Consider the following 72,089-nt stretch of genomic DNA (forward strand, 5'->3'; position numbering starts at 1 on the left):
AATGACTCCAACCTAAGTGTATGTAATCTTCCGACTTCAAATGTACATAGGGCAGCAGCCTCTAAGGTGGAGGTTCGAGTAACTGGGTGGTAGTCGGCTAGTGACAATGACTAAGTTCAGGGCAGAGTACTGGATGGAGGCCGGCTAGTGATGGCTGTTTAACAGTCTGATGGCTTTGAAATAGAAGGCGATTTTCAGTATCTCTGTCCCAGCTTTGATGCACCTGCACTGACCTCGCCTTCTGGATGATAGCGGGGTGAACAGGCCGTGGCTCTGGTGGTTGATGTCCTTGATGATCTTTTTGGCACTCCTGTGATATCGGGGACTGTAGGTGTCCTGGAGGGCAGGCATTGTGATGTTTTGGGTAGACCACACTACCCTCTGGAGAGCCCTGAGGTTGCGGGCGGTGCTGATGCCATACCAGGCAGTGATACAGCCTGACAGGATACTCTCAATGGTGTAACTGTAAAAGTTTGGAGGGTCTTAGGGGCCATGCCAAATTTCTTCAGCCTCCTGAAGTTAAAAAAGCGCTGTTGCACCTTCTTCAGCAGACTCTCTGTGTGGGTGGACCAATTCAGATTGTCAGTAATGTTTACGCTGAGTAACTTGAAGCTTTTCACCTTCTCAGCTGCAGTCCCGTCGATGTGGATGGGGGCGTGCTCCCTCAGCTGTCTCCTGAGGTACACGATCAGCTCCTTAACCCTAACCCATTTTTTTGAAGTTGAGAGAGATGTTATTTTCCTGGCACCACTCCGCCAGGGTCCTCACCTCCTCCCTGTACTCTGTCTCATCATTGCTTTGTAACCAGGCCTACTACTCTTGTGACATCTGCAAACATGACAATTGAGTTGGAGGCGTGCGTGGCCATGCAGTCATGGTTGAACAGGGAGTACAGGAGGGGACTGTGCATGCACCTTGTGGGGCCCCTGTTTTGAGGATCAGCATAGTGGAGGTGTTATTTTCTACCTTCACCACCTGGGGGTAGCCCGTCAGGAAGTCCAGGACCCAGTTTCACAGGGCAGGGTTCAGACCCAGGGCTCCAAGCTTATTGATGTGCTTGGAGGGTACTATAATGAACAGCATTCTTACATAGGTATTCCTCTTGTCCAGATGGGATAGGGCAGTGTGCAGTGCGATGGCGATTGCATCGTCTGTGGATCTATTGGGACGGTATGCAAATTTAAGTGGGTCTAGGGTGTAATTCATTACAACTATGAGCTGCATACAGTATGGAGGGTGGAGGGTGGTTGGTAGCTGTTTACTTCAAATTGTACCATGTTGGGACACCAGAGGGGGGAGCAGGGAGACATACAGAAGTGCAGACATGCCATCTGCTTGTCTGCCTGTTTGTCTGTCTGTCTCTATTTGTTTTCTCTGCATTTTCTAACAGATTTTGATGTGGATTTGAAGTGCAGATTCCAACTTGCTAGACAAGCCTCTGCTGGGGGTAATGGGCAATCCCTCAACAGTATGTTTGACTTTTGCACACAATTTCTGGCTAAAGGAAGTTGTTTATGACTGCACATCGCCTGTGAAAGGGGCTGTGCCCCAAATGGCATCCTAGGTGCTGGCACCCCATTTCCTACATAGTGCCCAACTTTTGACCAGGGTACACTATATAGGGTATACGGTGCCCTATATAGCATATAGATTGCCATTTGGGTTATAACCAGTGATAATCATCTGTGCCCAGACCATAGTCTGTTATTGTGCCTGATTGTACAAATCTCTCATCTAATCACGTAACTGTGAGTGTACATACCGTTGCTCGATAGAGCGTCCATAGCGTAATAAATAGTATGTTGCTACAACAAAACAACAGTTGGGATTAGATCTAAGCCTGTTGAATCCTCCTTTTGTAACAGGTTTAATGAAATACACCCAGCTCACTGTAATTAATTTGAAAGCACACTGCCAGATTGCATGTTGACTTTCCTTAACAGTCCTGTGCATACAATTAAATACATTAGGCTCTCATTAAAGGATGTTAACAGCTAAATTCAGGCAGCACAGAGCAGACCTGGGTTCAAATACAAATGCTTGATTTAGCTTGCATGGCACAATGAAACCAATAGAATACTCACACCCACATACACATCTGCCACTCCAGGCAGACTAGAGCAATAGTATTTGTACCCAGGTCTAGCACAGAGATAGGAGATGGGGAGAGGGTATTTTTGTGGGCACCAGACAGAGACTGATGAACTGAATTTAAAGGGGTAATCTGGGATTTAGCCTAATTAAGGAGATGAAAACAGATAAAACCGAATGACACATTGCAAACTCTTCCATTAAACACAGAATGACACCCAATGTGGGTAGAAGCAGGATGGTGAACTTTGATAATGATTGAATGCTTATCAAAACCCTGGTTGAGCTGTGGTGACATCTGCTTGGAGGAGGGGTGTATGTGTGTGTTTTTGCGCAAAATGCGTGCCTGTGTGTTTAAAACTTAGGGGGTCATCGCACCCCACCCCCTCCTCTCCCCAGACCCAGCAGCTGAGTCCCTCATCCCCTCCTCCCCCCAACCTCCTGCCTGTGGATGGGAATGTGTCATGCTGCTCCAGACTCCTCTCTTCAGACTCCCCTCTCCCCTCTTCAGCTCCAGCCATTCTAGCCTCCCTCCATAATGAGCCCTGTAACCCTGCATTGTGGTGAGCAGCCAATCCTCCTCCTACTGCTTTGTCATGGTGTTTCTTTGGGAGCTTTCCCTGCGTTTCCATACAGCTGATGGCTGCCTGACCAGGGAGGATTGTGTGTATTTGAGATAGGGTATAGTATAGTGTTTGTGTGCATGCTTGCGTGTGGTTGCCAGGCGGGTCAACCCTCCATCTGCTGGGTGAAGGATCACTACTGGGGTCAGGGGCCACCGTTCCCAACAATAGCGATTAGCTACGCTGACAGCACGGTCACAACCATGCAACCCAGTCAACATGGAGCAGCCTGGAGAACCAAGCACTCCAAGCACACACACACACATGCACACAAACGCACGCATAGCCAACACACACACAAACGCGCGCGCGCACACACACACACACACACAAACACTCTCCCTGCCCCTCTGTACACATATTCACTCATCTCTCAATTTAGACCATGACAGATGACTTGTAAGTTTGATGGTTCACATTGGCCTGTAGAGGGGGAGTGAGGTAAGGAAATGTGAGAGACTCAGTATATGTCACAAATGGCACTCCACATTTGGCCAGGGTCCATCAAAATGCACCACAGTCCCCCCAGAGCTGTCATATTGTCAATAAAGTAGCATGACAGAAATATTATGACAAGTTTTCAAACTACCAGTAGTTTCTTTGGGAAGATATATAACGCGATAGTAAAATAAATGCACACGTAAGTCTCTTTAGATAAGAGTCTGTTAAATGGCATTTATTATTATTATTATTATTATTATCTGTTATTTGAACAACAGCATAAATACACCTATTTCATTTTTGCGATTGTAAAAAAGCAGAATCACCACTGCTGCACATGCTGCCACTGTTTTGATCAGATTGCCAACTTATAGAACAAGCAGCCAGCTCACGAGCCAGTGTACCGGTGCCAAGCACAGGGAGAACTTAAAAAGCATAGATTAGATGTGACAAGTGAAAACACATTATCTAACTGGGGATAGGTAACATAATGTCACAAACATGATGATCTAGCCAGTTAACTTTCATTCTGAAATCACAATATTGACGATATTAGTTCAGATAGACTTGAAATTGGCAACCATCATGCTGTGGGGGTGTTTTTCAGCGGCAGGGACTGGGAGACTAATCAGGAACAAGAGAAAGATGAGCGGAGCAAAGTACAGAGAGATCCTTGATGAAAACCTGCTTCAGAGTGCTCAGAACCTCAGACCGGGGTGAAGGTTCACCTAAAAACAGGACAACGACCCATAGCACACAGCCAAGACAAGGAGGAGGAGTTACTTCTGGACAAGTCTATTAATGTCCTTGAGTGGCCCAGCCAACGCCCGAACTTGAACCCAATTGAACATCTCTGAAGACACCTGAAAATATTTGTGCAGCAACGCTCCCATCCAATCTGACAGAGCCTGACAGAGCTTATCTGCAGATAAAAATGGGAAAACTCCCCAAATACAGGTTTGCCAAGCTTGTAGAGTTATAACCAAGAAAACATGAGGCTGTAATTGCTGCCAAATGTACTTCAACAAAGTATTGGTTAAAGGGTCTGAATAGTTATGTAAATGTATTAAGTTATTTATTTGTAATAAATTAGCAAAAATGTCTAAAAACCTGTTTTTACTTTGTAATTATGGGGTATTTTGTGTAGATTAATGAGGAAAATTATTGTTTTAATCAATTTTAGAATAAGGCTGTAATGTAACAAAATGTGGAAAATTCAAGTGGTCTGAGTACTTTCCGAAGGCACTGTATATGTATATGTGTTTTCTAAATATATAGTCCCAGTCAAAAGTTTGCCACACCTACTCATTCAAGGGCTTTTCTTTATTTGTACTATTTTCTACTGTGATAAGGTGCGTCTCGGTGAGAGGTGTAGGAGTCAGGCGCAGGAAAGCAGGGATTTCTGAGAAGCGTGTTTAATATATATATATATATATATATATACACACACACATAGTCCACCAATACAAAATTGGCACAGATGAAAATCCAAAACTACGCTCTCGAAGGAACGGAAACTCGTGTCAATACACGGAGGAACAACCACAGTTCCGACACTACATACACATATGTAATAGCAAAAACAATAAACAGCATAGATAATCGAGCGCAAATACACACAAGCTTAATCCTGCACGAATTAAGGCAGGCAACAGGTGCCCTATATACACACAGAAATAAAAGCAATTGAAACCAGGTGTGAAAAGGAACACAGACAAAACAACCAGAAAAGGAAAAAGGGATCGGTAGCGGCTAGTAAACCGGCGACGCAGAACTGCGAAGAAGTCGTGACATCTACATTGTAGAATAACAGTGAAGACATCAAAAATATCATATAACACATATGGAATCATGTAGTATCCTAAAAAGTGTTAAAACTTAATTTGTGGAATTTCATTTAAGCCAATCAGTTGTGTTGTGACAAGGTAGTGATGGTATAAAGATGAAATCCCTATTTGGTAAAAGACCAAGTCCATATTATGGCAACAGCTCAAATAAGCAAAGAGAAAGGACAGTCAATCACAAGAAGGTTAGTCAATGCGGAAAATGTAAAGAACTTTGAGTGCTTCTTTAAGTGCTGTTGCAAAAACCGTCAAACGCTGTGTTGACACTGGCTCTCATGAGGACCATCACAGGAAAGGAAGACCCAGAGTTAACCAGTTAGAGCTCTAGGGGCGCTATTTCATTTTTGGATAAAAAACGTTCCCGTTTTAAGCGCGATATTTTGTCACGAAAAGATGCTCGACTATGCATATAGAAAACACTCTGAAGTTTCAGAATCTGCAAAGATTTTGTCTGTAAGTGCCCCAGAACTCATTCTACAGGCGAAACCAAGATGATGCATCACCCAGGAATTAGCAGAATTTCTGAAGCTCTGTTTTCCATTCTCTCCTTATATGGCTGTGATTGCGCAACGAATGAGCCTACACTTTCTGTCGTTCGCCCAAGGTCTTAGCAGCATTGTGACGTATTTGTAGGCATATCATTGGAAGATTGACCATAAGAGACTACATTTTCCAAGTGTCCGCCTGGTGTCCTGCGTCGAATTCGGTGCGCAATTGCCAGCTGCTTCCACTTTACCATTTGATTCAGGGGAGAAAGCATGTGTCCAAGAACGATGTATCAATGAAGAGATATGTGAAAAACACCTTGATGATTGATTCTAAACAACGTTTGCCATGTTTTCAGTCGATATTATGGAGTTAATTTGGAAAAAAGTTTGCGTTTTGAGGACTGAATTTATGGATTTTTTTTGGTAGCCAAATGTGATGTATAAAACGGAGCTATTTCTAATACACAAGGAATCTTTTTGGAAAAACTGAGCATCTGCTATCTAACTGAGAGTATCCTCATTGAAAACATCAGAAGTTCTTCAAAGGTAAATGATTTTATTTGAAGGCTTTTATGTTTTTGTTAATGTTGCGTGCTGGATGCTAACGCTAATGCTAACGCTAAATGCTAACGCGAAATGCTAACTCTAGCTAGCTACTTTTACACAAATTATTGTTTTCCTATGGTTGAGAAGCATATTTTGAAAATCTGAGATGACAGTGTTGTTTACAAAAGGCTAAGCTTGAGAGATGGCATATTTATTTCATTTCATTTGCGATTTTCATAAATAGTTAACGTTGTGTTATGCTAATGAGCTTGCTGATAGATTTACACAATCCTGGATACAGGGGTTTTTTCATAGCTAAACGTGACGCAGAAAACGGAGCGATTTGTCCTAAACAAATAATCTTTCAGGAAAAACTGAACATTTGCTATCTGAGAGTCTCCTCATTGAAAACATCTGAAGTTCTTCAAAGGTAAATGATTTTTTTGAATGCTTTTCTGTTTTTTTGTGTAAATGTTGCCAGCTGAATGCTAATGCTAAATGCTACATTAGCCATCAATACTGTTACACAAATGCTTGTTTTGCAATGGTTGAGAAGCATATTTTGAAAATCTGAGATGACAGTGTTGTTAACAAAAGGCTAAGCTTGAGAGCTAGCATATTTATTTCATTTCATTTGCGATTTTCATGAATAGTTAACGTTGCGTTATGGTAATGAGCTTGAGTCTGTATTCACGAACCCGGATCCGGGATGGGGAGATCAGAAAGGTTAACTCTGCTGCAGAGGATAAGTTCATTAGAGTTACCAGCCTCAGAAATTGCAGCCCAAATAAATGCGTCACAAGTTCAAATAACAGACACATCTCAACATCAACTGTTCAGAGACTGCGTGAATCAGGTCAAATTGCTGCAGGACACCAATAGGAAGAAGAGACTTGCTTGGGCCAAGAAACACGAGCAATGGACATTAGTCCGGTGGAAATCTATCCTTTGGTCTGATGAGTCCAAGTTTTTTGGTTCCAACCACTGTGTCTCTGTGAGACTCAGAGTAGGTGAACGGATGATCTCCGCATGTGTGGTTCCCACAGTGAAGCATGGAGGAGGAGGCGTGATGGTGTGGGGGTGCTTGCTGGTGACATTGTCTGTGATTTATTTAGATTTCAAGGCACATTTAACCAGCGTGGCTACCACAGCATACTGTACCGATACGCCATTCCATCTGGTTTGGCCTTAGTGGGACTATAATTTTTTTTCAACAGGACAATGACCCAAAACACATCTCCAGGTTATGTATGGGCTATTTGGCAAAGAAGGAGAGTGATGGAGTGCTGCATCAGATGACCTGGCCTCCACAATCACCCGATCTCATTCCAATTGAGATGGTTTGGGATGAGTTGGACCGCAGAGTGAAGTAAAAGCAGCCAACTAGTGCTCAGCATATGTGGGAACTTCTTCAAGACTGTTGGAAAAACAATCCTTATGAAGCTGGTTGAGAGAATGCCAACAGTGTGCAAAGTTGTCATCATCAAAGTGTGGCTTCTTTGAAGAATCTAAAACATTAAATATATTTTTATTTGTTTAACACTGTTTTAGTTACTATATGATTCCATATGTGTTATTTCGTAGTTTTGATGTCTTCAGTATTATTCTACAATGTAGAAAATAGTAAAAATAAAGAATGAGTAGGTGTGTCCAAATATTTGACTGACACTGCATATATATATATATATATATATATATATATACACACACACACACACACAGCTCTGGAAAAACTTAAGAGACCACTGCAAAATGACCAGTTTCTCTGGTTTTACTATTTGTAGGTATGTGTTTGGGTAAAGTTAAAAATGTTGCTTTATTTTATAAACTACTGACAACATTTCTCCCTAATTCCAAATAAGAATATTGTCATTTAGAGCATTTATTTGCAGAAAATGACAATTGGTAAAAATAACAAACTAGATGCAGTGCTGTCAGACCTCTAATAATGCAAAGAAAATAAGTTCATATTCATTTTTAAACAACACAATACTAATGTTTTAACTTAGGAAGAGTTCAGAAATCTAAATTTGGAGGATTAACCCTGATTTACAATCACAGCTTTCATGTGTCTTGGCATGCTCTCCACCAGTCTTTCAAATTGATGTCAGGTGACTTTATGCCACTACAGGCGCAAAAATTGAAACAGCTCAGCTTTGTTTGATGGCTTGTAACCATCCATCTTCCTCTTGATCACATTCCAGAGGTTTTCAATGGGGTTCAGGTCTGGAGATTGGGCTGGCCATGACAGGATCTTGATCTGGTGATCCTCCACGGAGCATTGTTCTGCTGGAAAAATCATTCCTCAGAGTTGGGGAACATTGTCAGAGCAGAAGGAAGAACGTTTTCTTCCAGGACAACCTTGTACGTGGGTTGATTCATGCTGTAACGGTCGTCTGATGAAGAAGGATCGGACCAAAGCGCAGCGTGGTAAGTGTTCATGATTTTTATTAACACTGAGCACTAGAACAAAATAACAAAGGGAAAAAAGACAACGAACAGTTCTTTCAGTTGCAGAAAACACTAAACAGAAAATAACTACCCACAAAAACCAGGTGGGAAAAGGCTACCTAAGTATGGTTCCCAATCAGAGAAACGATAGCTGTCCCTGATTGAGAACCATACCCGGCCAAACAAAGAAATACAAAACATAGAAACTGAACATAGAATGCCCACCCAAATCACACCCTGACCAAACCAAAATAGAGACATAAAAAGCTCTCTAAGGTCAGGGCGTGACACATGCGTCCTTCACAAAGACAAATCTGCCCAATTCCAGCCTTGCTGAAGCACCCCCAGATCATCACAGATACTCCACCAAATTTCACAGTGGATGCGAGACACTGTGGATTCTTCCAAAAAATTTTACTAATCCTAATGGCCACAGTCCCTATTTTGTGCACTCCTTGTGACCAGAAATCCTGTTGGCCCTAGTCCTACTCCAGGTCTATCTCCTTGCTCAGAGCCAGCCAGCCCAAATTATTCTATACATTATCTTCTCAGCTGTTTCAATCTTATTCCAGATCAATGCATTACAAAATTAGCCCAAGAGTCATCTCCCAACTTCTTCTCAATCTCTCACACTGCAGCCTGAGTGCAGAGGCGATCTATACTAAATCTATAGCCTTTTGTGGCAAATGCCCTGTTCCCATTCTAAAGTACAAGGAGGAGCATGGATTTAATATACCTGCTGCTGGATTTCTTCTCCAATGCTGAATTAATAGACTGATGTGACCCAAATGGCACCACATTGCCTAATATAGGGTGCCATATTACATTTCATGTGTCATTATTGGTACTTGAGCATATCCTTTTGTGCAACTTCTCATGTTCAGAACAAGACGTGCTTTTTGAAATTTTTGGACTGAGGGAGGCAGATGTGCACGCTCAGGTGTGGTGTAATCCACCATTTCTCCACCTCAATATTCCCTGCAAGTCATGCGCGTCATGTACTGACTATTGGCAGTCTTGTTTTCCTGTAGTGTGGACAAGTGATGAGTGTGCAGTCCAAGGAAAGTTAGATAGAGGGATCTTGTGTGTGTGTTTGTGTGTGTGTGAGAGAGAGAGAGAGAGAGAGAGAGAGAGGGACAAAGACAGACAGACAGAGGGGGATAATAGGTAGAGAGATAGAGAAATAGCCTCCAGGGAATGGCCCCAGTCCCATCTCCCCCTACCTCCCCCTCCACTCCTAATTCCCCTTCTTGTCCACCCCCTTCTTCTATCTGGAACCTCGCCATCTGCCACAGCTGCCGCTCGCTTCAACCGCCACTATAATTGACAATGAACCCAAAAGCGCGGTGATAATTGTGGCTGGCCGCTTGGCAACTTCAGCGGGTTTCAATTCCTTCCTTTCAGGATTCATCAAGCCCCATCTGCTCTCGTTGGTGTCTGGCATCTGCCCCCACAATCCCCCTCCCCTTCTCTCCCCTCCTCCTCCGCCTCCACTTCTCCTCCTCCTCCCACTGGCCTACTGGGTCTTTTGTGTGAGGTGCTTATTAGAGTGCTGCCTGCATGGCCTGTAACCCTGAGAGGTTAGACACACCCAGAAGAGTGGGGACTCCAGGGCAAACCCTGTTTGTTCAATCGAGAGACAGAAATAAAGGCCTCCTTGTGGTTTTCTTGTTGTCTTCTTTTCACCCCCTCTCTGTCTCCTCTTCTTCCCCAAAAGCCCAAAATAAATGTGTCGTGTGTCACAAACCATTGGGTGGGTGGGAGGGAAGGAGGAGGAGAATGATGGGGTTTTTCTGTTTTGCTAACCCTCTTCGCCTGTTTTGTTGTTCCTGTGGTAATACCCCCATCTGAAGCTTGGCAGCAAAGTTTCAGCTGTTCTGTTTAATTTGTTATGCTCTTTCTAATCTAAAAACCTTAAATTAAATGTCAAGGCCAGCCAATCCCTAATTAAATATTTGTTTTTTTTAAAACATCTTTGCTACCACATATCAGAATAATGAAACATTTGTAAATTACAGATAAAAAACTAGGGCTTCCAAACTATCCCTCATAAACGTGATGCTGCCGCTTCAGAACCCACGACCCAGAGCCCAGAGAGCTGATGCCTTGCTCTAAGATTTGAATCAGTCAATGGCAGAAGCTTCCATCTCCCCGTTAGTTCAGTCCCATGCTCAGGGACAGTCACCCCCCTGACAGAAATTAGATGTTGACTCCCAAATGGCAGCCTATTCCCTACATTGTGCAATACTCTTGGCCGGAGGTAGTGCACTATAAAGGGAATAGGGTGCCATTTGGGACACAGCCAAGACCTTGGCACAAGGGCAACAGACAGCACAGCGGAACGTGCCACCGTGCCAAGCCAGCCTCCCTCTCCTTCTCTCTTGCCAGGCTCCTGTCACACACCAGATAACTGGAAATTATGTCAGTTCTATTCCCCCAGATTGTGCAGATCTTGACCAGGCAAAAGCTAATTGCAGCCAGCAAATACGCAGCTGCTGGATATGGATATAATTGTCTGTGGAAAATGGCAAAATAAGCGATTTTCAGGTTTAACAACTTTTTGAATATGATAATAATTGGGGAACATTGTGATTGATGTATACTGTACATCTGGTAACCTGTCTCGCTCCGTCCCTCCCTCTATTCTCTCCCTCCTGCCTATAGATCAGGTGGATCAGCGCCAAATAAAAGGAACTTATCCAACATGTCTGATAGCTGACATGAAGTTAAAGGGATACTTCAAGATTTTCACTTGTCAGATGAACTCATGGATACCAATTTTATGCCTCTGCCTTCATTTTTTAAGGAATTTGCTAACTAGCATTAGCACAGTTACAATTGGCTTGTGAAACTACCTCTAACTTCCTTCTTACTGGACGCAGAGACATAAAAATGTAATCGGACTCTGGGAAAGTAAATAAACGGAAAAACAAAAATGGCAAAAATGCTGACGTATCCCTTTAATTCTTCTTCTATAAGGCATTGATTTCAATGAGATAAAACCAAAAGCAACTGTACCATCACCGCTTTCACTGTTATTACAAGTGAGATACAATACAACACAGTTATTAAGGGCAACAAGATGCAGATGCACTACATAAAATGGAGTTTCACTGTAGCTAATCAGCTTGCACTGTTATTGCGTGAGATGTCTGCATGTCAGGAGTACTGAATAGAACTCAAACAGTTTCCTGGTTTGGCTAATTCCCTTTAAAAAAAAATTCATCCTGACTAGCTGCTGGTGTAAATAGATGTTTTTGTGTAACTGTGTCACCAATTACAACCCAATAGAAATCCCCAAAAGCATATTTTTCTTGGTTGCCGTGGTCTATGGGGATATAATACATCAATGTGGTTTATGGGGGCCAAATACATTGATGTGGTTTATGAGGGAAAAATACAGAGATCGAGATACAGTCATGTATTGACAGAATTTAGTGTGATTAAGACATTCCATTTGCACTTATTCCGCTCCGCATTGCTGAATATGTATTTTTAGTTTTCAACGTCCAATGTGGCAAATGAATGGAGGCCCTACAATGCCAGTGAGTTTCAGACTCATTCAGTGCCAATTTGTTTGGTTTGTAATGGCTGCATAAATAATGAGAACAACAGTGCTCAACAAATAGCAGAGTGCCAAAATCCACTCATACTGAGTAAATCCATCTGCAATGTAGCCTTGCATGCTGACCAGACCGAACACGTCGCGTGCGCGAGCGTCGCAAAATAAATTTAGAAATCCATGTTAGTAAATTATTGCACCCACACTGCTCACGCGTGCCAACGAGCGTCTGCGATGCCAAGGGCTAAAATATAAGTATTTCCTATTTCTGACGTAGATCGCGCTGAAAGTCCTGCCCCTCCCATCTCCTCATTGGTTTATAGAAGCAGGTACCCACGTGTCATCTCCTCATTGGTTATACCCACATGGGTGATTGAAAGACGAATTTTGTTGCCGGTTGTCGTGGTAATACAATGATAGTTCAGCTGCCTTCACCATATAAGTTCAACGATGAAAATGCTCGGAAGGAGGAGAGATGACTAGAAACGATTCGGTTGACCGTTTTATGTGTGGATTAATTTGTCGGAGTAGAGGACCTTGTGCAGTTCAGGTAAAATAACAACTCAATGTTTATATCCCAGGACAAATTAGCTAGCAACAGCAAGCTATCTAAATAGGACAAATTAGCTAGTAAGTGCAAGCTAACTAGCTAAATTGCCATACATGTTTGATGCTTTTTGACCTGTCCCCAAATTAATGTCATTGGTTCAGAGTTTGCTTTGATATTTTAACATGCGTGTTCGCGTTTGGTGTGGGGGGATAAAATACATTTATGCATGATAGCGCATGCGCGCAGCCGGTTTGGGTTCCGTGTTAGCCCCAGGAAATCTGAAACTGTAAGTTTCAGCATTTAAGACGTTACATCTAAGTGCTGGGCTATCACTTTCTTAAGTTACATTACCTGAACATGGATTTCAAAATTAGAGTATAGCTTTACATTCTACTTGGACCGGAAGGTAGACTAGCAGTTAAGAACTTTGGGCGAGTAATAGAAAGGTTGCTGGTTCGAATTCTCACACCAATTGGTTAAAAATCTGTTGTTGCACCCTTGAACAAAGCACTTAAACTTAGTCACTCTGAACAGTGTCTGCTAAATTACAGAATTGTAAATATGCATTTACAACTGAAATTATTCCTGCATCATATATGTCTTACATTGCCTTCTTTATACCCTTTTCTTCATGAACAATTAATTGCAAAAGACTGGATTGGTGAATACAAATTAATGCAACCCTGCCAAGTTTATGGTAGCCCATTGTAATGTATCAACATGGATAGACAGCCATCTGAAAGAACTGGCCCTCCTTCCTCCTTCTCCCCCCTTGTCTTGTACGGAGTCCCAGGGGGAACGTCACACTCTCACTCTTGGATTTTGAAATCCTGGAGTCCTGTGCTTGAATCCTAATCCAGTGGTGGATTGGGAGCTCCTAAAGGACTGTCTTTCTGAATGTGAATGACTGTTCCTCTGGCCTAAATCCCCCTGCACCATTATGAAGCAGGTCCCTGAGAGATGCTTATGAGGGCGGGGATGGGGGATGGGAGTTAGTGTGGTTGGTAACTGTCTAGCCCTGGTTTTGCCTATTCATGTCACAGCTGCTCTCGCCGTGGCTGCATCACAAATGGCACACAATTATCTATATTGTGCACTACTTTTGACCATAGCTCTGGTCAAAAGTAGTGCACTATGTAGGGAATATGGTTCCATTTTGGATGCAGCTCCTCCTTCCTCACAGACAGATCCCAGAACTCTGCTGTGGCCATGACTGGATTCAAACCACTCCAACATCTGCGATTTTCAGTGTGGGCAATTTAGCCATATTATTAACCCATTTATATTCCATGATATCATTCAGATCAAGTAAATAGATGTTTTGGTGTATGGGGCAAGGGTTTGGATAATACCATATAATCCATTATTCATAATGATGCAGGCTGTTATGTTATGCTTGAAGTACTTATTTTTTTGGGCATCAGCATTGTGGGTACCAGAAGGGACTGTTATTTCTGGGATTGGGGCCCAGGGAGCCATGTGTAGAATATAATTGAGCATTAGAGCTTCCCTGCATGGGGCCAGGATGGTACTACATAAGTAGTACTATGTTGGAGACCCCACTCTGCCTTCACTACTGACCCAATGGCCACTGAGGGAGTGTGAGGTGGGGTTGGGGTACACCAGATTGCCCATTAATGTATGTCCTTGGTGACATGACTAGGGATGGATGGCAGAGGATTATGGTAGTTGAGCAGGGCCTACTTTGAGGTCTATCTATCCCACTGATGGGGCCTTGCCTCTGGCCTGTGCCACCTAGGGGACACAGGGGTACTGGGGGTTGCTATGATGCTGTGAGGACCACGTCAGAGTGACACCAACATGCCAAAAGTGATTAGATTGGTTTAGGCAGTGGCGCAGTGGACCCCTGTGTGGGGGAATAGCCGTGTAAAGCACACTCTAATCAGTAGCAGGAAATGGTTTCTATTGGTTTCCATCCTACACTGCATGGGCGTGCTCCCTGCTCACTGACATCCATCAGCAGGCCTCGGGCCACTATCCCTTCTTCAGCGACTGAGTTCATCCCAAATGGCACCTTATTTCCTGTATAGTGCACTACTTTTGACTTGTGCTCTGGTCCAAAGTAGAGCACTATATAAGGAAATAGAGTGCCATTTGGGACTTAGGTCCTGAAAGCCGAAGCAGATGAGCAGTAATTAAAGAAGAGCCTGCATATCCACATTTGAAAACACAATTTCACAAAATGAAACATCCTAGATACTGTATCTGAAAAAAGTCAACATTGGTAATGGCTGAATCAATCTTTTTTTATGATGTTGTTCCATCCTTTGTGTGCTATTTTGTGAAGTCAGGAAATCCAAATGTTCTTGTTTATGTTCCTGGTCCCAATGTACAATTTATATAAGAGTGTTTATATTTTCAGCATACATGAACTACTTCTTCTGTTTCATCATGTTTCTCTGTATGTAGACACTTTCTGCATCCCAAATGGCACCCTATTCCTTATCTAGTGCACTACGTTTGACCAGGGCCTCTAGTGCACTATATAAGTAATAGGCTGCCATTTAGGAGGCAACCCCTGTCTCTGCTTTTCACATGTGTGCTGAACACTGAAAATAAAAAAATACATGTGTTTCCCGAGATCTGTGCATGCCATTTACCTGATCTCAGACTTTCATGACTGTTCAAGCTCTCTATAGCACCACTCAAAATAATGAGGGTGGAATATATTTAGAGAGACGCTTTATCAAAATGTCCTGTTTCCTTTCCTTTTATCAAACTGTGTAGGCAGCGTATGTAAATAGGAATGGGTGTTTGTTAACAATCGTCTCACAAGAGAATTGCTTCACAAGAGAATTGCTTCAGCAACCAACCCCCACAATTTAATTTCTCTTCCACTCAAAAGTGACCTGTCAAAATTATAATTTGCACCTCCAAAATCCCATTAGTGCTGGTATGGGGGATAGCTAGTTGCCTCTTAGATTGTCTCTCTGGGTCCAAAAAATGGCTGCTGATGGCTAATTATAGTGAATATGCAGGCCACCTTGCCCCGATTCCACGCTCGGACTGTAGAAATAGATTCAGACAGCCAAATCCATCACCTGCTCATCTGCCTACTTCACTGCCATTACTGCTTTGACAGATTCTGTTTGGGACCTGTCACTGTCAATTGTGCTGCCCTCAATCAGAGAGCCTAACTCATTTAACCAGGCATTTTTTATTTGCACGGTACCCCCTGTATTTGATCGACTATCTGGGGTTGTCTGTTTTAATTTATTTTTCTCATTTATTTGAACACGAGAGAGTGGAGGGAGGTGCTTTAGTAAGAGGTCTGCAGGTGAGGTGAGTGAACTGTGAGGATGCTCATTGCTCACATTTATGAAAGTGCTGCTATATGCAAAATGTTAATCTGCAATAAATGTGGTAAAATCTAATGGTAAGTAGCCACAACTGAACAGCACTGTGGCATGTTTAAAAGAAAAATGATGGACAGAAAAATACATCAGATCAGCTGTATCCCCATTTATGTAAATGCCAATCTCTTATGAGACAAAAGAGGATAGCAACATCTCCAAAGTTCTGTTAAGGGGCCTTATTCTTCCCAAACTGTCTGTTTAGGACTACTACTATTAAGGCAAGAAGAATGGCTTCCAAAGTGCTAATTAAACTTCATCCCAAATGGCACTACTTTTGACCAAAGCCTTTTTTTTTTGTACATTTATTTAACCAGGCAAGTCAGTTAAGAACAAATTCTTATTTACAGTGACGGCCTACCCTGGTAACGTTGGGCCAATTGTGCACCACCCTATGGGACTCCCAATCACGGCCAGATGTGATACAGCCTGGATTTGAACCAGTGACTGTATTGATGCCTCTTGCACTGAGATGCAGTGGCTTAGATCGTTGCGCCAATCGGGAACCTTTTGGACCCTGCTCAAAGTAGTGCACTGTACAGGGAATAGGTAGGGTGACATTTGGAACACGCATCAAGCCTCCCCTGATTCATGGTCAGTGAATTAACTTATTTTTCTTGTACCTTCTGAATCAATGGCAAAAGGCTAAAGGAGTCTTTTTGTCCCAGGACACAGATTAGGCATGAAAAATGACCCGCCGTGCACTGTGTGAAACTAGGCAAAGAAAAGTAAATTAGCTAACATAAAAACACGATTAGACAGAGCAATGAGTTTCTTTCAAGTGCGGCATCGGGACAGGACGGGTCGGGAGGGACAGTGAAAACCTGTTGATTTAGTGCTTTATTAGCCCTGCCAAACCTACGTGTCACACTACTGTGTTGTTACTCAGGAATACATGGCCAGTCATTAATGAGGTTTAAAATGCTAATGCAGGACGCACACATCTGAAAAACTTAATTAACTCTTTCCAGACAGGGCCTGGTGTGTGTGCGTTTGCGTGTATCTTAGAGAGGGCTAAATAAAGGGCAGGAGTGGCAGGGGGTGGGAGAGGAATAACACACGCCTTTTTCTCTTAAATATTACACACACTTACACAGGCACACACACGTACACAGTATCGGTACAGTAAACACAGTACAACAGTGGTAATCAGCAGGTCTTCCTGTCTGTCTGTGGCTGTCTGTCTGTGGCTGTCTGTGTGTGGCTGTCTGTGTGTGGCTGTCTGTGTGTGGCTGTCTGTGTGTGGCTGTCTGTGTGTGGCTGTCTGTGTGTGGCTGTCTGTGTGTAGCTGTCTGTTAACCACAGTGTGCAATGGAGCAGAGCTAGTGCATTGCGAGGACCAGGCTGATGAGCACTGAGGAGCCTTAGGCTCTGTGAAATCGATTGCATTCATTTTTGGCTGAATTTCACCACAATTATGTTATATATGAGCCATGTGTGCACGACCTAAGAGAGAGAGAGGCCATGTGTATACCTGGTTCTAACATGCAGCCCTATTTTTTGACAAGTGTAGACCATTAAAATATGCATTGTGATCTGATTGAGAGATCCTGAGTGTAGGTTATTTCCCTGACATCTGGAATCAAAGACTCATAACCCCAATCTTTAAGACGGAGATAAATTTGACCCTAACAATTACAGAGGCATTTGTGTGAACAGTAACCTGGGGATGGTTTTCTGTAGTATTATAAATGTAAGAGTTATAAACTTCCTGAAAAGCACAATGTCTTGAGTAAAAACCAAATTGCATTTATACCAAAACATTGCACGACTAATCATATTTACACCCTACACACTCTGATAGATAAACATGTCCACCAAAATAATATCAAAATACACGCTTGCTTTATCGACTTCCAAAAAGCATTTGATTCTATTTGGCATACAGGACTGTTCTACAAAGTTATTGAAAGTGGTGTAGGGGGTAAAACATATGACATAATTAAATCAATGTATACTGGCAATATGTGCAGCATTAAAATTGGCAAGAAAACAACAGAATTCTTTAACCAGGGTTGGGGCCTTCACCAGAGTTGCAATCTGAGCCCTGCACTCTTCAATATTTACATCAACGAATTGGCTACTTTTCTAGCAAAATCCTCAGCCCCTGGTGTTAGTCTGCACAATTCAGAGGTTTAATGCCTACTCTTTGCATATGACCTATGACTGCTGTCAGCCTTAGCACATAGCCTACAGCAGAGCCTGGACCTACTAGAGCAGTACTGCCAGACCTGGGCCCCGGCAGTAAACCCCCAAAAGGCTAAAATAATGGTTTTCCAGAGAAGATCCAGATCTCAGGGAATTAGACCAAAGTTCTCAATTGGTAAAAAATATATAGAGTACTGCACACACTACAATTACTTAGGTTTAAAAATAAGCTCAACAGGACACCTTAATGAGGCAGTGAATGAACTGAGAGAGAAAGCGACCCCCTCTCATATCATTACCAAGCCCTGCAATGCCAAGAGCTGATCAAAGAGAAAGTCCGCTCATCCAGCTGGTCCTGGGGTTGAGTTCACAAACCGAAGCCTCAGGACCAGAACATCCAATCAATCAGAATAAAACAAATTACAACACAATAAAAAAAAACGAAATTTGTTATTGGGAAACAAGCTAAATGCAGTGCTATCAGGCCCTAAATCGACAGTACACCATGGCCAACTATTTGACCATGGTTACTGATCAAAACCTTAGAAAAACGGATAAACCTCCGGTAGTAGTTGGAAAACCCTAAGAATCGCTGCACCTCCTATACCGTGGTGGAAGTCGGCCAATTACACACGGCTGCAATGCGGTCACTCTCCATCTCCACACCTGACGTGGAAATGCGATACCCTAGGAAGGAGATGGACTGTTGTAAAAACAGTCATTTCTCAGCCTTGACGTACAGGTCATGCTCCAACAGGTGACCAAGCACCCTGCGCACCAGTGACACATGCTCGGCACGTGCAGCGGAGTATATCAACATGTCATCAATATACACCACTACACCCTACCCGTGCAGGTCCCTGAAAATCTCGTCTACAAAAGCTTGGAAGGCTGATGGCGCATTCATAAACCCGTACGACATGACGAGTTACTCGTAGTGCCCAGAGGTGGTACTGAAAGCCTTCTTCCACTCGTCTCCCTCTCCGATACGCACCAGATTGTAAGCGCTCCTGAGATCTAGTTTAGTGAAGAAGCGTGCCCCGTGCATTGACTCTATCGCTGTGGCTATGAGCGGTAGCTGGCAACTATACCTCACCGTAATCTGATTTAGAACCCGGTAGTCAATACACTGACGCAGACCTCCCTGCTTCTTCTTCACAAAAAAGAAACTCAAGGAGACGGGTGAAGTGGAGGACCGAATGTATCCCTGACGCAAGGATTCGGAGACATGTGTTTCCATAGCCTCTGTCTCCACCTGTGAGAGGGGATACACGTGACTCCTGGGAAGTGCAGCGTCTACCAGGAGATCTATCTCACAATCGTCCCGTCGATGAGGTGGTAATTGAGTCGCCTTCTTTTTGTAAAAGGTGAGAGCCAAATCGGCATATTCAGGGGCAATGCGCACGGTGGAGAACTGGTCTAGACTCTCCACCATAGTAGCACCAACAGAACCCCCTAAACACCTACCTGAGCACTCTCGCGACCACCCCGTGAGAGTCCTCTGTGGCCAAGAAACAGTCGGGTTATGACAAGCTAACCAGGGTAGGCCCAGCACCACGGGAAATGCAGGAGAGTCAATAAGGAAAAGACACATTTTCTCAGTGTGACCCCCCCTGCGTCACCATACCCAAAGGAGCGGTGAACTCCCTAATTAACCCTGACCCTAATGGTTGACTATCTAAGGCGTGAACAGGGAAGGACACATCCACGGGAACAATGGGGGTCCCTAAACTATGAGCTAACGTTCTATCAATGAAATTCCCAGCCGCACTTGAATCTACGAGCGCCTTATGCTGGTAATGCGGGGAAAACTCAGGAAAAGTGACAGACACAAACATATGTGCAAGGACTCTGGGCGAGAATGGTGCCAGCTCACCTGGGAAGACGCCAGAGCGCCCTGCCTGCTGCATTCCCAGAGGAACCAACCCGGCACCAACCAGCAGTGTGACCTCTGCGGCCACAGATGGTGCACAAGCGGAAAGCCCCTCCGGTCTCCCTGCGCACCGCCCCTCCCAGCTCCATGGTTATCGGAGAGGGGGTGTGGGAGGATGGAACCACCAGACCCCGATCTGGACGTCTGCTAGTAGCCAGCAGGTTGTCCAGCCGGAAGGACAGGTCCACCAGCTGGTCGAAAATGAGGGTGGTGACTCTGCAGGCCAGCACCCGACGGACTTCCTCAAGCAGACTGCAGCGGTAGTGGTCGATCAGGGCCCTGTTGTTCCATCCCACGCCGACAGCCAGGGACCAAAACTCCAGGGCAAACTACTGTGTGCTCCTCATCTCCTGTCTCAGATGGTAGAGGCGCTCACCCGCCGGGAAAGGGGCACTCAAGAGAGGTTGTGCTGGTAGAGGCGCTGGAAGAACTCCCGGTCTCTTACAGCGGTCCATAGTCTGAACAACGCGATCCATGGCGGCGGCCAGATGGTATAGATTTACCGCATGATCCTGGACGCGCTCCTCCACCACCTTGGCCAGGGTACCTTCTCCTGCTGACTCCATAGGAGGTCGGAGATTCTGTAACAAAGTGTGTGTAGGTGGCAGGGAGGTCAGGTGCCGGAGAATTGAGCTTGGCATGAATGGAGTCGTTTAATACACTTAACAAAACTCCAAAACCAAAATACAATATAAATAAAAGTGGGTACAAGAACCTGTCGCGCACCAATACATAATACACGAACATACAAACAAACAATCTCCGACAAGGACATGATGGAAAACAGAGGGTTAAATACACAACATGTAATTGATGGGATTGGAACCAGGTGTGAAGGAAGACAAGACAAAACCAATGGAAAATGAAAAATGGATCAGTGATGGCTAGAAGATCGGTGACTTCGACCGCAGAACACCGCCTGAACAAGGAGAGGGACCGACTTCGGCAGAAGTTGTGACATAGACACAGGAAAATCAAATCAAATCAATTCAAATTTTATTTGTCACATACACATGGTTAGCAGATGTTAATGCGAGTGTAGCGAAATGCTTGTGCTTCTAGTTCCGACAATGCAGTAATAACAAGTAATCTAACTAACAATTCCAAAACTACTGTCTTGTACACAGTGTAAGGGGATAAAGAATATGTACATAAGGATATATGAATGAGTGATGGTACAGAGCAGCATAGGCAAGATACAGTAGATGGTATCGAGTACAGTATATACATATGAGATGAGTATGTAAACAAAGTGGCATAGTTGAAGTGGCTAGTGATACATGTATTACATAAGAATACAGTCGATGATATAGAGTACAGTCTATACGTATGCATATGAGATGAATAATGTAGGGTAAGTAACATTATATAAGGTAGCATTGTTTAAAGTGGCTAGTGATATATTTACATCATTTCCCATCAATTCCCATTATTAAAGTGGCTGGAGTTGAGTCAGTGTCAGTGTGTTGGCAGCAGCCACTCAATGTTAGTGGTGGCTGTTTAACAGTCTGATGGCCTTGAGATAGAAGCTGTTTTTCAGTCTTTCGGTCCCAGCTTTGATGCACCTGTACTGACCTCGCCTTCTGGATGATAGCGGGGTGAACAGGCAGTGGCTCGGGTGGTTGATGTCCTTGATGATCTTTATGGCCTTCCTGTGACATCGGGTGGTGTAGGTGTCCTGGAGGGCAGGTAGTTTGCCCCCGGTGATGCGTTGTGCAGACCTCACTACCCTCTGGAGAGCCTTACGGTTAAGGGCGGAGCAGTTGCCGTACCAGGCGGTGATACAGCCCGACAGGATGCTCTCGATTGTGCATCTGTAGAAGTTTGTGAGTGCTTTTGGTGACAAGCCGAATTTCTTCAGCCTCCTGAGGTTGAAGAGGCGCTGCTGCGCCTTCTTCACAATGCTGTCTGTGTGAGTGGACCAATTCAGTTTGTCTGTGATGTGTATGCCGAGGAACTTAAAACTTGCTACCCTCTCCACTACTGTTCCATCGATGTGGATAGGGGGGTGTTCCCTCTGCTGTTTCCTGAAGTCCACAATCATCTCCTTAGTTTTGTTGACGTTGAGTGTGAGGTTATTTTCCTGACACCACACTCCGAGGGCCCTCACCTCCTCCCTGTAGGCCGTCTCGTCGTTGTTGGTAATCAAGCCTACCACTGTTGTGTCGTCCGCAAACTTGATGATTGAGTTGGAGGCGTGCGTGGCCACGCAGTCGTGGGTGAACAGGGAGTACAGGAGAGGGCTCAGAACGCACCCTTGTGGGGCCCCAGTGTTGAGGATCAGCGGGGGGGAGATGTTGTTGCCTACCCTCACCACCTGGGGGCGGCCCTGACGGGCCGCCCCCTTTAGAGGAAAGGCTGTGCAACCACTGCACAACAGCAGAACCTGGGACAGAGCTGCATTTCCTGACAAAAAAATAAAAAAATTAGAGAGTGTCATTTCCCCAAATTTGAAGGATTTCAATTATAAGGGCTTCAAAGACCTCTCTAATGAGAATAGGCTACCCGTCCTGTTGGGGGAGGACGCAGAGAGCTGTGGGTTGACAGCGCACTACATTGCTGCCTGCCATAAGATGAGGGACAGTGTCTGTCAGACCAATCAACCTGCACATGTCCTCTACTGTATGCCTATTGTTATTGTTCAATGTATGGTTATCTTGACCCTTGGTTATTGTTGTTACTGTTGTCCCGTTGACAATTTTGATTCTTATTATCTTAATATTGTAAATATCCAAAGGAAGCTTTGGCAATATGTACATTGTTACGTCATGCCAATAAAACAAATTGAATTGAAAAAAATTGAGAGAGAGAAAGATACATACTCCTTTCCATGGCAACAACACAGCTAGGTGTGGCAACCATTGGACAGCTTAGGTTAGGTTTCTTCAGACATTAGACTTTATAAACTCTGCATATTCCTGTCTACTGTTTGGCTGTGTGATGTCTCTCTGTGTTATTGATGTGTGTGATAGGTAGACATCTGCTGATGTTGAGGACTCCAGCCATTGAGGAGGGGGCATTCTTATCTCAGGATACCTCCCAAATGGCACTCTATTCCCTACATAGTGTACTACTTTTGGCCAAAGCCCTATCGGCCTTGGTCAAAAGTAGGGCACTATATAGGGATTAGGGTGCCATTTGGGATATAGCCTCAGATCTCTCTGGTCACTGGTCACAAGCAGCGAATCCATGAGGCAGCAACCAGTCTGTAGACTCCCTATTGGGCCAGACTCTGCTCCTACAGCACACCACCCAACAATGAGTGCAGGTCCTTCTGTCTGTGTCGCACACCTGCCACACACACACACACACACACACACACACACACCAAACCATTCACACACACACACACACACACACACCCAACCATTCACACACACAGACACGCACACGCACATGGAGGGAAAGAATGGTTGGTTTGATTAAGTCCCAAGCTCCCATTATTATGTTAGGTAGGTGGCATAGAATTTCAATGATAATCCATAATGCATGAGCAGTTCTGTTGCCATGGCAACATACATTCAAGGTTTCCTGACTTCCAGAAGCATAATTGGGTGTATCTGGAGCGTCAAGGAGGTGCTGTTAAATTCTGCTCATGGAAGAGAAGCATCAATCAAACTGCTGCAGATTACAAGGTACTCATAATCAGATGAAATGCCTTAGAGAAAGAGGAGAGAGACAGTGTGTATATGTGTGTAGGGAGGGGAGGGATAGAGACAGAGAGAGAGAGAGAAAGTCAAAGAGCGCGAGAGAGAGAGAGAGAGAGAGAGGTTACCATGTGCACAAAAAAAAATTATGTCAAGAACAGTTTACTCCAAAATTTAGAATTTATTTGAATAAACAGATCAATTCAGCGATGGGTTAAAAACAGGCTAAGAGCTTAAAAGCTAAAACAAAGATTAAAAGTAAGAGCATAAATGTGCCACACAAATGCTCTCCTCTATCCTTCCAACTCCTACAACTCCAACTCCTCTATCCTTCCAACTCTCCTCTATCCTTCCAACTCCTACAGATGTCGGATCTTAACTTGATCACTTTTCTGTGGCAGAGAATGTTCCTGCTGAATTAGGAGATTGAAATTAGCCTTCTGAGTCCCTGAAAAAGAGCCGCTCTCTTTCTCTACATGCAGGGGCAGTCAAGTCATTGGCATCAGGGCTCGCTATCAAAATAATTTTCTCCCTCGCTCGATCAAGTTCTATTATTGCAACATTCAAATGTATAAAAATGTATCTGAAATGCAGCCATAAACGTCAACAACTGTCATTTTGTATAGCTAAATAACACAAGCTAGATATTGGTCTCCACCAATGGCATGTATTCATGGAAGCCAAGGGAAGCAAGTCTTCCCCAAATATTTGACCAATAAAAAAATACATTTTGTCTTTCGTCTCTCTTTTTTTTAAAAATAATTTTCCTTCAATTCGGCTGAATCTCACCGAAGAAATCATCCAGGCAAGGGAAACAGCACCCCTTTGTCTCAATATGTGTAGCCCATGTATCTGATGCTGTTTGGAACAAAAGAGTATGGGACGTTGCCACCATAGCATTTGATTTGATTGATGCCAGCAAGCATTTGGCCACCCCTGATAAAAAAATCTATAAAGAAATTTACCAATCAGCGTTGAGTTGAGCTCAACTGTGGGTTGTCCTGGTGCAGCAAAACGCTCCCCAAGGGAGGCCAGTTTGGATTTGGCTTCACATCAATCAAATCACATCATTATCAGAAAAACGTGTCTGTTTCTGGTCTGCTTGTGTTGATGACCTGCAGTAGCTAGCTTGCTAAATCAGCCCTTTGGATTTGTGGTTTTGACTTAATTCTCTGTACAGGCCAATGATTATGACTGAAATTCTGATCTAACCATAAATGTATACAGTGGGGCAAAAAAGTATTTAGTCAGCCACCAATTGTGCAAGTTCTCCCACTTAAAAAGTATGTTTCATCATAGGTACACTTCAACTATGACAGACAAAATGAGGGAAATAAATCCAGAAAATCACATTGTAGGATTTTTAATGAATTTATTGAAATGGTAGTAAACCCAAAATGGCTTTGTAAATAAAAGTATACCAGTGACTAAGCCTACAAGTGACTAGAGACGGCTAGCCAACCCTGGTATATATGATGGTGCAGTGGTGGGTTTTGCAGGGTGTCAATTGATCTCAAACACTGTGTGGAAGCATTCATATATAAAATATCCCCACAGTCAGTAAAGGCATAAATGTAGCTGATACTAGCCTCCTTCTGGCTTCAAAAGAAAAACAGGCCTTATTCCTAAAATAAAATCCCAACTTCAGCTTAAATTTTTTTTGTAAATGTTTGAATATGCAATTTAAAAGAGAGGCCTTCATCAATTAGAATTCAAATATATTTATATGAGGTTACCAAATCATGAAAGAAGTCCTGCTCATTAAAACTCTTCAAATTCCTCTTACGAATAAAGCATGGGTTTGTCTTAGGAACCTTAGTATTTCTAACAGCAGCAACAGCACAATGGTCACTTAAACCATTACAAAAAAACACTAACCGCGGAATATTTATGTGGAACATTTGTCAACATTTGTGGGCGAGTGGGTGAGTTGGGTAAGATTCATAGAATTACAAAACATTTTTAAATCATCAGAAACCGGCTTTAACCAACACCAGTTGAGATCACCAATCAAGATAATTTCAATGTAAAGAAGTTTAGACATAAGGTGCATCAGAGAAGAAAATGCATCACCGAGAGCAGAGGGGGTGACCAATAATGGTTGCAATTGAGATTAGCTGCACGGGTGAATTTTGTGTGTATTGATGATTTAACGAGACACCAGCTGGCGATAATCTAGTGCCATTGATGGTTTCAATAGTCCCCTTGTTATTTGATTATTTTTCAATAGGCTACCCGTTAGCCTATCCATTGTTACATAATGAAATGTGTGTAAAACGATAATAGGCTACTGTGTTTCCCTGGCTGAGTTGATGAGATGGTTCGGGCCATCAGTTGATTGACAGATGTAGACCTACTGTAGAACGATAAAAGTTTCCTTCAGTGTGGATGCTTATCCACATTTTATACTTAGGGTCAGTGGTGACCCGCCATTCAGGGTAGGTGGGGCAGAGCCTGTTAAGCTTTTTTGTTGTTGCCTATTTTGCATTTTATTTTGGCATTAATACCTGTCACATATCAGTTTGCAAACAATGTAAACCAATGAAAATATGGTCTCTTTTTTGCTTTCTTGATTAAGGCAGCTCCAAAATGCAGGTATTTCAGCCTAGCTCGGTGCTTTCTGTGGTGGTGAGGCAGCCAGCGGAAAATACAGAGCGTAGGTGTTAAAATAGAAGTGCCCATCCAAGAAGGCTCAAGGTCATTGGCCACAGATGAAATGACATCAAATTACATTATATGTACCGTAGCTTTAATTGGACTGATCATGTCAACATCATACTTTCAAAATCTTAGCTAGCAAGCTAGCAGTCATCATCACGAATCAAGTAGACAATCTACTGGAAAATCCTTTTCAAGCCTTTTCATATAAAGATACATTTTGAAGAGAAATAGAAAAAAATGTATCGGTGCTCATCAGCCATTGGACATAAACACTACACAACACGTTGGAAATCGCAAAATCAACAATGAGTGTTATGGAAGGAATCAGTGGCGAACTGCAAGCACTGCAATGAAATCACTAGCCTGCTAATCAGTGGAGATGGTGTATTTTCCACGTCTGTTTTTAAAGGTCACTTTTCCAAGCTTAAAAGGATAAAGATTCAACATTGGCCATGCTATCAATCCAGCATGACTTCTGCAGCATTCAAAACAACTGGAAACTTGGAACTGGGAAATCTCAGACTTCCCAGAGCTCCGACTGGGAAAATACATTTTGAACGTTCATCCATCTCCAAATTCCAATCGGGAACTCTGGGCTCTTTCCAGAGCTCTGACCTGAAGATCACTGACGTCATGATTTGTGCTTGTTTTCTTTCCGAGTTCCCAGTTGTCTTGAAAGCACCGTAAATCCAGAGAATGCCGGACTTTGATGACAAAGTTTCATGACAAATTTTCCGCCTCACCTTCCTGTTCAAGTAAGCACAGCATAATAAGGTGAGTCCAAAAATGTATTGTATGCTGCTGCATAAATTATGTTATATGCCAGGGAGATATGTATACTTTAGCTAAGAAAGCAATACTTAGTTGATGTTGTGTAATAAGCTGTTAGTAGCCCATGTGCCTCAACCTAATAATTTGCAAATTTTCCCCCTAATAACTTACCCTGCTGTTGTGACTTGGTGGTGCACATTTAGTCTATAGTTGTTTCATAGAAATGACATCATCGAATATTGTAAGAGCTTTCATTGTCTGCTTATATGCCCTATTTATTAATCCTACGGTTCTGCAAGGACGGCCCATGTTCTGAATTCTGTTGCTGTACATTTCAAAAGTGCTGAACATATAGTTACATTGACTACATCTGTCCTCGCTCGCTCATTGATGTCTTAATCGAAATCACGGATTGCCTCTTATCTGCTTGTCGTCCCCTTATGCGATAGTTTGTACATCTCAATTGTCAGTAGAAACCACATTTGTTTAAGCAAGTCAGCCATATCAGCTATGTTTTTTTATAAGGCAGTAATTGAGGCTGAATGAACTGTTTCGCTGCCAGACAAGGCTCCGCTGATAGCCAGGTGTAGCAGTGGTAAAGTGTAAGGACTGCCCTAACAGTTTGTCCACCGTTTGTCACCGTTATATTGCAATGAATGTATTGTTTTGTGTAATTGCTTTGCTGGCATGCATAAAAAAATGTTTTTGCACCACCAAGATTAACATGCTAAAATCGTCACTGGTTAAGCTGTGTATATTTTGTCAATATAGTTCTGGTCTTCGGTGTGGATTGAAAGCCTGTATTGTGTAGCTTAATATTTTATTTCATGAAGCTGTAAAGATGTTTATGTTTATCCGTTGTACACTCCATATTTTTCCTAACTTTTCTGTGTCTAGAATGAAAACCATGTCTTACTGCCCCTTGTCTCCTGTTTCTAGGCCCACCCCTCTCCCCCGTCTCATAGAAGGCCGACCAGCGTACATGATGAGACGTCTCCTGAAGGTTTGACCTCGTGGCAAGAGATTCCAGTACCTGGTTAACTGGGAGGGTTTTGGCCCGGAGGAGAGGTGCTGGATCTCGCTAGGGACATCCTGGACCCAGGCCTCATCTCTGAGTTCCAGCGCGGCACCCAACTCAACCAAATATGGCGCCCAGGTAGGACGCCAGGTGGCGTCCCTAGAGTGAGGGGTACTGTCATGCCCTGATCTGTTTCACCTGTCCTTGTGCTTGTCTCCACCCCCCTCCAGGTGTCGGCCATTTTCCCCATTATCCCCTGGGTACTTATACCTGTCTTATCTGTTTGTCTGTTGCCAGTTCGTTTTGTTTCATCAAGCCTACCAGCGTTTTCCCCTCTGTTCCTGTCTATTGACTGTTCCTGTTTTTGACCTTTTCTGCCCACCCTGACCATGAGCCTGGCAGACGTCCTGCCTACCTTGACCTGTCGTTTGCCTGCCCCTGTTGCTGTAATAAACATTGTTACTTCAACACAGTCTGCATTTGGGTGTTACGTGATACATTCAAGCCTATCCAAAGACGATTTTGTTGAGCTGAGACTTTTCTTTGATGTGTAAATGATCTGACTATTATACTTCTTAAAAACTCTGAAAGAAAGGAAATTAACTTGTGGGCCCAGGCTGGTCATTAACTCATGAGGCTCGGAGCCAGAGCGCACTGCTTAGACCACTGCATTACGGCAGTTCACAATGCTCTAGCAAGCACTTAGAATACTATGATACATAGGCCCGTCATTTTTTATTAATTTGTTTTAAGCCTTCCCCAGAACATAGCCCTAACCCAATGAATGCCTAAACTGTTCACATTTTAAGTTGTTTCTGTTTTAACCCTGTAACCAAGCGAAATTAACCCTGTAACTATGCAGAATTAATTCATCAGGATTAGACGTTCGTCCATGAGCCCAAGGGGAGTGAGCAAGATTCAAACCCATGCCAACTCTGGCATATATGTGTGCTGAGGTCAGTGAATATAAGCACAGGGACTGAGGAAACCAATCATTTATTCTGTCTATTGCTTGCCTTATAATAAAACAATTGATTTAAAAAAATTATTTACCCTAAAAATAAAATAAATCTACCCCCTACAAATATGTACATTTATTATGTCAGATGCTCTGTAGCCTGCACATAACCTACAATAAAGGTATGGTGAATATTGTATCCAAACACCGCTTCCAGTTGTGCCAGCAATTCTAAATTTTTCCTCAGATATTCAAATCCTCCTGCTTCAGGATTATTTTCCTCCTAAAATGAAAGGAGTCAATCCAAATTGGTGGCTTACAACATCAATGATGTTGCTCTTGCAATTCCCTGATCCACCTCTACACAGACAACACCATTCAGTATACTTCTGGCCCTTCCTTGGAAACAATGCTATTGTTATTTTTTTTTTACCTTTATTTAACTAGGCAAGTCAGTTAAGAACAAATTCTTATTTTCAATGACGGCCTAGGAACAGTGGGTTAACTGCCTGTTCAGGGGCAGAATGACAGATTTGTACCTTGTCAGCTCGGAGATTTGAACTTGCAACCTTCCGGTTACTAGTCCAAAGCTCTAACCACTAGGCTACCCTGCCGCTATCTAACCTCCAAATGAGCTTCAATGCCATACAACACTCCTTCCATGGCTTCCAACTGCTCTTAAACGCTAGTAAAACCAAATGCATGCTTTTCAACCGTTCGCTGCCTGCACCCGCACGCCCGACTAGCATCACCACCCTGGAGGGTTCCCGACCTAGAATATGTGGACATCTATAAGTACCTAGGTGTCTGGCTAGACTGTAAACTCTCCTTCCAGACTCATATCAAACATCTCCAATCTAAACTCAAATCTAGAGTCGGCTTTCTATTTCGCAACAAAGCCTCCTTCACTCACGTCGCAAAACTTACTCTAGTAAAACTGACTATCCTACCGATCCTCGGCTTCGGCGATGTCATCTACAAAATAGCTTCCAATACTCTACTCAGCAAACTGGATGCAGTTTATCACAGTGCAATCCGTTTTGTTACTAAAGCACCTTATACCACCCACCATTGCGACCTGTATGCTTTAGTCGGCAGGCCCTCGCTACATATTCGGCACCAGACCCACTGGCTCCAGGTCATCTACAAGTCCAGGCTAGGTAAAGCTCCTTATCTCAGTAAACTGGTCACGATGGTAACACCCACCCATAGCACGCGCTCCAGCAGGTGTATCTCACTGATCATCCCTAAAGCCAACACCTCATTTGGCCGCCTTTCCTTCCAGTTCTCTGCTGCCTGTGACTGGAACGAATTGCAAAATCACTGAAGATGGAGACTTTTATCTCCCTCACCAACTTTAAACATCTGCTATCTGAGCATCTAACCGATCGCTGCAGCTGTACATAGTCCATCGGTAAATAGCCCACCCAATTTACCTACCTCATCCCCATACTTTTTATATTTATTTACTTTTCTGCTCTTTTGCACACCAGTATCTCTACCTGCACATGGCCATCTGATAATTTATCACTCCAGTGTTAATCTGCTAAATTGTAATTATTCGTCTACCTCCTCATGCCTTTTGCACAGAATGTATATAGACTTTTTCCCCTTTTTTTCTTTATTTTCTACTGTGTTATTGACTTGTTTATTGTTTACTCCATGTGTAACTTTGTGTTGTTGTCTGTTCACACTGCTATGCTTTATCTTGGCCAGGTCGCAGTTGTAAATGAGAACTTGTTCTCAACTAGCCTATCTGGTTAAATAAAGGTGAAATAAAATGTAAAAAATAAAAACAATAACCTCCTTACCCAATCCTGATTTAACACACACATCATTCACACAGATTCAATTACACACTTAACTGATTCAATCACACACTTCTTCCACGCAATGGTGCAATAAATGTTTGATTAAGGTATGATATGAAATATTGTGATGGTATGCAACACAAGCTCACAGAACGGGACAGCTGAGTGCTGAAATGCATAGCGCATAAAAATCATCTGTCCTCAGTTGTAACACTCACTACAGAGTTACAAACTTCCTCTCGGACAATAACTGCTTGTCGGGAGCTTCATTAAATAGATTTCCATGGCCGAGCAGCCGCACACAAGCCTAACACGGAACCCAAACCGGCTGCGTGCGCCATCGTGCGCTATCATGCATAAATGTATTTTGTCCCCCTGCACCAAACGCGATCTCGAACTCGCAGGTTAAAACACCAAAACTAGCTCTGAACCAATTAAATTAATTTAGGGACAGGTCAAAAAGCATTAAACATGTATGGCAATTTAGCTAGTTAGCTTGCACTTGCTAGCTAATTTGTCCTATTTAGCGAGCTTACTGTTGCTAGCTAATTTGTCCTGGGGTAAAAGTTGTTATTTTACTTGAAATGCACAAGTTCCTCTACTCCGACAACTAATCCACACGTAAAACGGTCAACCGAATCGTTTCTAGTCATCTCTCCTCTTTCCAGGCCTTTTCCGTCTTTGAACTTATATGGTGATTGGCATCTACACTTTCATAGTATTACCACGACAACCGGCAAAACATTTCGTCTTTCAATCACCCACGTGGGTATAACCAATAAGGAGATGGCACGTGGGTACCTGCTTCTATAAACCAATGAGGAGATGGGAGAGGCAGGACTTGCAGCGCAATCTGCGTCATAAATAGAAATTACTTCTATTTTAGCCCTTGGCAACGCAGATGCTTGTTGGCGCGCGCGAGCAATGTGGGTGCAATAATTGAATAACATAGATTCCAAAATGTACCGCTCGCGCACGTGACGCTAGCTGTGTAGTCAGGGTATTAGATCACCATGCACAATTTCAAGCATTGGCTGGAGTGGTGTAATGCTCACCACCATTGGACTCAAGAGCAGTCGAAATGCGTTCTCTGGAGTGATTAATCATGCTTCACCATCTGGCAGTCCGATGGACCAATCATGGTTGTGGCAAATGCCAGGAGAACGCTACCTGCCTCAATGAATAATGGACCTGTAAAATTTGGTGGAGGAGGAATAATGGTTTGAGGTTGTTTTTCATGGTTCGGGCTAGGCCCCTTTAAACCAGTGAAGGGAAATCTTAATGCTACAGCATACAATGACATTCTAGACAATTCTGTGCTTCCAACTTTCGGGAAACAGTTTTGGGAAGGCCCTTTCCAGTTTCAGCATGACAATGCCTCCGTCCATGGTGGTTCCGGAGGGTACGGCTGACGTCTATTTGACTCTCAACCAATCATGCTATTTAGTTTGTTTTTTCAAAAGGTTCGTAACTTGTTTTGTATAAAATGTTGCTGCTACTGTCTTTTATGACCGGAAATAGCTTCTGGACATCAATTATTCACCTCAAATTGGATGAGGAGTTCTTCTTCAATGGGTCGGACGCAAGGGATATACTGCAGACACCTGACCAGGCCCCGATCCCTGTGATTTACTGGAGAAAGAAACTAAGATTTCGAGGCAGAAGATCAGGGTGCCTTGAGGGGATCAGGCGACGAGTGGCTAATCTGCCCTTGCCTTCCGTTCTGCTAGCTAACGTTCAATCACTGGAAAATAAATGACACGAACTGAAAGCACGTATATCCTACCAACTGGACATTAAAAACGGCAATATCTTATGTTTCACCGATTCGTGGCTGAACGACGACATTAAGAACATACAGCTGGCGGGTTATACCCTCTATCGGCAAGACAGAACAGCAGCCTCTAGTAAGACACGGGGCGGGGGCCTATGCATTTATGTAAACAACAGCTGGTGCACGATATCTAAGGAAGTTTCAAAGTTTTGCTCGCCTGAGGTAGAGTATCTCATGATAAGCTGTAGACCACACTATCTACCTATAGAGTTTTCAAGTGTATTTTTCGTAGCTGTCTACATACCACCAGAGAGCGAGGTTGGAACTAAAACCGCACTCAATGAGCTGTATTCCGCCATAGCAGAAAGGAAAAAGCTCATCCAGAGGCAGCGCTCCTAGTGGCCGGTGACTTTAATGCAGGACAACTTACATTTATATCAGCATGTTAAATGTAGAACCAGAGGGAAAACAATTCTAGACCACCTTTACTCCACACACAGAGACACGTACAAAGCTCTCCTTCACCCTCCATTTGGCAAAGCTGACCATGACTCTATCCTCCTGATTCCTGCTTACAATCAAAAATTAAAGCAGGGAGCACCAGTGACTCAGTCTATAAAGTGGTCAGATGAAGCAGATGCTAAACTACAGGGCTGTTTTGCTAAAGCAGACTGAACATTTTTCCAGGATTCTTCCGATTGCATTGAGGAGTACACATCAGTCACTGGCTTTATCAATAAGTGCATCGAGGACGTTGTCCCCACAGTGACTATGTACATACCCCAACCATAAACCATGAATTACAGGCAACATTCAAATCAAATTGTATTGGTCACATACACATGGTTAGCAGATGTTAATGTGAGTGTAGTGAAGTGCTTGTGAGTGTAGCGAAATGCTCATTCGCACTGAGCTAAGGGTTAGAGATGCCACTTTCAAGGAGCAGGACTCTAATCCGTAAGCTTACAAGTAATCTCACTATGCCATTCAACGAACCATCAAACAGGAAAAGCATCAATACAAGACTAAGATTGAATCGTACTACACCAGCTCCGACGCTCGTCGGATGTGGCAGGGCTTGCAAACTATTACAGACTACAAAGGGAAGCACAGCTGAGAGCTGCCCAGTGACACGAGCCTACCAGATGCGCTAAATAACACTGAAACATGCATGACATTATCAGCTGTTCCGGATGGCTGTGTGATAATGCTCTCCGCAGCCGATGTGAGTAAGACTTTTAAACAGGTCAACATTCACAAGGCCGCTGGGCCAGATGGATTATCAGGACGTGTACTCCGAGCATTAGCTGACCAACTGGCAAGTGTCTTCACTGACATTTTCAATCTTTTCCTGTCTGTCTGTAATACAAACATGTTTCAAGCAAACCACCATAGTCCCTGTGCCCAAGAACACTAAAGTAACCTGCCTAAATGACTATCAACCCGTAGCACTCACGTCTGTAGCCATGAAATGCTTTGAAATGCTGGTCATGGCTCACATCAACACCATTATGCCAGAAACCCTAGACCTACACCAATTTGCATACCGCACCAACTGATCCACACATGACGCAATCTATATATCGCTCCCTACTGCCAATTCCCACCTGGACAAAATGATTACCTATGTGAGAATGCTATTCATTGACTACAACTCAGTGTTCAAAACCATAGTGCCCTCAAAGCTCATCACTAAGCTAAGGACCCTGGGACTAAACACCTCCCTCTGCAACTGGATCCTAGACATTCTGACGGGCCGCCACCAGGTGGTAAGGGTAGGTAACAACACATCCACCACGCTGATCCTCAACATGGGGGCCCCTCAGGGGTGCATGCTCAGTCCCCTCCTGTACTCCCTGTTCACTCATGACTGCACAGCCAGGCACAACTCCAACAACATCATTAAGTTTGCTGATGACACAACAGTGGTAGGCCTGATCACCGACAATGATGAGACAGCCTATAGGGAGGAGGTCAGAGACCTGACCGTGTGGTGCAACGACAACAACCTCTCCCTCAATGTGATCAAGACAAAGGAGATGATTGTGGACTACAGGAAAAGGAGGACAGAGCACTCCCCCATTCTCATCTACGGGGCTGTAGTGGAGCAGGTTTAGAGCTTCAAGTTCCTTGGCGTCCACATCAACAACAAACTAACATGGTCCAAGCACACCAAGACAGTCGTGAAGAGGGCACAACAAAACGTATTTCCCCTCAGGAAACGGAAAAAATTTGGCACTGGTCCTCAGATCCTCAAAAGGTTTTACAGCTGCACCATCGAGAGCATCCTGATGGGTTGCATCACTGCCTGGTATGGCAAATGCTCAGCCTCTGACCTCAAGGCAGTACATCACTGGGGCCAAGGCAGCCCAGTACATCACTGGGGCCAATCTCCCTGCCATCCAGGACCTCTATACCTGGTGTTGTCAGGGGATGGTCCTAAAAAAAATGTTAGACTCCAGACACCCTATTCGTAGACTGTTCTCGCTGCTACTGCACGGCAAGTGGTGCCGGATTGCCAAGTCTAGGTCCAAGAGGCTTCTAAACAGCTTCTATCCCCAAGCCATAATACTCTTGAACAGCTAATCAAATGGCTACCCAGACTATTTGCACCCCTTCCCTTACACTGCTGCTACTCTCTGTTGTCATCTAAGCATAGCCACTATAATAACCCTACCTGCAAGTACATAATTACCTCGATACCAGTGCCCCCACACATTTGATTCTGTACCGGTACCCCTGTATATAGCCCCGCTATTGTTATTTACTGTTGCTCTTTAATTATTTGTTATCTCTTACTTTTTTTTCTTTTTTTGTAGGTATTTTCTTAAAACTGCATTGTTGATTAAAAAATATAAATAGAAATATAAATGTGGAGTGGGGGAGAAAAACACTCATATCGTTCCCAAATAATTAACCAATGACAAAGAAAACAAAAATCTATTTGTCAGTTTCAAATGTCAACTACGATCTATTCAGGCTCTGGGGACTGAGAAGAAATAACATATTCAGACAGTATTCCTTGCAATGTTTCAGCCGTCAAGTCCTGGAGACCCAAGAACCTTACAACTGTAGATACAATTATGGCCAGTTTCTTGGACTTCTTGTTCATTTGGGCATTACAATTAATCAAATGCACAATAACGCCACAAAGTCCACCATCTTCAGGATCAACATATCAATTTCCCTCAAATGTTGAACGACACTCTGAATCTCCACAAGCTGCGGAGCATGCACCACCCTATCTTAAGCTCCACTTGCTCCTTCAACTATTCTGCATGCCTCCGTTTGAGTTTATTTATTTTTACAGAGACAGAGCACATTAATCAACGTTTCAGTAAAAGTGCCAGTTTTAGCCAGCCGGCTAATTTTCAACCTAATAGCCTAATAGCCTGGGCAGGCTATTAAAAACAATTACAATACAGACAATCAATGAGCAGTGAGTACACGCAGAGCAACATAGGACAAGCAAGACATAGCATACAGACAGAGAAACATGGCACAAAAAGCAACAAGACAAAATCCCTAAAAGCAACAGACTGTTTCCACAACTCACAAGCTACAGACAACAGACAACATGGAGGAGACCTGCTGTACAGCCCTGACTCTTGCCACTTCAAACTCTTTTACTCTAACCGGGCACCCCAGGGAATTGAGAATGTAATTTCCAGCACAATTGCAACAACATCCTCGGATTCTTCAACAGCATTCCTTCGGCACACACTTGATACATGGCCATACCTTTTGCAATTCCGGCAAAACAATGACTTGGACACGGAAGCTCTCACCACATATCTTACATATCCCAGCTTCACATGTAACGGGAGATACTCTTCGTCAAACATCAATAATACCTGCACGATGGCGCACGCATGCAGCGGGTTTGGGTTCTGTGTAAAAATTGTCAAAGACTCCAGCCACCCTAGTCATAGACTGTTCTTTCTGCTACCGCACGGCAAGCAGTACCGGAGCACCAAGAGGTGTCTAAACAGCTTCTACCCCCAAGCCATAAGACTCCTGAACATCTAATCAAATGGCTACCCAGACTATTTGCAATACCGACCTCCTCCCATTCCACCTACACTGCTGCTAGTCTCTTTTATTATCTATGCATAGTCACTTTAATAACTCTACCTACATGTACATATTACCTCAATTACCTCAACTAATCGGTGCCTCAGCACATTGACTCTGTATATAGCCCGCTATTGTTATTTTCTGCTGCTCTTTAATTATTTGTTATTCCTATCTCTTACTTTAAGAGTATAACTGCATTATTGGTTAAGGGCTTGTAAGTAAGTATTTCACTGTTAGGTCTACTACACCTGTTGTATTCGGCGCATGTGACAAATACACTTTTATTTGATTTTAGTTAGCCTTTTAGCTTCCCACACTTACATGTGAAATAATCAGATTTAGAATAAAATAATATGCCCTGGCAAATGTTCTTATACTTTCCAGTGTAACCTACAATATTATCCTAATTTGATATGCTGCTTCAATGTATTTGCTCTCAGGTAAAAATAGAATGTCATCATTTTTAGTAATGCAGAAAAATTTACATTGCTATCTGTTTTTGCCTAGAATAACTTTCACTTCTAATATACATATATATTTTTTGAGAGTTTCTCTAAGGCTACAATGTTGTTTGGTTTATTGTTTGAAAAGTCGCTGACATTAGATTTGGTTATCAATACAAAATAGGCTATTTTGATGAATAGATCAGATCAAGGAACCAAGCTACAACACTGCCCCCACGGCAGTGGAAGGAATGATCTCTCGGGTCTCAATCTCCAGGTAGATGAAAACTGTGTTGAATGCCGGTGCTTATTACAAGTACTATTGTGACAAAAACTGACATTGCAACACTGCGCAATGCTCCGTCGGCCCAGTCCATGTATATTCTGTAGATGCCTTTAAAGTCCTTTTTCTGAAGTTGTGAAGAGGTTCGGGAAAAGAGGACCTCTTCCAATTCAATATTCACAAGGTCAAAAGTCAGAGGTGGTCAGGTTGGTTAAATTGTGGGTGCTCTTTTTGGGGATAATGCATAACCGATTGGGTGATGGCTTCATGGTCTGGAACACATTTATTTTATCAGGGACAGAAATAACATGCAAGTCTGCAGCGGCGAGCCCAGCTGAATCTCTCTCCATAAATATTGAACACAAGAAGAGAGAGGAGAGAAAGGATAAGGCTGGGCCTTAGCCTGAGCTGCAGCTGATAAGCTAAAAAATAATGAAATTGGACTTGAGATCCCCGAGACCATTTGCATGAGTTACAGAAGGAAACAGTTCTCTCTATGCAGGGGAGCAAACAACATAAAGCATTCCTTGATCAAATCTTCATAATCAAATCAAATAACCCAGTTGATCTGATAGAGAAACCCAAAGGTTGGTGTTCTGACAAGAAATTCATAAGGAATATATACTATTTTTCTGTCTGATTCCACATGCTTTTAATGGTTTTTTTCACTTCATAAGAAAACCAATTTTTTTTCTCATCTGGAAGCAGAATTTCAAAGATTATTATATACATTTTTTAATGACTGCCACAGAGTCATTTTACTGTCGAGGAACATTTCACTTTCTCTGGTCATAGGAACATGATTTTGTGCAGAAATAATGTGGTGTGACTTGAGTTTTGCCATCAGGTGGAAGACAGTCCCCTCTCTCTGGTCAGTCTCAGGAAAGGAGAGAGCAGGGACCGTGAGAGGTGGACCCTCTGCTGCTCTCTCTCTCTGCTGAGACTGACCATCAGATGCAGGTACCATCAGTCCAGTAAAATAAAAACGCGAATGATTTAGATTTATGCTCAGCTGTAACTCGCAAGCGATACAACAATTGATATATTGTATTAGGCATACTGCAGAAACCTCATTCCAACAGAACAGGGTTTTTTTGTTCTTTACTCAGAAAAGGTTAGTGACCACTCCTCTACGAGTACAGTGAGGGCCATAGTTACGCTCTGCTCTCTGTGTATGAACAGGACTCCAGCATAAATCAGTGCAGTTGAAACCAATCCTATCTGGATAATATGTGTGAAATGCTTAATAATGCATGTGACATCAAGAGAGAGGTGTATTTTCTGGGCGACATTAATATTGACTGGCTTTCATCAAGCTGCCCGCTCAAGAGAAAGCTTCAAACTGTAACCAGTGGTTGCAGCTTCAAACTGTAACCATCAGTCAACGTACTTACAAACAGCACAGGAATTAAATCATCAACATGTATTGATCACATCTTTACTAATGCTGCAGAAATCTGCTTTAAAGCAGTATCCAAATCAATCGGATGTAGTGGTCACAATATAGTAGCCATATCTACTAAAAGCAAAGTTCCTAAAGCTGGACCTAATATACTGTACAAGAGGCCATACAATAAGTTTTGTAGTGATTCCTATGTTGATGATGTAAATAATATGTTCTGCTCTGTGGTGTGTAATGAGGAGCAACCAGATGCTCCTCATGAAATTGCTTATTCCAACTACTAATAAGCATTCACCCATTAATAATAGTTAAATAAAGGTTAAGTAAAATAAAAAGGACTGTAAAAACTGTTCAAACCTTGTGGATTAATGAAAAATTGTATGGTTGAGAGGGATGAGCAAATGGAATGGCAAATAAGTCTTGCTGCTCAACCGACTGGAAAACGAACTGCAAATTGAGAAATAATGTGGCTAAATAAAAAGAAGGAGAAACTATAATATAAAACAAAGATAGTAAAAAGCTTTGGAGCACCATAAATTACATTCTGGGCATTCATTCATTCATTGAATCAGATGGCTCATTCATCACACAACCTACCGATATTGCCAGCTACTTTAATTATATTTTCATCTGCATGATTAGGAAACTTGGGCATGATATGCCAAAATAAGACACTGACACTCCACATCCAAGTATAACTGACCAAATTTTGAATTCTGAAAAGTGAGTGAAAAAAGTATATTTCATCAACAATGTCAAGCCACCTGGTTTATAGTGGACGATATTGCAAATTCTATTTTCCATATCTTCAATCTAAGCCAACAAGAACATATGCCCTCAGGCCTGGATGGAAGCAAAAGTCATTCCGCTACTAAAGAATAGTAAAGTCCTCTCTACTGGCTCATATACCCAACCAATTAGCCTGTTACCAACCCTTAGTAAACTTTTGGAAAAAAGGGTGATTGACCAATGCTATTTTAGAGTAAACAAATTGACAACAGATTTTCAGCAAGCTTATAGGGAAGGATATTCAACATGCACTGCATTTACACAAATGACTGATGATTGGCTGAGAGAAATTGAAAATAAAAAGGTTGTGGGAGTTGTTTTGGTAGACTTCAGTGCAGCTTTTTACATATTGGTAAAAGTCTGCTGCTGGAAAAACGTATGTGTTATGGCTTTACACCCCCTGCTATATTGTGGATAAAGAGTTACATGTCTAAAACATAATCCAGGTAGAATCAGGAATTCCCCAGGGCAGCTGTCTAGGCCCCTTACTTTTTCAATCTTTACTAATGACATGGCACAGGCTTTGCGTAAAGCCAGTGTGTCTATGTATGTGAATGACTCAACACTTTACAAGTCTGCTATTACAGCGAGTGAAATTACTGCAACACTTAACAAAGAGCTGCAGTCAGTTTTAGAATGGGTGGCAAGAAATAAGTTAGTCTTAAATATTTGAATAACTAAAAGTGTTGTATTTGGGACAAATCATTCACTAAACCCTAAACCTCAACTCAATCGTACTGAATTATGTGGAAATTGAGCAAGTTCAGGTAACTAAATTGCTTGTAAACTGTCATGGTCAAAACATGTTGATACAACAGTAGCTAAGGGTGAGGAGAAGTCAGTCCATAATAAAACGCTACTCTGCCTCCTTAACACTATCAGCAAGGCAGGTCCTACAGGCCCTAGTTTTGTCTCACCTGGACTACTGTTCAGTCGTGTGGTCAGGTGCCACAAAAAGGGACTTGGGATAATAACAATTGGATCAGAACAGGGCAGCACGGCCTGCCCTTAAATATACATGGAGAGCTAACATTAATAATATGCATGTCAGTCTCTCAAGGCTCAAACTAGAGTAGAGATTGACTTCATCACTACTTGTTTTGTAAGAAGAATTGACATGCTGAACGCAGGAGCTGCAATGCATACAAGACAAGACATGCCACCAGAGGACTCTTCACAATTCCAAAGTCCCAAACAGTCTATGAGAGGGGCACAGTACTACATAGAGCCATGGCTACATGGAACTCTATTCCACATCAGGTAACTGATGCAAGCAGTAGAATCATATTTTAAAAAACAGATACAAATACACCTTATGGAACAGCGGGGACTCTGAAGAGGCACACAGACAGGCACACATACACATGATAACACACTCACTACTCTACACACACGTACACATGGATTTTGTATTGTAGAGATGTGGTACTAGAGCAGTGGCCTGAGGACACATACTCTATATGTTGCGAAAAGTGTTATGAAATGCAATGTCATGTAATATTTTTTATTGTTTATAACTGCCTTAATGTTGCTGAAATCCGGGAAGAGTAGCTGCTGCCTTGGCATCAGCTAATGGGGATCTTTATTAAATACAAATGCTCTCTGTGTGTGAACAGGACTCCAGCGCATCAAATCAGTGCTGTTTAAACCAATCATATCATTCTGAAGCCTTATGGATTTTGTATAAAGCACAACTGTCAGAGTGTGAGAGGATGAGAGAGTGTGTGCGTGTGTGAGAGAGAGAGAACACCATAAGAGGCTTTGATTGGATTACAGACTGGAGGACTGATCTTTTATAGCTAGCACACCTGATGATGATGCATGCACTCCTGAGAGTTAGAGGCTGCATCCCAAATGTCACCCTATTACCCCTTTAGTGCACTACTTTTAACCAGTGCCCATAGCGAGGGAGGGAGTAGGGTGCCGTTTGAGATGCAGTGAGTATGTCGGAGAGGAAAAGTTTCTAAAAAGTCCTTGACACAATAAAGCTTAAGGCTTTTTAGACTACTTTGCATTTGGCTCATAATGAAAAACGTACGGATGTCTATCTATTTCAAAAACAAAGATCTCCAAGGATGTCTTCTATCCTGAGTATGTATGTTCAATTCCAGTCTTTATATGAACAGCAGGTTTTTATGAGCAATGCCTCCCTCTCCTCCTATGTACTGATTTTCAATCTACTCCCTTTTCTAACTGCCATGTATGGATAGTCACGTCATAAGAGTGTCACCAGAGTGTGACTCATGCTGAACGCGGAATGAGAGAGAGCTAGTTTTTTTGTTTTGTTTCTGGAAAAGGCAATAAATAGGCCATAGTAGCGAAGTAATTACAGTTTAGCAAATTAACACTGGAGTGATAGACGAGCAGTTGAGGATGTGCAAGTGGAAATACTGGTGTGCAAAAGAGCAGAAAAGTAAATAAAAACAATATGGGGATGAGGTAGGTAGATTGGGTGGGCTATTTTTAGATGGGCTATGTACAGCTGCAGCGATCGGTTAGCTGCTCAGATAGCTGATGTTTAAAGTTAGTGAGGGAAATATAAGTCTCCAGCATCAGCGATTTTTGCAATTCATTCCAAATGAGGGAGGATGATTTTTTTTTCATGAGCATGGCCTTATTTCTATTACAGCATATTGGATGACTGTCATTCATATTCAATTCACCCAGTTAAACGTAACATAAATAGGTTTAGGCTACTACATGATACTCAATTTTTCCCAATACCCACCATGAGGTTGCTAAAACCTAGCCTATGAATGAAAGTTTACAACGTAGGTGCATTCAGGTCGAGAGACAGATTTGATGTGACAGACAGTGACACATGGACAGACAGTGACATTCAATTCCGCCTTGCACACTTGCCTGCATCTAGCTGATAGTGGGTGTCATCATTAGTCCAACAGTTGCAAACAATAGTTTCTATTGGACAAAATCAGGCATGTTAATCCCTATTTTGTTCTGTTTCCTTGTTAAATCAATGTTTTTCAACACAATCGGCGTAATGAATACACCACTGATGAAGTGTAAACACAGTTCCCAATTTTGCAGCAAACATGTTGCATCTACATTATGCGCTCTCTTCCTTTCACCTCTTCCTTTCGCTTGTGGACTTCAATGCACAATCAGCTTGTAACGGTTTTCGTCGGTTTTCGAGTATGAAGGATCGGACCAATGCGCAGCGTGGTAAGTGTCCATAATATAATTTTAATGAAATATCACAGAAAACAAAAGAACAAGAGAATAAATGGAAACCGACAGTCCCGTATGGAGCAAACACTGACATGGAAAATAATCACCCACAACCAAAATGGGGAAAACAGGCTACCTAAGTATGATTCTCAATCAGAGACAACGATCGACAGCTGCCTCTGATTGAGAACCATACCAGGCCAAACACAGAAATACAACATAGAAAAAATAACATAGACTACCCACCCCAACTCACGCACTGACCAAAATAACACAAAGACATAAAAAAGGCAGTAAGGTCAGAACGTGACACGGCTGTATGTGACCAGGCGAAATAACCTTTCCAAGACAAACTGCTACACACAGCCTACATCGTTGTTACATTCATTTTAGCTAAAGTAATGTCATAGTCAGCAAAGCTAATAGAACTAATGTGTTAGTAAACCCATTATAACCATGCAGTAATGTTACAGTAAGCAGTTACACCGGCTGGCTCCGGTGGCAATAAATTAGTAAAACCAAAAGCTTACATTGAGTTCCAGTATTGTGTTGGATAGTCATAGCCAGCTAGCTAACATAGCATCCCTCTGTTTGAGCAGGGTGTTTCAGTAGGCTAAACTAGCTAGCTGCATTTGCTAGCTAAGTACACTACCATTCAAAAGTTTGGGGTCACTTAGAAATGTCCTTGTTTTTGAAGGAAAAGCACATTTATTGTCCATTAAAATAACATCAAATTGATCAGAAATACATTGTAGACATTGTTAACGCTGTAAATGACTATTGTAGCTGGAACCAGCTGATTTTAATGGAATATCTACATAGGCGTACAGAGGCCCATTATCAGCAACCATCACTCCTGTGTTGTGTTAGCTAATCCAAGTTTATAATTTTAAAAGGCTAATTGATCATTGGAAAAGCCTTTTACAAGTATGTTATCACAGCTGAAAACTGTTGTTCTGATTAAAGAAGCAATAAAACTGGCCTTCTTTAGACTAGTTGAGTATCGGGAGCATCAGCATTTATGGGTTCGATTACAGGCTCAAAATGTTCAGAAACAGGAACTTTCTTCTGAAACTCGTCAGTCTATTCTTGTTCTGAGAAAGGAAGGCTATTCCATGTGAGAAATTGCCAAGAAACTGAAGATCTCGTACAACGCTGTGTACTACTCCTGTCACAGAATATCGCAAACTGGCCCTAACCAGAATAGAAAGAGGAGTGGGAGGCCCCGGTGCACAACTGAGCAAGAGGACAAGTACATTAGAGTGTCTAGTTTGAGAAACAGATGCATCACGAGTATTCAACTGCCAGCTTCATTAAATAGTACTCATAAAACACAGTCGCAAAGTCAACAGTGAAAAGGCGACTCCGGGATGCTGGCCTTCTAGGCAGAGTTCCTCTGTCCAGTGTCTGTGTTATTTTGCCCATCTTAATCTTTTCTTTTTATTGGCCAGTCTGAGATATGGCTTTTTCTTTGCAACTCTGCCTAGAAGGCCAGCCTCTTCAGTGTTGACGTTGAGACTTCATATCTTCACGAATCCTGCAGTGCTTTGCTCCAAAGCAATATCAGTTCCCATTGGCTGTAGTGACCATAACATTGTGGCAATAACAAGCAAAGCCAAAGTCTCAAAGGTTGGGCCTAAAGTTCTTTATAAGAGATCATACAAAATGTTTTCTCAGGACTCTGAAATTGAAAATAAGGAGTTACAGTCAGTATCAGAATGGGTGGTTAATGATAAACGGGTCTTAAATACATCTAAAACTAAAAGCATTGTATTTGGTTCAACACATTCTGTAAGACCTAAACCTCAACTGGCGATACGCATAAAGGGTGTGACCATTGAGCAAGGTGAGGAAGCTAAACTCCTACGTAATAACATTGGATGGTCAATTATCATGCTCAAGTTATATTGAAAAAGTCGTCTGTTATAAAAATACAGTACCAATCAACAGTTTGGAGACACCTTTATTTTTACTATTGTCTTCTATGTAGAATAATAGTGAAGACATCAAAACCATGAAATAACACAGATGGAATCATATAGTAACCAAAGAAGTGTTAAATATATTTTACATTTGAGATTCTTCAAAGTAGCCACCCTTTGTCTTGATGACAGCATTTTACACTCTTGGCATTCTCTCAACCAGCTTCATGAGGTAATCACCTGGAATGCATTAACAGGTGTGTCTTATTTAAAAGTTAATTTGTGGAATTTCTTTCCTTCTTAATGCGTTTGAGCCAATCAGTTGTGTTGTGACAAGGTAGGGGTGGTATACAGAAGATAGCCATATTTGGTCAAATACCACATTACGTCAAGAACAACTAAGCAAAGAGAAACAACAGTCCATCATCATTACTTTAAGATAATGGTCAGTCATCGCAGACATTTAAAATTAAAAAAAATATATATATATATTTGTCACATACACATGGTTAGCATATGTTAATGCAAGTGTAGCGAAATGCTTGTGCTTCTAGTTTCGAACATGCAGTAATTGTCACGTTCGTCATAACGAGGAGACCAAGGCACAGCTTGATAATAATACATACTTCTTTTAATAAAGAATAAACACTGAACAAACTATACAACACGACCGTGACGCTATGAGCCACGAGTACTGACAGGCAACTACACATAGACAATAAACCACAAAACCAAAATGGAAAATGGCAACCTAAATAGGATCCCCAATCAGAGACAACGATAAACAGCTGTCTCTGATTGGGAGCCAATTCAGGCCACCATAGACCCACCTAGACATACCAAAACTCCATAGAATTACAAAAAACCCTAGACAATACAAAAACACACATACCACCCTCGTCACACCCTGACCTACCCAAAATAATAAAGAAAACAAAGATAACTAAGATCAGGGTGTGACAGTAATATCTAACAACTAATCTAACCTAACAATTCACAACAACTACCTTATACACAAGTGTAAAGGAATTAATAAGAATATGTACATAAAAATATATAAATGAGTGATGGCCGAACGGCAAGATACAGTAGATATAGAGAAAAGCAAATACATATGAGATGAGTAATGTATGGGTATGCAAACATTATATAAAGTGTCATTGTTTAAAGTGGCTAGTGATACATTTATTACATCAATTTTTCATTATTATTAAAGTAGCTAGAGATGAGTCAGTATGTTGGCAGCAGCCACTCAATGTTAGTGATGGCTGTTTAACAGTCTGATGGCCTTGAGATAGAAGCTGTTTTTAAGTCTCTTGGTCCCCGCTTTGATGCACCTGTACTGACCTCGACTTCTGGATGATAGCGGGGTGAACAGGCAGTGGCTCGGGTGGTTTTTGTCCTTCATGATCTTTTTGGCCTTCCTGTGACATCGGGTGGTGTAGGTGTCCTGGAGGGCAGATAGTTTGCCCCCGGTGATGCGTTGTGCAGACCTCACTACTCTGGAGAGCCTTACGGTTGTGGACGGAGCAGTTGCCGTACCAGGCGGTGATACAGCCCAACAGGTTGCTCTCGATTGTGCATCTGTAAAAGTTTGTGAGTGTTTTAGGTGACAAGCCGAACTTCTTCAGCCTCCTGAGGTTGAAGAGGCGCTGCTGCGCCTTCTTCACCACGCAATCATCTCCTTTGTTTTGTTGACATTGAGTGTGAGGTTATTTTCCTGACACCACACTCCGAGGGCCCTCACCTCCTCCCTGTAGGCTGTCTCGTCGTTGTTGGTAATCAAGCCTACCACTGTAGTGTCGTCTGCAAACTTGATGATTGAGTTGGAGACATGCATGGCCACGCAGTCATGGGTGAACAGGGAGTACAGGAGAGGGCTGAGAACGCACCCTTGTGGGGCCCCAGTGTTGAGGATCAGCGGGGTGGAGATGTTGTTACCTACCCTCACCATCTGGGGGCGGCCCGTCAGGAAGTTCAGGACCCAGTTGCACAGGGCGGGGTCGAGACCCAGGGTCTCAAGCTTAATGACGAGTTTGGAGGGTACTACGGAGTTAAATGCTGACCAGTAGTCGATGAACAGCATTCTTACACAGGTATTCCTCTTGTCCACATGGGTAAGGGCAGTGTGCAGTGTGATTGCGATTGCATCCTCTGTGAACCTATGTGGGTACAACATCACCTTCACCTGCACTTGCTAATAAACTTGCTCACCGAATCAGCGTATTCATCAATGTTGTTCTCCGACGCTATGCGGAACATGTCCCAGTTCACGTGATCGAAGCAATCTTGAAGTATGGAATCCGATTGGTCGGACCAGCATTGAACAGATCTGAGCACGGGCTCTTCCTGTTTTAGTTTCTGTCTATAGGCTGGGAGCAACAAAATGGAGTCGTGGTCAGATTTTCCAAAAGGAGGGCGGGGGAGGGCTTTATATGTGTTGCGGAAGTTAGAATAACAATGATCCAGGGTCTTGCCAGCCTGGGTCGCGCATTCGATATGCTGAGAAAATTTAGAGAGCCTTGTTTTCAGAGTAGCCTTGTTAAAATCCCCAGCTACAATAAATGCTAGCCTCAGGATATGTGGTTTCCAGTTTACATAGAGTCAAATGAAGTTCTTTCATCTCCTTTGATGTGTCTGCTTGGGGGCGAGATACACGACTGTGATAATAATCAAAGAGAAGTCTCTTGATAGTTATTAATGCGTTCGGCATTTGATTGTAAGGAATTCTTAGTCAGGTGAACAAAAGGACTTGACTTCCTTTATGTTGTTATGATCAGACCACGTTTCGTTAATCATAAGGCATATACCCCCGCCCTTCTTCATACCCGAGAGATGTTTGTTTCTGTCGGCACGATGCGTGAAGAAGCCAGGTGGCTGTACAGACACTGATGACGTATCCTCAGAGAGAACAGTCTATGACTAGGGTGGCTGGAGTCTTTGACAATTTTTTGGGCCTTCCTCTGACACTGCCTAGTATAGAGGTCCTGGATGGCAGGAAGCTTGGCCCCAGTGATGTACTGGGCCGTACACACTACCCTCTGTAGTGCATTGTGGTCGGAGACCGAGCAGTTGCCATACCAGGCAGTTATGCAACCAGTCAGAATGCTCTCGGTAGTGCAGCTGCAGAACCTTTTGAGGATCTGAGGACCCATGCCAAATCTTTTCAGTCTCCTGAGGGGGAACAGGTTTTGTCGTGCCCTCTTCACGACTGTCTTGGTGTGCTTGGACCATGTTAGTCTGTTGGTGATGTGGACATCAAGGAACAGTTACCTCTGATGCAGAGGACAAGTTCATTAGAGTTAACTGCACCTCAGATTGCAGCCCAAATAAATGCTTCACAGAGTTTAAGTAACAGACACATCTCAACATCAACTATTCAGAGGAGATTGCTTGAATCAGGCCTTCATTGTTGAATTGCTGCAAGGAAACCACTTCTACAGGACACCAATAGGAAGAAGAGACTTGCTTGGGTCAAGAAACACGAGTAATGTCCTTTGGTCCAATGAGTTTAAATTTGAGATTTTTGGCTTCCAATTGCCATGTCTTTGTGAGACGCAGAGTAGGTGAACGGATGATCCCTGCATGTGGATGATCCGTGCATCCCCACTGTGAAGCATGGAGGAGGAGATGTGATGGTGTGGGGTGCTGTGCTGGTGACACTCAGTGATTTATTTAGAATTCAAGGCACACTTAACCAGCATGGCTACCACAGCATTATGCAGTGATATGCCATCCCATCTGGTTTTCGCTTAGTGGGACTATCATTCGTTTCTTTACAGGAAAATGACACAAAACACACCTCCAGGCTGTGTAAGGGCTTTTTGACCAAGGAGAGTGTTGGAGTGCTGCATCAGATGACCTGGACTCCACAATCACCCGACCTCAACCCAACCGAGATGGTTTGGGATGAGCTGGAAAGCAGAGTGAAGGAAAAGCAGCCAACATGTGCTCAGTATATGTGGGAGCTCCTTCAAGACTCTTGGAAAAGCATTCCTCGTGATGCTGATTGAGAGATAGCCAAAAGTGTGTAAAGCTGTCATCAAGGCAAAGGGTGGCTACTTTGAAGTATATTTTGATTTATTTAACACTTTTTATGGTTACAACATGATTCCATATGTGTTATTTCATAGTTTTGATGTCTTCACTATTATTCTACAATGTAGAAAATAGTAAAAATAAAGAAAAACCCTTGAATGGGTAGGTGTCCAAACTTTTGACAGGTACTGTATGTTCTGTGATTTTTACCCAAAAATCAACTGTACTAGTTGTTCACGCTCTGGTCATGTCCCATCTTGATTACTTTATAGTAATATGGACAAGTGGACAAGTAATATGGACAAGTAATTTGGACAAGCAAAGAAAGACCCAGCAAATATTCAGCTAGCTCATAACAGAGTATCACATCTTGCCCTTAACTGCACATACACAAGAAACATCAACAACATACATCCAGTCTTTTCTGGTCAAGGGTTTACTGGAGATTCTCTTCTTGTTTTTAGGAGAAAAATGAGTGTATTGAAAATGATAGATTGTCTGCATAATCAAATAACATTCAGCTCAGACACCCATACATAACCCCACAAGACATGCCACCAGGTGTTTCTTTACAGTCCCCAAGTCCAAACAAAATCATGGCAACGCACAGTATTATACTGATGGAACTCCCTTCCATCTCCAATTACTAAAGCAAACAGCAAAATTACCATTAAAAGAGGATTAAACGGCCTCCCAAGTGGCGCAGTGGTCTATGGCTGTGCCACTAGAGATTCTGGGTTCGAGTTCAGGCTCTGTCGCAGCCGGCCGCGACCGGGAGGTCCATGGGGAGGCATACAATTGGTTAGGGGAGGGTTTGGCCAGCAGGGATATCCTTGTATCATCGTGCACTAGCGACTCCTGTGGCGTGCTGGGCGCAGTGCACGCTGACACAGTTGCCAGGTGTACGGTGTTTCCGTCGACACAATGTGCACATTGGGCTGGCTTCCGGGTTGGATGGGCATTGTGTCAAGAAGCAGTGCGGTTTGGTTGGGTTGTGTTTCGGAGGACGCATGGCTTTCAACCTTCACCTCTCCCGAGTCCGTACGGTAGTTGCAGTGATGAGACAAGACTGTAACTACTACCAATTGGATACCATGAAATTGGGGAGAAAAAATGGGTCAAAATACAACTTTTTTTTTTAAAGGATTAAACTATATCTCATGGAATGGCGGGGACTGTGAGGGGACACGCTCACACAGACACACTATCGGACACAATTTTTTTATTGTTTTTTTATTGTTTTTTAGTTCTATTGTTTGTATATCATTGTATTTTGGATTTATGTGACTGTCTTTGTCTATCAGTGTAGATTTTGTTGCTTGTCGCGTTTTGTGTTTCTTGTAGACCCCAGGAAGAGTAGCTGCTGCTTCTGCAAAAGTTCATGGAGATCCAAATAAACAAACAAATAAATTCATTATGATTCCTCAGGTTGTTGATTTGCTTGCAATAGAGCAGCAAGCCGTCCAAGAAGTTCATCATCGATGTTGCATAAGTTTACAGTAATTTGTCTCTAGGCTCAGCATTTATTGTTTGCGAAGTCTGAGTTAAGTTATTGAACTGGAAATTCATCACTCTTCTGTACTTTAATATGTGATATTTGGATCAACAATATTTACAGTTGAAGTCGTAAGTTTACATACACCTTGCCAAATATATATTTTTCACAATTCTTGATATTTAAACTTTGTAAAATGTCCCTGTCTTAGGTCAGTAAGGATCACCACTTTATTTTAAGAATGTGAAAGGTCAGAATTTATTTTATGATTTATTTCAGCTTTTATTTTTTTCTTTCATCACATTCCCAGTGGGTCAGAAGTTTACATACACTCAATTAGTATTTGGTAGCATTGCCTTTAAATTGTTTAACTGATTCAAACTTTTCGGGTAGCCTTCCACAAGCTTCCCACAATAAGTTGTGAATTTTGACCCATTCCGCCTGACAGAGCTGGTGTAACTGAGTCAGGTTTGTAGGCCTCCTTGCTTGCACACGCTTTTTCAGTTCTGCCCACAATTTTTCTATGGGATTGAGGTCAGGTCTTTGTGATGGCCACTCCAATAGCTTGACTTTCCCTCCAAACATAACTATGGCCAAACAGTTCTATTTTTGTTTCATCAGACCAGAGGACATTTCTCCAAAAAGTACGATCTTTGTCCCCATGTGCAGTTGCAAACCGTAGTCTGGCTTTTTTATGGAGGTTTTGGAGCAGTGGCTTCTTCCTTGCCGAGCAGCCTTTCAGGTTATGCCAATATAGGACTCGCTTTACTGTGGATATAGATACTTTTGTACCTGTTTCCTCCAGCATCTTCAAAAGGTCCTTTGCTGTTGTTCTAGGATTGATTTGCACTTTTCGCACCAGGTATGTTCATTTCTAGGAGACAGAACGCGTCTCCTTCATGAGTGGTATGACGGCTGTGTGGTCCCATGGTATTTATACCTGCGTACTATTGTTTGTACAGATGAGCATGGTACCTTCAAGCATTTGGAAATTGCCCCCAAGGATGAGCCAGACTTGTGGAGGTCTACAATTTTTTTTCAGAGGTCTTAGCTGATTTCTTTAGATTTTCCCATGATGTCAAGCAAAGAGGCACTGAGTTTGAAGATAGACCTTGAAATACATCCACAGGTACACCTCCAATTGACACAAATGATGTCAATTAGCCTATCAAAATGCTTCTAAAGACATGACATAATTTTATGGAATTTTTCAAGCTGTTTAAAGGCACAGTCAACTTAGTGTATGTAAACTTCTGACCCACTGGAATTGCAATACAGTGAATTATAAATTAAATAATCTGTCTGCAAACAATTGTTGGAAAAATGACTTGTGTCATGCACAAAGTAGATGTCCTAACCGACTTGCCAAAACTATTGTTTGTTAATAACAGGAAATTTGTGGAGTGGTTGAAAAACAAGTTTTAATGATTCCAACCTAAGGTTATGTAAACTTCCGACTTCAACTGTACCTCAGGTCAAATGCATCTTTCCTTCTATGTTTCAGGAACAGGTTGCATGGTGCCGGGGATTTTCTCATCGTGGAGGAAAGGACTGCATCCCAAATAGCACCCTATTTAATATGTAGTGCCCTATGGGCCCTGGTCAAAACTTGTGCATTATGTAGGGAATAGGGTGCAATTTATATGGCCTAGGTCTTGGCCTGTGTAAAAAACACATTCTCTCATCTACTGGTGGTATCTGTATGGTAAGTGTTCATGATGTAAAACGAACCAAACACTGAAATACAAAACAATAAAGTGAACAAACGAAAACCGAAACAGCACCGTGTGGCAACAAACACTCACACGGAAAACAAACACCCACAAACCAAAAGTGAAACCCAGGCTACCTAAGTATGATTCTCAATCAGAGACAACTAACGACACCTGTCTCTGATTGAGAACCATACTAGGCCGCACACAAAAGACAACATGGAAAAACAAACAGACTGCCCACCCCAACTCACGCCCTGACCATACTAAAACAAAGAATAAAATAACAGAACTATGGTCAGAACGTGACAGTATCAAACATTCAGCCGGACTGTTTTTCCTCTACACGTCCTTCACTCTATTTTGATATGTGATATATTGTTTATAACATGACAGAATACTGTGGGTGAGGAATTAAATTTAGCGGTGAAACCAGGCCAATACAGACATAGTCGACTCTGCGAAACTCTCATTGCTCTGTATTGGCTGTGCATCATTAGTTTCTGTGGGCTGATTTTCGGGGATTTGAGGAAATATTTGGCTAATGCTTTGAGGGAGAGTGCTGGAGTGTGTCCTTGGCCTACACCTGAGTATTGAAGCATGTCCTTTGCCTACACTATGGCCTGGGCTTGTTCTCCCCATGTCGCCTCTGCAGGACAACAATCTTTGAAGGATTCAATTGATTGTTCACTTGGCACCCTGCCAAGCACTACACCCCTGCCTGTTTTATGAGAAATTGTCCTGAGTACAATTAATATTAGTAATGGGCACCAATATGGAAAATATATATATATAGAGAGAGATTTCAGTTGCATTCTTTCGGACCAACGTCAATATCATATCGGTTTGAATGAATAACATTGCAACTGTGTGGACTTCACTTCCATGACTTTGTGAAGTCCAGACAACTTCTTGCTGATTGCAATTTGGGCATGTGTGAATGTTCTGGGACCCTAACCTACCCAACCAGTTTGAATACAATATAAAGCCCGTTGATGGCCCATCAAGCAGGCAGTTAAGTATGCTAAATTGAGTGCCTGTCAGAGGATACTGGTGCCCGCCACTAATCAATGTTCATACATCACAGTCATGATAAATACTGAAAGAGAGAGAAATATACCTATTTCACAGAGAATTCAACGTATGTTACCTGTAAAAACAATCTGGCAATGTTTATATGATCCTCTTTCAAACAGTCCCATTTTTTTAACTTTCTTGCCGGTATAACCCCCTTAAATACTTTGGAAGCAGGAGACTTTGACCTGGTCGTTGCCACCATTTTATGGTAACCTGACCATGACAGCATTGATCAAGTTCTATATTCACGCACTGCTTTAATTTCTTCACATTCACAACCATAAGTTTGCTATTTTTGCTCTCCACACTTGTAAATAATTAGTAAATACTTACCATATAATGTGCTAATTTTCCTGTTATGATGAATAAAAAATCTAACTCAAAACATTGTCAGATATGTTCTGGTAATTACAGTGCCTTCAGAAAGTATTGACTTTTTCCACATTTTGTTGTCGTACAAAGTGGGAGTAAAATGGATTTAATTTTCATTTTTTTGTCAACCATCTAGACAAAATATTCTGTAATGTCAAAGTTGGGGGAAAATTCTAACATTTGAAAAAAAATAGATATATATATGAACAATAAAACAGTAAGATTTCTTCATTAGATATGCATTCAAGCCAATACATGTTAGAATCACCTTTGGCAGTGATTACAGTCTTTCTCGGTAAGTCTTTAAGTGCTTTCCACAACTGGATTGTGCAACATTTCCCTTTTATTAATTAACAAATTATTCAAGCTCTGTCAAATTGATCATTGCTAGACAACCATTTTCAGCTCTTGCCATAGATTTTCAAGCAGATTTAAGTCAAAACTGTAACTTGGCCACTCAGGAATATTCACTGTCTTCTTAAGAAACTCCAGTGTAGATTTGGCCTTGTTTTTTAGGCTAACGTCCTGCTGAAAGGTAAATTTGAAGTTTAAAACTTCCACTTTAACATTTAAGAATTGATTTGCCCTAAAAAAAATATGAAACCCTACAAAAATGTCCATGAATTAAAATCGACACAATAATTAGCATTTCCTGTAGGATCTTAGATTTGTAGATCAAGAGGTAGAAAACAATATACCGCGTTTCTTTCCGGCTACCCCTTTCACATATATAAAGTAAAGGCGGTATGCTTGTATTTCATTTAACTAGGCAAGACAGTTAAAGAACAAATTCTTATTTTCAATGACGGCCTAGCCCAGACAAACCCGGACAATGCTGGGCCAATTGTGCACCGCCCTATGGGACTCCCAATCACGGCCGGTTGAGATACAGCCTGGAGCCAGGGTTTGTTGTGATGCCTCGCGCTGAGATTGAGTGCCTTAGAACGCTGCGCCACTCGGGAGGGTATAAAGAAGACGGTGTGGTAAAGATCACAAGATTTTGTTTAGGTATGAAATGGATGAGAGAAAGAGAAAACGAGGGTGTTAGGAAGTTTAGAAATGTCTTCAGATGCCATGTAAGTCTTATCTGTCACCTGCAGGCCACCTTTTTCTTCCTATATCAGCATATCTAAGTGGGAGGGAGCCGGGAGAACTACGGTTCTCATTTGACCAACCTCTTATTCCAGAGGGGTTTTTCCTTCCTGCTTGCAAATTGATCCGGCAGCCCTTCAGCCTTTCAGGAAGCAGCCAAACTTCTCCCTCTCTCTAGCCAAGCTCCCAAACATTGTGTCCCATATGGCACCCTCTTCCCTATACAGGCATGTCATTGCATAAAATGTCGAAATGAGATCCTCTCCGGGACCACTGAAATAAAAAATATAAAATCACATAATAATCACATTATAAGGTACAATGGAGATTTAAAAAACTATTTTTAGCAGTATCTCTTCTATCTCTGACCCCCCCACCACACACACACACACACAGTTTGCATTACGTCTATGCGGTCAGATAAATCTGTGAATCATAAAAGCAAAGCTTCCATCAATCATTCAAGTCACTCTTAGTAGTTATCTAGACCATCACACACAGACACAGACAGACACACACACACTTCCTACACTCCCAGATTTTAATTGAAGAACCAAAAGAGCTGCTGACGCCTCATTTTGAATGCACAGCCATTGTTAAGGTGACAAAATAGCATGGGGGATGTGAGTGAGTGGGGCTGGATGGATGGGCCGGTGCATGGGCCATTCCCCAGTGTTTTGCAAATTAATCTGCCCTCAACGGCCTTTAGGAAAGACTGGATGAATCAAATGGGACAACCCCAACCCCCCGTACACACACACATATTCACCAATCAAACCCTCTGTCTGTGCTCAAGATGATTTAGTCTCAAACCGTTAACCATGTACTTTGCCAGTTAGACTGAAGTAGTTGACAATGTCATACATTCACTGGGTTTCATTGTTTTAAAGAAAGAGGTGACTAGAAAAGTATCAAGATTATTGATCTGTGTAATGAACACGATGGGAGACAGAGAGCTGGTGTCAAGCGCAGGGCGCAGCAGGTGTTTATTTGTAAAGGACCACAGGAGGAGGCAGATACCTGGGAAACAGTAAAGGCAGGGAAACGGCTAGTAAACGTCGTCTGGGAGATCAGGCAATAGGTTGTTAACAGGAAATCCAATAGGCTAAAGTACAGGCAGATGGCATCATTAGTGAGGCAGGCAAAAACTACCGTACGCGGGAGGATTAAATTATGGGAAAACCAGCGCTCCGACTAGAAGTGTGTCACAAAACAATCAATACCTCACAATGATGGTGTGCAAAGAACTGAACTAAATAGTGTGTGATGATGACATGTGTGTGACCAGGTGATCAGAATTCAGGTGATTGGGCTCTAGAGTGTGAGCTGCGTTCAGGGGATCTATGTTTTATTTTTATTTTACCTTTATTTAACCAGGCAAGTCAGTTAAGAACAAAATCTTATTTTCAATGACGGCCTGGGAACAGTGGGTTAACTGCCTGTTCAGGGGCAGAACGACAGATTTGTACCTTGTCAGCTCGGGGGTTTGAACTCGCAACCTTCCGGTTACTAGTCCAACGCTCTAACCACTAGGCTACCCTGCCGCCCCATGTGTTTGAGAGTGTGCGCTGGAAAGTGAGCTGCGTTCAGGGGATCTATGTGTTTGAGAGTGTGAGTTGGAAGCAGATGTTACAATCGGTGTATCTTAATTAATATCACTTTTTTTGCCACTTTACTTTAAAGGGAAGCAAATATACAGTGTATATATATACAAGTAGGCCCCATTGTGATACACAACACACTCTGTGGTCCAGAGTTGACTTCTTTATAAACAACTAAGCCCTACAGAAGAGGAACCATATATGTGAATTTTACATTATTGGATCAGTGATGTTTTCAAATGTCATTATCTGCTGACTGTAACATCAAGAGTTTTGTACAGACATATACGTAGATAGCAGAGATGTGTAACATTCTAAGTTCAAATGATTTAGATTGTTTATACAAATCTAACTAAATCAGCTGTTGAAAATAATTTAAACTGGAGATATATGGTTATTTGTCTGTAAGGCTGGTGAATAACGCCTGAAGGGAACACCTTGTCTATCAATGGCATGTGCATATTGATAGAGGGTTTGTGTGACTGTGGAGGCAGGTGAGGGGTTTGAAGAGCAGAAAAAACTGTATTTTCTCTAAAACAGGGATTCTCTAACTAATTCCTTCAATGAGGAGGAGTCATACATTTGTAAAACTTTCCCCTTTCAATAAATCATTCTCTAAAGGACCACACACATCGCAACAAATGTAGATCTGCCGTTCGTCTGCTGATTGTTTGGCACGCTGTGTTTTAGAGACCACCCGCTGAAGTTTAAAATGTAAAATCGTTTTGCGCTCGGGTTTTCAAATTACAGCCGACACTCTGCTCAGAGGTGCTAAGTACTCCCGGCCAGCAAACACTATTGGTAAACTATATATACAAAAGTTTGTGAATACCCCTTCAAGTTAGTGCGTTTGGCTAGTTCAGCCACACCCATTGCAGACAGCTGTATAAAATTGAGCACACAGCCATGCAATCCCCATAGACAAACAAGGTGAAAAATCTGTCGATGTGCCCTTGCGCAAGGCACTTAACCCTAATTTGCTCCAGGGGCGCTGTAACCACATTTCACTGCACCCATCTGGTGTATGTGACAATAAAAAAACAAACATCTTTATGAGTTTATACCAGCTATTAGCATGTCTCCAGACTGAACAGACCATCTCCTTTTAAATGAACAGAAAGCCTGTTACTATTACCAGCATAAACATTAACTATTCATGAGAGAGAGAGAGAGAGAGAGAGAGAGAGAGAGAGAGACAGACAGACAGAGAGAGAGAGAGACAGAGAGAGAGGCCATGTTTATGCCTGGTTCTAACATGCAGCCCTAAGACCATTAAAATATGCATTGTGATCTGATTGAGAGATCCTGAGTGTAGGTTATTTCCCTGACATCTGGGATCAAGGACTCATAACCCCAATCTTTAAGAACGGAGATAAATTTGACCCTAACAATTAGAGGAATTTGTGTGACCAGTAACCTGGGGAAGTTTCTCTGTAGTATTATAAATGTAAGAGTTCTAAACTTCTGAAAAGCACAATGTCTTGAGTAAAAGCCAAATTAGATTTATACCAAAACATTGCACGACTGATCATATTTACACCCTACACACACTGATAGATAAACATGTCCACCAAAATTATACCAAAATGTACGCTTGCTTTATCGACTTCCAAAAAGCATTTGATTCTATTTGGCATACAGAACTGTTCTACAAAGTTATTTAAAGTGGTGTAGGGGGTAAAACATATGACATAATTTTATTGCATTGAAATTGGCAATAAAATAAAATAATTATTTAACCAGGGGTGGGGCTTTCGCCAGGGTTGCAATCTGAGCCCGGCACTCTTCAATATTTACATAAACAAATTGGCTACTTTTCTAGAATAATTCTCAGCCCCTGGTGTTAGTCTCCACAATTCAGAGGTTTAATGCCTACTCTTTGCATATGACCTATGTCTGCTATCAGCCACAGCACATGGCCTACAGCAGAGCCTGGACCTGCTAGAGCAGTACTGCCAGACCTGGGCCCTGGCAGTAATACACAAAAATACTAAAATAATGATTTTCCAGAGAAGATCCAGATCCCAGGGAATTAGACCAACGTTCTCAATTGGTAAAAAATATATATAGTACTGCACACACTACAATTATTTGATTTAAAAATAAGGACACCTTAATGAGGCAGTGAATGAACTGAGAGAGAAAGCACACAGGGCATTCTACGCCATTAAAAAACAAACTCAAATTGAAATACCTATTAAAATTTGGCTTAAACTAATTAAATGTGTCATTGAACCAATTGCACTTTATGGCAGCGAGGTGTGGGGTCCATGTTTATACCTGGTTCTATGCAGCCTTAATCCTGATCTTTGACACATTCTGATTTTGACAAGTTTAGTCCATTATAGACCATTAACACAAACAGGCAGTGGACTGTTGTTTTTCTGGCTGAGACTCATTCCCATTTTATCTGATTATGAAATCAAGCCATTACTTCATTTCCTGATGAAAATAGTGGTATTGAGGGAGGATCTATTGTTGGCAGGCTGGGAGGTGGTTCAAGTGCATGTCCCAAAACACACCTAATTGGCATGTTGTTATCAATGCAATCAAAGAATGCCAAAGGACCATTCAAAGACCCACCACTTTCATTTGCATGCGGGACTGAGTGTGAATACCTTTCTTCACAGTAGTTATTTAACTGTTCAATAAAACATGATGGAATACCACAATCTGGTCTTTATAGTACCTGTTTTATCTTCTCTATTTTATTTAATGAACTAAACCTGCATTGAAAATTGATATCTTCTGATGTAGCATGCCAGACACATGCCAAACACATTTGTTGAGAACGATTTACTTATGATTCTGTAAAAAGGGAGCGGAATTTCCACAAAGCCCTTTGTTTTCATAAACACGCAGCAACAGCAGCTTAGCAGCCTGGTCAGTCCGAAACCTTTCTTGATGTCACGTCTGTCGGGCCGGTGTCAAGGTTTATCAGATGGTCATGGCTTTCATCTGTGCTGCCGTCAGCATTTGGTTTCCATTTAAATATCTCCATGCCAGTTACAGTCAGTAAATTAAGGAGCTCAAACCATTCACAAGCAGGAAATGAGGGTCCCATTATGGCAACCCCAGGGAGCAGCAAACGGCCTTTAAGAACAGAAATATATAGAGACGGGAAGACTGAAAGGAGAGAAAGAAGAAGAGAAAAATAAAGCTGTTCAGTGTTTAATCTCCAAGCCGGTGAATATCCAGAAGCCAGGTAGCTTTGTGTCTGTCACTGATAAGGTCATGTCATGGTTGGACTGACCATTTATGCTGCGATAATTTGTGTCGGGGGGCTAGGGTCAGTCAGTTATATCTGGTGTATTTGTTACGGGTGTGTACGGGAGGCAAAGTCAGGTGCAGGGGAGCAGAGTAGAGTTAACAGGCGCACTTCTATTCCGGTCAATAAATAAGCACAAAATGACATCAAAGTGCCCAAAACACTGAACATGTACAAAAGTCTAGTGCGTGAACATACCCACATAACAATAAACAATTACACACAAAGAGGGGAACAGAGGACTAAATACATGCAATGTGATAGATAATCAAAAAAAGGTGTGTATGGAAACAAGACAAAAGAAATAGACATATGAAAAATGGAGCAGCGATGGCTAGAAAGCCGGTGACGTCGAACGCCGAACACCGCCCGAACAAGGAGAGGAGCCGACTTCAGTGGAAGTCGTGACAGTATTTCTCCTGTCTTATCCGGTGTTCTGTGTGAATTTAAGTATGCTCCCTCTAACTCTCTCTCTCTCTGTCTTTCGCTCTTTTCTCTGTTCTCTCGGAGGACCTGAGCCCTAGGACCATGCCTCAGGACTACCTGGACTGATGACCTCTTGCTGTCATCTGTCCACCTGGTCGTGCTGCTGCTCCAGTTTCAACTGTTCTGCCTGCGGCTATGGAACCCTGACCTGTTCACCGGACGTGCTACCTTGTCCCGGACCTGCAGTTTTCGACTCTCTCTCTCTGTCTACAGCACCTGCTGTCTCTAACTCTGAATGATCAGCTATGAAAAGCCAACTGACATTTACTCCTGCGGTGCTGACCTGTTGCACCCTCTACAACCACTGTGATTATTATCATTTGACCCTGCTGGTCATCTATTAACGTTTGAACATCTTTGCCATGTCCTATTATAATCTCCACCTGGCACAGCTAGAAGAGGACTGGCCACCCCTCTAGGTTTCATCCTAGGTTCCTGTCTTTCTATGGAGTTTTTCCTTGCCACGGTGCTTCTACATCTGCATTGCTTGCTGTTTGGGGTTTTAGGCTGGGTTTCTGTATAGCACTTTGTGACATCGGCTGATGTAAAAAGGGCTTTATAAATACATTTGATTGATTGATTGAGACTTCCTCTCAGTCTGCCAAGCAGAGAGTATATTTGAGATCGACTACATTGCAGTTGGCGAGTGCAAACTGACTGATCTACAAATCATAATGAGTAGTCATTTAGGATGTTATTTGTAGATCAGTCAGTCGGCAGTCGTTGATTGCAATGCCGCCGGAATCAAATGCATTATGTGTATGTTGACAACGGGGGGCATGGTGGTGCTAACAATCAAGGTTTCTCTGGATGGACCTCTCCAGATGTGAGTGTGTAGTGTCTGGTCCATAAAATCAAAGGGCAATTTGGTAGATTTGTGTTAAAAACGTGAGAAAGGGAGACGCTAGTGGGCTTGTAAAAGCAAATTGGCAACCATGGGGTTTAACGTTAGACAGATACCATGTTGCTTTAACATGTTACATCTTTAAGGAGAGTGTTGTTACTCGGGTGAAACACTTCAGTTCCTCTTTCTAGCCATACACTACATAACCAAAAGTATGTGTACACCTGCTCATTGAACATCTCATTCCAAAATCATGGGTCTAATATGGATTTGTTCCCATCTTTGCTGCTATAACAGCCTTCATTCTTCTAGGAAGGCTTGTTGGAACATTGCTGCCGGGACTTACTTCCATTCAGCCACGAGCATTAGTGAGGTCGGGCACTGATGTTGGGCGATTAGTCCCTGCTCACATTCGCCATTCCAATTCATCCCCAAGGTGTTCGATGGGGTTGAGGTTAGGGCTCTGTGCAGGCCAGTCAAGATCTTCCACTCCACTTCTTCCAATCTTGACAAACCATTTCTGTATGGACCTCGCTTTGTGAACAGAGGCATTATCATACTGAAACAGGAAAAAGCCTTCCCCAAACTTTTGCCACTAAGTTGGAAGCGCAGAATTGTCTAGAATGTCAATGTATGCTGTAGCTTTAAGATTTCCCTTCACTGGAACTAAGGGGACTAGCCCACACTATAAAAATCAGCCCCAGACTATTAATCCTCCTGCACCAAACTTCACGCATGGTGATCTCAGGCTTGTGTGCGGCCGCTCGGCCATGGAAACACATTTCATGAAGCTCCCGACTAACAGTTATTGTGCTGATGTTGCTTCCAGAGGCAGTTTGGAACTCGGTAGTGAGTGTTGTAACCAAGGACAGATTATTTTTACGCGCTACTACGGGCTTCAGCACTCGGCAGTTACGTTGTGTGAACTTTTATAGTCTACCACTTCAATGGCTGAGCCGTTGTTGCTCCTAGACGTTGCCACATTAACAGCACTTACTGCTCTACATGGGCAGAAATTTGCTGAACTGACATGTTGGAAAGGTGGCATCCTATGATGATGCCACGTAAAAAGTCACTGAGCTCTTTAATAAGGCCATTCTACAGCCAACGTTTGTCTATGGAGATTGCATGGCGGTGTGCTCAATTTTATACACTTGTCAGCAATGGGCGAGGCTGAAATAGCCGAATCCACTAATTTGAAGGGTTGTCCACATACTTTTGAATTTATAGTGTAGGTGACTTAACAACATGATAACATGTAATAGTTGCTTTTCCATCTCCAAACAAGCATGGCAAAAATCAAAGCACAACACATGAAGGATGGAGGAGAACCCTGCATAAAGTGCCATAGTCATTAATTTCTCCTCAGCATAATTGAAACACACTTAGCAGTCCCCCGTTGAGGTTGCCTCCTCGATTTGCATTTGAGCGTGAGGAGCTCAAATCCTCTGCCTTCCCTTTTCGTCTGCCAACTTTTTCTTGACACATAATGGAATTGTCTCGGTTGTCTAACTGATATAATGTTGTCTAACCATGGCCTCCAGTCAGAGGTCCCGTGTCAACTGGCACCCTATTACCTATTTAGTGCACTACTTACCATAGGGCCCTGGTCAAGTAGGGAATAGGGTGCCATTTGGGATACAGTCAGAGACAAATGGGGAAAGAAGGGCGGCTTCAGGTGAGAGCTATTAAAGGATATCAGACTCCATCTTTGGCTGAGTCGCACTGAGGTGTTTGTTTGCAGAGGGAGGCAAATGTCCCTGAGTGGATCCTACTATCTCTGCCTGTGGTACTTATCTGATAACTGAATGTCCTGATGAGGTGTTGATAGAAAGCTGTGTTTGACTTGGTGGATCACTACTGTGTTCCTTCATAGCAGTTTTTCATATTAAGGGCCCTTCTTGAATTAAACTGAAAGGTGAGTATAGTGATGGATTTCACCTTTTGGGGCTATTACAGTGGTAACTGCATTAGGAGGTAGTGTTGTATGAGCTGTGCCACAAATACAAATACAAATACTGACTCTGTTCATGCTGTACCGTGAACACATCTACAATGCAGATCTGGGTTCAAATTGTATTTGAAAACTGAGCATGCCTAGCTGGTGGAATAGAACCAATGGAATATTCCCAAAAAGTACAACCCCCTCTGAAGGCAGGCTCAATCAAACATTCAAAGTATTAATATTTTTTTAAATACTATTTGAACCCAGGGCTGCTATTCTGTATTGTGGGAAAGGACCCAGACTATTTACAACAGGACAGTTGTTTATTTATTTTACCTCTAGTCAGTTAAGAACAAATTCTTTTTTTTCAAAAAAAGAGGAACAGGGGCAGCTCTTGTCAGCTCAGGGGTTTGAACTTGCAACCTTCCAGTTACTAGTCCAACGCTCTAACCACTAGGCTACCCTGCCGTCCCATTGTGATGTTACCAGCCTCACTACACCCATGTAATTCCCACATATAACTTTAATCAGGAAATGTCCCTGACATGTTTATTTGGGTTACTGACGCACTGACACAATTTCTTTATTTGTTTTATTCAACCTTCATTTCACTAGGCAAGTCAGTGAAGAACAAATTCTTATTTACAATGATGGCCTCCCACATGACCTGGGGGGTCAGATCAAATAAAAAAACTCAGATCCACCCCACTGCCTAGCCTAAAGAGCTCGCCAGCTTGTATTAAATTAGTTAACTCTGGTTCGTTCAGCCATTCCTATGGGGAAAATGAATGGGGAAAGAATGGATTTTGGGATAAATGCCAAAAATAAGGTCTGAGGTTAACATAAGCTTAGGATATCTTACGTGTTTTGTTCTATGAAATAATATGAGCCAGTTAACGTGGCCTTTATGAATATGAAGCCTTTGTGCTTTACACCCTAACCCATAAATGCTTCAAATTGCACAAAAAGTGACGTTAGCTGATGAAGATTATCTCATAAAACTAAATATATAACATCTCCTCCTGTGTTTACCACAGACATTATTTTCGGCATTTATCCAAAAACCCTATAAAAACTAAATTCGTTACCCCAAGGTGGAGTTAGTGCCTACAAAAAGACGCCATTACAAAGGCTCTCTAATTCAAAACAGAACTCCATATTAAGGTGAAACCAAAGAAATAGAATGAGTAGAACAGGTTTTGAACCTCTGACCTTCATTCTTATTCTATGGGTTAAACTATGCTGCTTGGTTTATTTGTGTTTGTCTCTTGCCTTGTGACACATTGAGTCGAGCTCCCTAGTCTTATCCACTTATAGACCAAAGCAGTTAACAGTAGCTCTAATTTGCATTGGGGTCCTATTGTTTTCCAGATATATGCTATTGCAGTAGGGAAGTCAATAGGAGTTGCATAGGAAATCAATGGGTCCATTATTCTCGACAGTTTACAGCCCCAGACTTACATCTCACTTGTGTGGGATAAATTCAGATAAAGCGGGGGATTGCAGATCACTTCTTTTATCTATTTATATCTTTATTTCTGTTTTCTCTCCTTTTCAGTGGCCGCTTTTCAAACATTTGATTTGCTTTTATCTTTAATTTCACTGGATATTTTGATTCCCATTCAGGCCTTTACAAGTGAAATACAAGGGTATTACAAGGGTATCAGGGACAGTTGAAAACATACCTATTTCCCCCAATGCAAATGGGGGAGATATTTTGGTTCATTTAGAGAGAATCTGTGAATACCCTTTCCCATGGTTTTACATTGTAAACACATTACTAGACATGTCCGCACTATTTCCTTTCTCGTAAACTTATTTACAGTATACAACATTTCCACATAGGCATTGTGACCGGAGTAGAGTACTCTTTTTAGTTCAAGTTTAAACCCAGCAAACAAAAATTGGTTCTGTGAATGTTCCCAAAACATTTGTTAGGTCAACTGTCCAGTTGTGCGGATGATTCTACAAAGTTTATTTTAGCGTGCAAAAAACATTTACATAATTTAGCAGATGCTCTTATCCAGAGCGACTTACACTAGGGAGTGCATACATTTTATACTTTTTCAAACTGGCCCCCTGTGGGAATCAAACCCACAACCCTGGCATTGCTACCACCATGCTCTAAACAGCTAAGCCACACGGAACATTAAGATGACCCTTAATATTTTCATAGCTGTTCAACAGCGTGTTTCAAAACATTATTCTTTGACCTTTCCCAGTCTCTTCCCTCTCTCTGTGGTGACTGTCAGAACAAATACTATATGTTATAGTAGTCTATAACTTCTCTGTCAGTGTAACCAACAGTTCTCTGTGGTCAGTTGGTTCACAGACAGCCACAGACACAGCTTCTCCAGCTTGTTGCAGCCAGGACAGCTGTGGCCCTGGATCCACCCACACACCACTGTTTGCCTCAGCCCCGAGAAGGGGTGACAAAAGGGTCTTAGAGTCTTTTCTAAATGTGGAGCTCTACTTCAGTCAGGCTATCAGCATGTCTCCAAAAGCACTGAATGTACCTCCAGCAGCTGTGGTTATGCTATTCATCCTATTGACTGGAGCCCAGAAGCCCACTCCTCCTTGCAGCATGAGCCTGTCTCAGACTGCGTATGTAAGCCTAGTTGCACCAAAACAGCCCTCCCACTGCTCTAGTCATGTTATAATAGGATTTCACTACTACGTCTCTCTGGGCCAACCAGGTCCTCCATTTTGAGCCTCGGTTATCTACTTATTTCTGCATTCAACCTGGCATGGCAATCTCAACAAAGCGACAAAATGATCCAGCTACTGAAAAATAAGAGTTGCTAAAAAAAAAATGTTTTCAAAAATGTACAGGTGTTCTTTGTGTGGGGCATTTTATAACTATCAGCCTTATTGAGGGTTGGCAAGTCCTCCTTGCAACTGGCAATTCTAACGTCTCACTCCTGCCTTCTTCCTTCTACACATCTGAAGCTGTGCCTCTAGCTGGCCTTTACGCTTATTTTTAATGGAAAGCCTCCACGAAGAAGTCAATTTCCTGTGCTGTTTTAAAGGTGGCTGTGGGGGCCCCTGATTGGCCCCTTGTAAGCTCCTATGCATCCCAAATGGCACCCTATTCCCTATTTAGTGCAATTCTTTTGACCAAGACCCATAGGGTGCAATTTTGGGTACAGCCCTACTGTACCAACCAACCAACACACATGACACCCTGGTGCTGGCATAGTCTGATTTACAGACTATGGTCTATAAATCATCACCCACACCCTTCCAGCTGAGAATGGAAAATCAAATGGCAGGAGTTTAGTTTAGCAGGTAGGGTTGGTGTGCATTCCACCAGAAGAATATTCGCTACCTATCAGCAGCTGGAAACACTCACAGAGAACCACAGAAGGAGAGATGGAAAGCAGAAGGAGAGATGGAAAGGAATGAGTGTGTAGTGTGCGAATTACACCAAGACATTTAGGGGGGGTCAAAAAAATGTATGGGACTAACTATGTGTGCAAGTTTTTATGGGTTTAATAATAAAGATGCAATTTTATGTTATTTTTATGTATTACCTTTTAATTTGTCATGAGTGTAACGGATGTGAAACGGCTAGCTAGTTAGCGGTGGTGCGCGCTAAATAGCGTTTCAATCGGTGACGTCACTTGCTCTGAGACCTTGAAGTAGTGGTTCCCCTTGCTCTGCAAGGGCTGTGGCTTTTGTGGAGCGATGGGTAACGATGCTTCGAGGGTGACTGTTGTTGATGTGTGCAGAGGGTCCCTGGTTCGCGCCCGGGTATGGGCGAGGGGACGGTCTAAATTTATACTGTTACATGAGCACACAAACAGTCATGATGTTTTAATCGTATTGTCAAACAAATCACTTCAAAAAGTAGGCTACCTGTGCATGTTCGTCCACTCTGTTAAATATTTTCAATGGTAAAAGGCCTGAGTGAACTATCTTCACTTATCCACCATATTTGGTGGGACTGTGCAGGCACATGGGGGAAAGATTGTTTAAACTATCACACATATAGAGCTGGGGGTGTTCGTTTCATTTGGAATAACCTTTTATTTTAACCCTATCCGTCCTCATTCATTCGTCCCTATCCGTTTTCATTTATCTTCATCTCCAGCCCTTTATATTTAGCCTCACAATGAAGTGTTTTACCATTTTCTTTTCAGGACAACCAGGGCTACACGTAGAACACAAAGAAATTGGCATAAATAGTTGTATTCATGAGTTTTGCTGACAAATGTCAATAAAAAAAGAAAGTCTGCCATAGCAAAATCTGATAAATATGAAGTAGAGAAATAGTCTAATGGGTTGTATCTACGGATATAAGAGAAATAGACAGTGGTAGTCTGTAGCTCAAGCACACAATGTTTTTAAAGGGGTGCCGGCGTTACGGTGGGACTCATTGAGTTAATATTTACCACTGTAGCAGTACAAATGGCATTGTAAAGAAATAGGAGAATGGCTAAATTACCATTATTTAGACACCCACCTCCCCCAAAGTTGGACTTTGTTGGATTTCCCGTAATTCACACTGTGTGTGCATGTGCATGCTTGCGTGCATCTATAACGGATGTCACACTGCTTGCTTAGTGCATACCACTTGATTTGGCTCAAACTAAGGCTGAAACCCCGGCCCTCCGCTTTGCTAGCACACATGACCACCCTCTTACTAGTCGGCACCACCGAAAAGATAGCTAATCGGTGGTGCAAGTGGGGACACTTCAGGCTGAGTAGTAAGTTTCCCACATCCCCATTTACTAAACATGTGCGCGAGAGTGAGAGAGACTGAAGGGGGGTGGGGGGGGGGGGGGGTTGAAAGTTCCTTCTTATTCATAATCAAGATGTCATGTGACACCTAGCAAACTTAAACTAAACCAATGAGTCTCATATCATTTTCCTCCTTCTCATCGCTTGCCTTCCTTATAGAATGCACCCAGATGACCTTGCGGGGTAACAACATGACAGAGCATATTTCCCTCATGGTGACATTCCACCAGCACAGCTGAGAATCTTACATTGGCTGTGTCCCAAATGGCACCATATTCCCAGGGCCCATAGGGAACAGGGTACCATTTGGAACACATTATCAGTCGCTCACTCCGTTCCCTCTACTACATGCAACATAACGATCAGCGGCAAATATTCTGCAAACAACAGCCCTGTCTTGTCAGTGGATAACGACCAGACATACAGAAATTCTTTGAGTAGCTTCAGCCTCACTGCTGAGTTATACCATACAGTGATATAATGAACAACTAACAAGGAGGGAATATCAGGCCTGATGGGAGATGTTTAGCATGATTTAGCTAGCGGTTTGGGAAAGTAGATTCAAAAAGGGGTGTGGTATCGAGGTTGTGGTGCCCTGAATATGTACTACTTGTACAGATGTAGGATCTTAATTTGATCACCCAGGAAACGATGTTCGGGCACACAATATTTATTTTCCGAGGCAAGCCGAAGTCGGTGTCGGTAGCCGAAGTCGGTGATAGGTCAACATTAGGGATTCTTCAAAAAAGTATTTGTTGTCATTCAATAAGAGACGACTCGTTTTCATGCACATTTCTTCACTGAGAAATACTGCACCATCTTAGTTAGATGTAAAATTGTGTGACTAAGATCTCCTTGGCAAAAACATCAAAATGATTGACAGATTTCTCAAAACCGACAAAATTAATATTGCTGCTTTTTCTCATTTTCAAGCGAAGGTCTTTAAGGGAGTATGCGAGCACACTTGTTCGGTTCAGGCGCCAGCCGAACTGAAGCATACTGGACGCCTTAAACTACTTATGTTATAGGGGACGCTTGCGTCCCACTTGGAAAAAAACAAGGGAAAATGCAGCGCGGCAAATTCAAATAATGATATAAAATCAAACATTCATTAAATCACACATGTAAGATACTCAATTAAAGCTACACTCGTTGTGAATCCAGCCAACATATCAGATTTTAAAAAGCTTTTTGGCGAAAGCATAAGAAGCTATTATCTGATGATAGCACAATGTCAACAAAGAGGGTAGCATATTTCAACCCTGCAGGCGCTACACAAAACGCTGAAATAAAATATAAAACATGCATTACCTTTGACGAGCTTCTTTTGTTGGCACTCCAATATGTCCCATAAACATCACAATTGGTCCTTTTGTTCAATTAATTCCGTCCATATATATCCAAATGTCCATTTATTTAACGCGTTTGATCCAGAAAAAAACAGCTGCCAAAAACGCAACGTCACTACAAAACATTTCAAAAGTTGCCTATGAACTTTGCCAAAATATTTCAAAGTACTTTTGTAATACAACTTTAGGTATTTTAAAACGTTAATAATCGATCAAATTGTAGACGGGGCTATCTGTGTTCAATACAGGAAGTAAACAAACCATGCTCCTTTTTACGTCTTGCGCAACTCTCAATAGTGTAACGTTGTTCCAGGATGTGCTTCTTCTTTGTTGCACAAATTAATAACCTCAACAAAATTCCAAAGACTGGTGACATCCAGTGGAAGCGGTAGGAACTGAAAACAGGTTCCTATGAAATATCCCTTTGCAAAGACATGTCAGGGAACAGTCAGAGGCACAAAAAAAATCTGAACAGTTAGTCCTCAGGGTTTTGCCTGCTACATAAGTTCTGTTATACTCACAGACATGATTCAAACAGTTTTAGAAACTTCAGTGTTTTCTATCCACATCTACTAATAATATGTGTATCTTATATTCCTGGCATGAGTAGCAGGAAGTTGAAATTGGGCACACTATTTATCCAAAAGTGAAAATGCTGCTTCCTATACCTTAAGAGGTTTTAAGTCATGCACTTCAGGGGTTTTCCGGTCTGCCTGCACCTGTGACAGATGTTTACATGGCCATCTAAAAATAACCATGTCAGGTATCTTCTTGCCATTATAAGAGGTGCAAAAAACAGTTTTCATTTTCACAGACCTTGACAGCCATTGACTTTGGCAGTCATTTACAACATTTATGAGAGAATGACGTTACACTGACAGAGTCAGTGTAGGGATGTCACAATAACATGAACTCCCTACACACTCTTATGGTTGATCATTAATTAATGCAACAAGTAAATCACGCCAGCCAGGGGTTAATAAACTCTGTCTCCTGTTTGGTCGAACACAGCTCGCATGACATTCCCCTGGAAGAAAATAATGAATGCTTCCCAAATGGAACCTCATTCTCTTTGTAGTGCACTACAAACGGAATAGGGTGCCATTTGGGACACACCCTATGACTCATGGGGACCTGGGAAGTCACAACTGGAGAGGTATGTTTAGGAACGGTTGGATGACATCATTCATCAGTTGGCATTGTCACAGGAGGGGTGTTACCAACCTGAGGTCACTGCTGCAAAATGGCAGCCAGCAGCAGCAGAAGCAAGAGATAGATGGATGTTTTTAATCTGAGTGACGAGGAGTTAAACATCTGGTGAGGAAGGAACAGAGCTACAGGTGTGGGTCGACATTACGGCTATGCTGTATGTCCACATGTTTTTTTTATTTTTTTTAACATAAAACATCCCCATACAAGACCCATCTGACTGACTGACTGACACAGTGACTGCATCTCAAATGGCATCCTATTCACTAAATAGTGTACTACTTTTGACCAGAGCTCTATAGGCACTATATAGGGAATAGAGTGCCATTTGGGACACAGACAGGCTTTGGGAAAGATTCATGAGTCCCTGCATACAGCTGCTGACTTCCCTTCAGCAATTTCCCAGTGTTACAGTAGTAAACAAGGAAACTACACAGCAAATTTGCGATCAGAATTTTAACACCCACAACAGTGTTAAATATAACACCTTGTTAGACATTACAGTGCCTTCAGAAAGTATTCATACCCCTTAACTTATTCCACATTGTGTGACAGACATAATTCAAAATGGCTTAAATAGATGTTTTCTCTCACCATCTACACACAATTCCCCATAATGACAAAGTGAAAACATGTTTTTAGAAATGTTTGCAAATGTTTTGGAAATGAAATGTAGAAATATGTAGGTTACGTAACTATTCACACCCCTGAGTCAATACTTTGTAGAAGCTCCTTTGGCAGCGATTATAGCTTTGAGTCATCTTGGGTATGTCTGTATCAGCTTTGCACATCTGGATTTGAGGATTTTCTTCTTGCTTTGTTAAGTTAGATCGGGAGCAGTGGTGAACAGCAATCTTCAAGTCTTTCCACAGATTTTCTATGGGATTCAAGTCTGGGCTTTGACTGGGCCACTCAAGGACTTTCACATTCTTGTTCTGAAGCCATTCCAACGTTGCTGTGGCTGTATGCTTGGGGTCATTGTCCTGTTGGAATGTAAAATATTTGACCTGTCTAAGGTCGTTTGCACTCTCAAGCAGGTTCTCATCAAGGATTTGCCTGCATTTGGCTCCATTCATTATTCACTCAAGCCTTACCAGTCTCCCAGTCCCTGCCACTCAAAAGCATACCCATGGCATGATGCTGCCCCACCATGCTTCACGGTAGGGATGGTTAATTAGCTGTGCCTGGTTTTCTCCAGAAATAGCGTTTTGCATTCAGGACAACAAGTTAAATTTTTGTCTCATCAGACCACATAATATTTTGCCATATGCTTTCACATGCCTTTTTGCAAAAAGGGGGGAATCAAGTACAAGTACAATGGTATTGTAGTGGATGTGAGCTTTGACTGGAAGCCAGTGGAGTGTGCAGAGGAGCAGGGTGAAATGGGAGAACTTGGGAAGGTTGAAAACCAAGCGGGCTGCTGCATTCTGAATAAATTGTAGGGGTTTGATGGCACAAGCGGGGAGCCCAGCCAACAGCGAGTTGCAGTAGACAAGAAGGGAGATGACAGGTGCCTGGATTTGCACCGTTTCCTTTGTGAGGTATGGTTGTCCTTTACGGATGTTGTAGAGCATGAACCTGCAGGAGCGAGTCACTGCTTTGATGTTTGCAGAGAACGACAGGGTATTGTCTAGGGTCACGCCAAGGTTCTTTGCACTCTGGGATGGGGAACACTGTGAAGTTGTCAACTGTGATGTAGAGGTCTTTGAGTAGGCAGGTCTTCCCCAGGAAGAAGAGCAGCTCAGTCTTGTCGAGTTTGAGCTCGAGATGGTGGGCTGACATCCAAGCTGAGATATCTGCCAGGCATGCAGAGATGCGTGTCACCACCTGGGTGTCAGAAGGGGAAAGGTAGTTGAGTGTCATCCACATAGCAATGATAGGAGTGACCATGTGAGGATATGACAGAGCCGAGTGAAAGAAAAGGAGAGGGCCGAGCACTGGGGGACACCAGTTGTGAGAGTATGTGGTGCAGATATAGATCCTCTCCATGACACCTGGTAGAAGTGGCATGCCAGGTAGGATGCAATCCAAGAGCGTGTAGAGCCTGAGACGCCCACCGCTG

At 42.4% G+C, this 72,089-nt stretch overlaps 1 long non-coding RNA gene across 1 annotated transcript; it reads left to right on the top strand.

Annotated features, from left to right (window-relative positions):
- Window positions 1-5,412: 5,412 nt before the first annotated feature.
- Window positions 5,413-50,248, top strand: LOC149984091 (uncharacterized). The gene is made up of 3 exons (XR_016495355.1): window positions 5,413-6,033; window positions 6,402-6,463; window positions 48,579-50,248. It is a non-coding gene; the product is annotated as an uncharacterized LOC149984091 (long non-coding RNA).
- Window positions 50,249-72,089: the final 21,841 nt, after the last annotated feature.

Source organism: Oncorhynchus mykiss, chromosome 4 (genome assembly GCF_057628025.1).
Source record: "Oncorhynchus mykiss isolate SJ-2025 chromosome 4, ASM5762802v1, whole genome shotgun sequence".
NCBI classification, from domain to species: Eukaryota; Metazoa; Chordata; class Actinopteri; order Salmoniformes; family Salmonidae; genus Oncorhynchus; species Oncorhynchus mykiss.